Source organism: Mauremys reevesii, linkage group 3, assembly GCF_016161935.1.
Source record: "Mauremys reevesii isolate NIE-2019 linkage group 3, ASM1616193v1, whole genome shotgun sequence".
In the NCBI taxonomy this organism is placed as follows: domain Eukaryota; kingdom Metazoa; phylum Chordata; order Testudines; family Geoemydidae; genus Mauremys; species Mauremys reevesii.
The window spans coordinates 68,883,368-68,955,456 of record NC_052625.1 but is presented as its reverse complement, the minus strand read 5'-3'; the positions used below and the strand labels follow the sequence as shown (position 1 = coordinate 68,955,456).

The 72,089-nt window shown below is 42.8% G+C and overlaps 1 long non-coding RNA gene across 1 annotated transcript; it reads right to left on the bottom strand.

The window, feature by feature from the left end:
• Window positions 1-25,517: 25,517 nt before the first annotated feature.
• On the bottom strand, window positions 25,518-68,640 carry LOC120402103. The gene is made up of 4 exons (XR_005596983.1): window positions 68,526-68,640; window positions 52,393-52,575; window positions 31,214-31,319; window positions 25,518-25,647 (listed from the first exon to the last, which is right to left on the bottom strand). It is a non-coding gene; the product is annotated as an uncharacterized LOC120402103 (long non-coding RNA).
• Between the last annotated feature and the right edge of the window lie 3,449 nt (window positions 68,641-72,089).

The following is a 72,089-nucleotide window of genomic DNA, read 5'->3' as shown; positions in this document are numbered from 1 at the left end:
AGAATTAAATCAAGATTTCCTGTATTTTGTGTTTATGAACGGTGCATAACAAATTTAATTCCCTGTTTAATCATTGTGTGTGTGTGTGTTGAATTGCACAGATATTGGGCCAAGGTAATCTCTGGTGTAATGCCATTACTTCAATGGAGTTACATGAGGGCAATGAACTATTTCCTTTACTGCTAAGGCCATCTGGAAATTTGCAATGCCACAGTAATGTTTTGCTTGCTGTGGGCATACTTGCTCATCCTTTTTGTTGGGCTTGGGGAGGGAAAGATAAAAATTGAAGATCACATATCCCACTTTCTTCTATATTGTCTTAAATTCCCTTGCAGACTTTGCTATGCTTGGATGACAAGATGTGAATTTAAATATTGTTTAAATAAGCATAAAAGTGCAATCAAGAAAAGAGACAATAGGCCTCCTGGGGCAGAACACTTTCATGAATATCAAGATAATGCTTGTTCTTTTACAGAAGAGATAAATACTATAAAACACATTTTTAGGAAAACAAATGACCATAGCAGGCTGCTTCTCTCCCAGAAAGAAGTAATTTGAATGTACATGCTCAGGAAGTAACCCCTATATTCAGAATATATCTTTTACTTTTGCTTTTTTTTTTTTTTTAAAGGACTTGAGGAATGGTATTGTCTCAGCTTCTTAGCTGCTAGGAAAGTTTTGGACTCTTTGTTTGTGTCCATTCTTCTCTCTCCCAACTCACCCCAAAGATATTCTTTCCTAGTCTAGTTTCAGTTGCAGAATGCACATAGTTGTTGATTCCTCTGTGAAAAAGCAGGAGCAAAGTTTATATACACAGATAGCACTGCTTTCCAGGACTTCAGCAAAACTCTCTTCTGCATTCAAAACCTCCAGGTAAAACTGCCTCTTTGAGTGCTGTCTCCCGGGCACAACTTTCAATAGTTATATCTCTGTTTTAACTCTGCAACAAATGCGTGAGTTCTTTGCAGGAAACACATACATGACTGTCATTCAAAAGGCACTATACCCAGCTCCAGCCAGTGTCGGTCAAAACCTCACAGAGTTAGGGACCAAAGCTCTGGAAATGGGGCAGGAGTGTCCCCATCTATAGCTGTTGTGTGTCATAAAAGTAAGTTCAACTGAAAGCAATTACCTTCTCTCTTAAGCACAAGTCCCAGGGTTGGCTGCAAGCAGCTCACAATTTTTGTACCCAGTTAATCCAATTCTTTCCTGAATGAATCAATACATCCTAGTCCAGGTCTATTTTTTGGGATGGATTCTACAACCCTTGTGTGTCACTGGAGCACTATAAAGGGCAGTAAGCTGCCCTCATAGGGCACCTGAGGCTTCTACAGCATCCCCAACACTTTCTCTAGTGTAAAGGATAGGTCAGGGGTGTGGCACTACCGTGAGCAGGGATCCTCAGCAGGCATAACAGCTCTCTGGGTCTTTTACAGCTGACACAAATTAGTAAAGCTGGGGCAGCCTTGGGGTTGGAGAACTGCAAAATTAGCATAAAACCAGCCACCTTTTCCTTGTCCATCCCTTGAGTCCTATGGAGCCTGGCAACCATTCTTCATATGGCTGCTTTTGTTGGGTATTACCAGGGCTGGCTCCAGGCATCACCACAGCAAGCAGGTGCTTGGGGCGGCCAATGGAAAGGGGCGGCATGTCCGGCTCTTCGGCGGTGGTAGAGCTGCACCCATCACTTTTTTTTTCCACCGCTTGGGGCGGCAAAAACACTGGAGCTGGCCCTGGGTATTACTGGGATGTAACTGCAGAGGTGCATTAATAAATATTCTTTGCAAGGTTACTTGTAACATAACTGCATAATCTTTCTTTGAGATGATTTTTTAATCTTTGTTTCCTGGGCTTATACTGTGTGTGTTTAGCAAGGGATCTCCAAAAGCACGCAGTATTGGCCAAACTTTGCTCCCATTCACATAAAGGGCAGCTTTGCCATTGACTTTAATGGGTACAGAGTTGGACCAACACTGAGCACTTTCAGAAATCCCACCCTTAATAGTTTATATACAATACTAGTGTATTTCTTATAAAGTTTTCTATCCTGTTCAGAAAGAAATTGGCTGCACTTAGACAAAATAAATATTTTCCAGCTTAATTAAAATGAATTGATTACAGTGTTGTATGACACTGATGGTGAATAATATTACCCTACTATCATTAATATATACAGTCCTTTAGACTTATGTTTGCACAGCGGCTCGAATGTGTGGTATAAAAGCTGAATGTTTTTGTTTGTTGTAGTCAGTTTGCTACTCATGGTGCTTTTGGAATGTTAAGGTTCGCACATTTTTATGTAATGCCAGGTAGAAGTGTTCAGAAGCAGAGCTCCAGTTCAGGCATGTTTATGCTTTTAGGATCTTGAAGAGTCACCAGTAGCTGGAAATAAAATACCACATAATTTAACACCTGAAACAGATTTTAAAAAAACCAACAAAAACCAGCCAAACCAATAACCCTCAAAGAATACATTTAGATAAAAAATTCAGTAATAAAGCTGGAGAGTGAAGGGGGAACAAAAAGGTGAGCAAATATGAATTAAAAAATATAGCGGTGGATGTATTTTCTCAAATCAGATAATATTCATTTTGTGTTTACCTACATTTATAGAAATGCTCAGAACAGAGCATATCAATACATTCTAGGCAGCTTGAACATAGATTTAGGAATGTTTTAAATGCAATGATGTTATTTAAAATAAGCCAACCCCCAGTAACCAAGGCAGTTAAAAATCTCAAATTCCCTTCCAGTTCCTACAATTCTGTACCATTATAGTTTACCCTACCTTTACATACATAAGAACGGCCGTACTGCGTCAGACCAAAGGTCCATCCAGCCCAGTATCCTGTCTACCGACAGTGGCCAATGCCAGGTGCCCCAGAGGGAGTGAACCTAACCTTTCCCCCTTTTATTTTAAATGTGTGAGGAAAAGATGAGCGTAAGGTTATTTTGGACCAAAGGTGGAGGGTGGGAGGAAATTCCTCAGCTGCTGGGCTTTCACAGGCCCAAGCAACAGTGCTCCACCTTGAGGGCCTCTGCTGCTGTAAAATGTCAGTAGGGCACCAGGAGAGAGTTAGCCTCTGAGGTAATAAGCCAACCTTGGCTCCCGGAATGTACTAGTTGAACGTGTGTAAGGGTATCATTGTTTGCTGCTGGTATAGGCCAGGAGAAAATTACTATTTTCTGGAATAAGGAGGTGGATGGGGGAAGGAGTTCTGTCTTGGGGGTGGGTGTCTCAGTCAGCAGCTCCTTGGGCTACTCTTGGAGTCCTCAAACTTACATTCCAACTCTTGAGTGCCATTCTGCCTAAGAGACAATCTAGCCCATATTCATTGAAACACAAATAATGACCAGTCTCTGGGAACCTTTTTTGGTTCATATAGTGGCATATGGAATATCTGACATGGTTAGCTTGTAATGCTATTTATCTCATCTTTTCTGAGTGTATCATCCTTTTCCATATCAAGTACCATGAATTCTTGAACTTGTTTGTGACAAAGTTGTGCACTCTTATCATTCCTATTGTAACAGAGAAGCTGAACTTTTCTAAATTTATGCTGTCACATTTCATAGGATTGAGAGGACCAGGCATTTTCTTTCTTTTTCTGTTGTTTAATTACTAACAGTTTCAAAGATATTTACTACAGCAGGCAGAGTAGGGAAGACAGATACTTGAAATCTTGGCTGCGCACAGCCAAAGCATGAAAATCTGCAAATGGATTTTCAAAAGACATTAGATGCTAAAGTAGTTTACATTACTAACATTCATCACATCCTACAGGCTTTGTGCCACCTCTATTCCCCACTGAGAAATAAAACTCTGGGAGCTTTCTGAATTCATTTTAAGGCACATGAAGTGCTCAGCATAAATGTACTGATTCGGCATCTTCAATCCCACTCAGTGCTATCTGTAACACAAAAGTTATTATCGAATGGCCAAATCCTGGACTCCTAGAGAAGCCCAGCTACGGGGGTATTATGTAGGAATTTCTCTCCTAGGTGTGGATGTCTGGGAAATCTCCTGCTCACAGTGAGGAACATTCATGCAGATGCTACTACACCCCATGGGACGCAGTAGCACCCACATCTGCTCTCTTCCCATCACTCTTAAAGCCACGTCCATGCTCGTTCTGCATTACTACACAGAGACTTACCTTGGAGCCCTGGTCTGTGGCAGCAAGGGAGTGCAGAATCCCCCCAAACAGCCTCTCTCTGGTGGTTTCCACCACCTGGTCAATGGAACAGCAGCTGTTTTGCTGTGTTGAAGACCTTCAGTGCCATGGGTAGTGCATAGAAGAGGCTTGGGGAGGCTAAATGCCAGATGCAGGTCACCTCCCTTTGGAGGCTCATCATTTGCATTGTTTTTCACTTTTCAGCAGTCCTCCCTGCTGTGGGGAGATGGGGGGGGGCCTCAATTCCCCTTCCTGCCTTGGCTGAGTGGGTGGCTCCCCCCATCCTCCCCTCCCCCCCGGCCTGCTGTCTGCCCCTGGCCTTGCTGCCCCCCTGCTCATGGACTTGGGCTGCCTTCAAAGTTTGCATAAGTGGCTCTGAAAACACACAGTTGCCATCTTGCATGGTTCCACCCAGGCCATTTCTGCAAACTGTCCATACGCCAGCCCCCGCTGCTCTCTCCTGGTGGCTGAGCTTTCCTCCTTTGATCACCGAAGGGCAAGGAGGATGCTTTTGAAAAGCAGGTGTAACCACTGATTTTGGCAGTTACTCTGACGTAAAACTGGAGTCATTCAGTTGAGAAAGATTTTTGGATCCGGTGTGAAATTGGTTTAAACACAGAAATATGCTTAGGTGCCTCAGTCACAATTAGACACACATGAATTTTTCTCTAAAGAGTTCCCCTGCTTCTAGCTTATTACGGGATTAATTATAGAAATATCCTGGTGGCTAGAAAGAATAGAAATAGGCCTTCTTCTGAAAAGTATTTTTTGAGCAAATACAAAGAATGGGTATTGCCATTTATGCCTGTGAAAGGGAATCAGAGGGCAAAACTGACCCCTCAGACTGTGTGCTCTATGGATCCCGAGAGAGGGTAGAGCTGGCACTGTGAATGTTTCCCCTCATCCTGTGCAGATGGGCAGGCAGGGTTGGGATATGGGTGGAACCTTCACTCAGTCCCTCTCTGCAATGTGCCAGTCAGCATAGATGAGCTAGGGGGGAAGAGGAGGTAATCTGCTACTGCGCTAGATCCCTGGGCTAAGTGGAAAACTAGGAAGGGAACTGTGACTCATACCTGGGAGTTAGGCAAGGTTGTGCTCGATTCCTAGCTCACACACTGAGTTGCTGTGTGACTTTGGCAAAGTCACTAAGGCCGAGATTTGCAAAAGTATTTAGGCGCCTAAGTCTAAATCTCAGTTTTAAACTCCACCGTGATTCATAAAATTGCTAGTGAACTCTGTAGCCAACGCAATATAATTGGCACCTCCATTTTTGCAGTAAAAGTTTCCCAGGCATCTGTTTCTGCCTCTGAGCATCCATACTGCTGCCTCACTCCAGGCATCTGGGCACCTAAGCCCCAGAGCAATTCCCATACCAGGTGAAGACAGGTTGCCGAACACCTAAGTTGCTTGCAGGGCCTGATCTGGCAAGCACCCTCTGTGTATGCCTTCCGAATCGGAGCTCTCAGGTGAGTTCACACAAAATAGCTGAGTGAGGGAAGGAAGGAAGGACGGACGGACGGATGGACGGCCAGATGGACCTCCCACACTACTGTTAGACCAGAGGTGGTTATACTCCCCTGGGATGGGATACCCCTAGTTCATCTCTCTCCTCCACCTGAGGTCAGGTGAGTGCTCTAACCACTGGGTTATGGGATATGCTGATGTGGGGCTCCCTCCAGCTCTTCTGTTGAAGCTTTTCCACTGTGGATAAACAATGAAATAGTAATCTGGGCGAGAGAGAGAGAGCGTGCGCACGTATGCACACAAGCACAAGAAAGACACTATAGCTTGGTGGTGATTAGAGCACTCACCCAGGAGGTGGGTCCAGTCCTCCTGCTCCAATGACACAAATTATTTATCCAGAGTGCAACAGCTTCAACAGGGGAGAGAGAGAGGGAGTCCCACATCAGAAAATTCCATAGCCCAGGGATTAGAGCACTCACTTGAGAGGTGGAAGATCCCTGTTCAAATCCCTTCTTCCCCTCAGGTGGAAGGGAGACCGGAACAAGAGTCTTCCAGATCCCAGGTGAGTATCCCAACCTCTGGATTAAAATTTATGAGGGAGGTACTGCTCCTCTCCTGCTGTGCTGCTGCTTCTTGCAAAAATCGCATAGGAGCCTAACTCCACAGAGGGGTTCCCTAGTGAGAACTGCAAGCAGAGACAGGTGCTGCTCTGCAGCCTGGCCTTAGAGACCTATCTCTGTGAGAGAGGCGGGGTTTAGCACACACCCCTCTTGTCAGCACTTTCTGCTGGGTAACAGGCAGGCCCCTGTCTAGCATGCTGGCTTTTGTGAATCGTATAGGAGCCATGAGCCTGAATGCTCAAAAACATAAGTTTCAGCACAGAATGTCACACTGCCTAACTGTTAGCCAGCTAAAACAAACCAACAAACAAAAAACCCCCGATACAAATAGCTCAGAGATGCTCAAAGCCTAAACTTGGAGCCACCAAGACTCCTATACAATGAACAGGCAGAGATAGGTATCTTACAAGCATTGGTCAAAGGAAAACCAGATGAGGTTGGGGACCAGCTTCTCAAAGGTATGTAGGCTCCTAACTTTCATTGAGTTAATGGAAGTTAGGAGTAAATGCCTTTGAGGATATGAGCCCATCTGCCCAAGCAAGGCTGGAGACTCAGCAAAGCCCATGCACGGAAGCCTTGGAGCTGGCAGGCCCAAACAGCCCCTCCCCCAACTCTGATGGGCAAGCAGAACAACTGACCCTCTGCAAGTCAGCTCTAAGGAGCTTGTCATGTTGAAAGCACAAGTTGAGATACAGAACCCCCTAAAAAGTGCTTCCTTAAGCCATGAAATGGTGAACACACACTCAGGAGACTCCCTACTCCTCTCAGAAACCACCATTTCACTCAACCCTCAGTATCTACATTGGACAGCAGGTACCTAGCACATGTCCTCCAAAACACTGTCCATGGAGGCAAAATATTCTACAGATGTGCTTTGGAAGGCTTCTTAAACTGACCCAAGGAACAGAGGAAAAAGGCTGGAGCAACCAAGGGGAAGTGCCAGGGGAGCTGTGCTCACACACACACACTCTCTCTCTCTCTCTCTCTCTCTCTGGGACCACACAGTTGCCTTTGTCTATCAGGGAAGACAACACAGACCTGCTCCTGTCTCCCCCCACCCCGCCCGGCCACTCTCCAAAACAACACCCCACCAGACAGCACTGTCACCTGTACTGTGCTCCCCAACCCTCCCTCCCAATTCATAGCTCCCACAGAACACCACAACAGAATACCCTCCACCCAGGGGCAGCTCCAGGCATGAGCACACCAAGCGTGTGCCTGGGGCAGCAAGCCACGGGGGGGGGGGGCGCTCTGTCGGCCACTGCGAGGGCGGCAGGCAGGTTGCCTTCGGCGGCATGCCTGTGGAGGGTCTGCTGGTCCTGCGGCTTTGGCGGACCTCCCACAGGCGTGCCGCCGAATCCGCAGGACCGGGGACCTCCCGCAGGTAAGCCGCTGAAGGCAGCGTGCCTGCCGTGCTTGGGGCGGCAAAATACCTAGAGCCGCCCCTGCCTCCACCAATACTCTCCACTTCCACCCACACAAGAACAGGACAGACACAGCCAGACACAAGAGCAGTTGTCACCCTAGGACTGTCCAGCCCTCACCTAGCCCAGTGAGGGAATCCTACCACTCCATCTGGGCCACATGCAGCAGGAGAAAAAGGTAAGAGACTGGGGGGGTGCGGGAGGACACACAGACTTGTGTTGGGGAGTGGGATCCCCCCACATCTCAGCCCTCCACAGAAAAGCAATTCTTAGTTCAAAATTCCTGGGCTTGGGTAATCCTACCCACTCCTCCCTGTCAGATCACCCTGCAGGGCTCAGGGCCAGCTGCTGTGCAAGCCAGCTCCAGGTTGGCCTGATGCACTACCAGACCCTGGCTTCAGAGATAGACATATGTCCAAACAAAGGGTTAGTGCAGCAACTACGTATGGGGCTAGGTCAGCGAGAACTGCTCAGTTGCACCCAGGAAGCTGGTCTTGGGTATGCCAAGGGGAGGATTAGGTTTCAGCAGCACACAGCAGCACAGGCTCATGAGGTCACTGAACAACATCACTTTTGACAAAAGCTGGAGTCTAGGTCCCATTCAGCCTGTATGCCAGCACTGAAAGTACCAGGACCCAGAGTGAGGGAGCAGACACCAGCCACGTGGGGTGGGATGGGCAGCGTAGGCCAAATTTTTCAGAAGATGAAGTCCAGGCCATAAACACCTTTGTGGCTGTCCATGCTGTGGAACTTACAGGTGGCTGGGCTCAGGAACTGAGCTTGGCTGCTACGGACAGGCACTGGGGCAGCTGCCAGAGGAGGCCACGGACAAGGACTGGATGATATTAAGTGGAGACTTTGTAGGGAGCAGGAATAGGCTGCCTTGCAGGAGACAGCAGGGGCCATATGTGGGGGAGGAGTGTGGGTTGATAATGGGTGAGAGAAACTGGAGTCCGAGGGGATATCCTGTCACCTGTGTGGGGCACATGTTTATGGTAGCAATCGGAGCGTTAGGTGGGAAGTGGTGGCTAGCGGTGTGTACAGCTTGGATATGGGTGGAATGTGTGTGTGTGGGAGCAACGGAGGGGAAGTGGTCTGAGTCTTACCTAGCAGCCACCCCAGGAGAACTCTCCCACACAAACATGTTGCTCAGCCTAGATTGCAACCACACGTATGCCTCATGACACAGTCCCGGGTACTTCACTATGACAACCATGAAAATCAGCTGTGCATTGGAGATGGCCATCACGTTCATGGCAGAAGTCGTGTGTCTGTTGATGTAGACATATGCCTTGGGCTCTGGTTTTCTGATACTCACATATGTGCTGTCCAGAATGCCTAGCATATATGGTAAGGCTGCAATCTGGTAGAAATCTAGCATGTTTCACCTCAGGGTGGCAGGCTTGGAGGGGAACTGGATGTATTCTCCCATGTGGTTGATGATGGCCCTCAGGTACGGTAATAGAACATTGGAGGCCATAGGCTGGGTGATGCCAATGGGCTGGGCAGTGACTCATTGAAAGGAGCTTAAGGACAGTATGGCCAGGGTTATGCTGATCCACGTATAGGCGGAGAGTTTGTGATGCCCGCATGTGGTAGTGGGGCAATTGTTGTGCAGCACATCACATAAGTGTGGCAGTGTGTCTGGCTGTTGAGAGATTTAATTGACACTATTTGAGATCTCAAAGGGGAAGGTACAAAGCAGGAACCATATACAAGGAGACAGTGGAGAAAAAATGTTTGACCCTTACTACACTTCTCAGCATACAGTACACTATAAAGCTACATATGTCTTCTACTGTTGTTCGAGTTTCCTGAGTAATATAGGATGCTTTGCTCAATTTTCTTTTTTCTCATATAATGTCTGGTTCAGTTTCTGTAGTTCTGACAGAATAAAATGTCCATACACATCATTTAGCATTCCCTGATACCTTTTCAGTATTTAGTTACAAAAGGGGTCTTTGGGGAGAGAGTTTATGTACTGGATACATACCACACTTAAATACGTATGGCCTCATGTTCTAATACAATTGTCCTCAAATCTCTGAGGCGAGGGTTAAACCACATACAAAGCAATTCCTTCCTTCTTGCCGTAGGCTGAATGTAGTGGGATGTTTAACAATTATCTCCACAGAGCATGACAGAGATATTATGGTAGAACATTCTTTGTTTTCCCATAAAATATGTGGAGTGAACCACTTCAGTATTTTATTAGCAGAGGATGGGAATTTTCAAAGAGTTAGGTGCTCAAATCCCAGCATGTGTGCACCTCAGACTTATTGATTTCACACAGTATTGAAAAAAGGAAACAGGGAGGCAATGCTGCATCTACCGACCTGCAGTTATTTTATTATTTGAAGGAACCACACATGGCAAATCTGATGTAGGAATAGATTGTGTTTTACATACTCCTGAGGCAATTAAGAAGATCTGATGTACCACAGGCAAATATGGCAGGGATTTTTTTGGGGTGTGTTTTGCTGCTTTCTTTCTCTACTGTACATTGTCTTTGCCTTTATATTGCCATTTGTGATCTATTTCAGAGTATTCATCTGAGAAACACAGAGGGTCACGTTCCATAACAAGAGCCAGTGGCAGTGAGCAGAAGAGATGTGACTATCACGCCAGCCATACACAGTAGGAGTTGGAAAGTAGCTAACCTGCTTCTGTGATGTTACATCTATTCACAGAACACCAACTTGGTTACATTTCTGCGATCGGCACCAAAGTGAAGTCTGACAATGAGCTCCTGAAAGGTCCCCGCCTGCAGCCTCACTCTGACAGAAATATCCTTTGTTCTTCAAACTTCTCTCCCCCCACATCTTAAAAATATTTATTGACACCATCTCATGTTCCCAATAAAATGGTTTTGAATTGGGTTCTGGGAAAAATACATATTGCATTAGATTAAATATTGGGAAATAGGCAGTAATTTATATCCAGAAAAATATATTAAATAGATAATTTATATTTATTTCACACAAGTATTTTGGGCTAGATGTACACTGGCATACACTGGCACAGCTCCACTGTTTTATGCCAGCTGAGGATCTAGACCACAATATTTGTAAGAAGTGTGTAAAAAGGAATGAGTTGGTTAATACATTTTTAGCCAATGAAGCTATGCCAGTTTACACCAGCTGAGGATCTGGCCCATGATGTATAACTGTTACGGACCAGATGATATGAATAACTGTAGCTCGGTTGAAGCCTGACCCTCAGGCTTTAAAATGGAATGACTTTAGGGTGTGATCCACTTCCCTTACTGTCATGTTTTCTCTCTTTGTTTTCTAGTTTCTTGAATCATACAACTAGTAATAAGGCACGTCCATTCTCAGCTCTTTAAAGGGAGATAGGAACAAAATGTCACTCTTCTTATTTGGGTTCATAATTGCTCTCTCATTCTGAATAAGGGATTAAAAAAATGAGTTACGAATCTAAAATTGGACTTGGCAAGGTACACAATTGTGGGGGAATGAGTTACACTGCAACATTCACAGAGTGTAGCAAATGAGAACACCAACTGCACAGTGTGACTGTGTACAGACTTTACAACATTTTCTGCAATGATAAAAACATACACTGGTGCTGCCATTATTCCAGTACTAAACTTCTATTAACACAGACACTCTAGTAATGAGGTGTCTGCAACAATTAATTTCCCCATTTCCATTGAGCTAAACTCTTGAAATTCATTGATTAATAATCAACTACTGAATACAGGCAAAAATAAATAAATAAATCAAGTCCTAAGTTTTAACACTAAACTTTCACCTTTCCATCATTCCATCAACGGTTACCAACAGGCCACTGTCTGTTGTTATGAGACTCCCACTGCTCTAGTGCTTGATATTTGGGCTGCTGAATATTGGGAATAAGCAGAAGCAATAGTCTATTCTTCGGAGAAGAATGTAACCTCTCCAGCAGCTTTATAGTGTTTCAGGATAAGATTTCATTTTTCACCACGTTTAAAAATCATATGCACTGTTACTAGGAGGTTGAAAACACTGATAAACAAGATACTGAAGATTAAGATGAAAGAATCCCTGCTTTAATCATAGATTGCTTTCTTCAATTCAAATAATTGCATTAAATAATGTTTGAGCATTTTAGAAAGTCAAAGCTCTCCAAAAACGATGGCACCAAGGGGATGGCTGGGTCTGCCCAAAGGGAGGGCTGCTGTCAGCTAGTGCATGTGTATATAGAGAGTTGCACTGAAAACCAGAGGAAATGCTGCTGTGCTGAAGGTGATAGAAGCCTGTCTTTGTACATCAGAGTCCAGATTCAGTAGAATGCATTACAGTGTACGTGGGCTGGTAACAGTAACCATCAACAGACAGTAAACATTGGATGCTATGGCCACAAAGTGCTAAAGATGAGTCACATCACCTGCCCATGTAAATTGGTATATCTCCATAGACTCCAGTGGGGCTACACCAGTTTATGCCACCTGAGAATCTGGCCCTGTCTTTACTAGTCTCCACTTCACCATCTCCTTATAACTGGTGAGGGTAAGGTACTGGATGCCTTTGGAAACAAATTTATTTTAGGAATATTAGTGAGTGCAAAAGACACATACGGGATACAAATAGCCAGAGTGGTATGGGACTGCCATTATCAAATTAAATGAATCCAGAAAAACACTTGGATGACAAAACTTCTATGTAAAAATTCTTATCAAAGTTATATAGGATGGACGTCTCTAAAAAGTACCAAGTCAGCTTTGGGATCTGAGTTTGAAAATGAACTTTTAGAAAGCTAGGGTCTTCTCTCTGCACCCAACAGCAGGATACGACTATTCAAGCAAGACCAATAGGTCTGTACCAGTACTCTGTAACACAATGCACACTCTAATACACAGTCTGCTGATAAAACATAGCGGAGAAAAACCCTCGATTGTAGTCAGACCTAACTGGCTCTAACCGACTAATTATTGTTTGTATTATGGTAATGCCCAAAGGCATAACGAGGACAACAGCCCTATTGTGCTAGGCACTGTACGAACACAAAAAGAATTTTTGGCCCAAAAGCTCACTTTCCAAACAACATTTTTCCTCTATTTTGAGCACGTTGACTTCATGCATATTGTTATTGATGCCACTAAACATCCATAAGGCCCTTGCTTGGAGAAGTCAATGTTCAGCTCCACAGTTTTTAGAAAGATTACTTTTATAAGCTATAATATAAACCTGACCAGTTTTATCAGGGATCCTAGCAATGGTAAAGAAATGAAAAAAAAAAAGTGGCTGGCTCATTCTCTCTCTCACACAAAGAATTGTAGGGGGACCCCTCTGCAGACTAATCACTAGAGATGGTTAACATTTTATGAATTTTTGAAATATTGTTGACATCCCTTCTGCAAGAAATTTTTCCTGCAAAATATTGTTTCCATTTTTAGACCAGCTGCACTAATCACCTAGAAAATAGGTGAAATATTTCCAGATATAACCCATAGTGTGTGTGTGGACTGCAGATTCATTCAAAGAGCAGTAATTAGATAGCGGGGGGGAATCCTGACCCTAGTGAAGTCAGTAGGAGGTTTGCTATTGACTTCAGCAAGGCCAGGATTTCATCCCTGACAATTTCCTCTGCACCTGGCCTGGAAACTAGCCTCTGAACATTTTTGGTGGTGCACTTCCACTGCTGATTATGCAGGTCACAACATGTCACCATAGAAGTCCAATTTCCTGACATGTCATTGAATTCAGTACCCTGATTAGCAACACTTTGGATTGCTACTGCTATGTATTCTTTCAAAGCTTCATCCTACTAGAACCATGACATACTGCATTTCTGGCTTCTCTAAAATGTTTGCATGGACAATAACTCCCTGTCTCCCTCTTCCCTTCCTCAAGAGATTTGCATAGTTTGTTTTGTTTTCTGTTCTCTACATTTTATCTTGTATCCAAAACATTCTTTTTCATTCTAGATTTTTTCTCATTAATCGTTTCCCTTCAAATCTAGTTTGGATCTCTCCCCAAAATCCAGGTTTTGATGTGATTTTGATATCTTTTTATTTCCCAAAGTAAGCGCCTGTGCCTTCCACTCTGCTCCCACTTGCAGCAAAGCTGACAAAAGAAGTGTCTACAAGAGCCAATTACAAATGAGATGAAGATCAGTAAAAGTGCTGCCAGTTTTAGACTCACCAAGAGTGCAAATTACATTTCCTTGCAGCAACTTGCTGTGTTTTATTAAAGAGGCAGTTTATTAACCTAGCAATTAACTGGAAAGAAAAATAGCTGATCAGATCATCAGTAATTGTATATTGGAGGAAAACCTTCAGGAAGTGCCTATATTCCAATCAATAGTCAACAACTAGTTACCAATCATTAGTCAACATCAACAAATAAGCATCACAATTGGACACAACTGCAACTACCATCCAATTTTCATTTTACTGATGCACACACATCACCTTGTGATCTTCAAAATTATTGTAGCTCTGTAGTTCACTACATTTGTCTACACATTTGAGGTGAACCAGTTGCTTGGCAATGAATTGTTTGTTCTCTTCACTGCTGGCAATTATTCCCTGGCAAATTGGAACCCTTAATGAGCTTCTGAAATGTTTAATTTTAATTAAGGTGCAAACATTATTATCTCTATGAATCACAAGTTGAAGGAAAATGGCATGACCCTTTTTCTTGTCTTGCTCCATGCAGCTAGAGATTTTGATCCCTCAGATGATCCCAAATTGGAGTCATCAAGGTTACCTCACCAGGCAGGTCCATGTTCTGCATTAGTAATAGCTAGTCTCACTCTGTAAAACAGAAATGTCCGTAGTTGTATGATGACAACCATTTTGGACTGACACCAGGGACTGAAGAGTTGAAAACTTGAATCTCTACAACTTGAGTTAAATTGCCAGACTCTCCAGCTGCAAACTGTAATGGACTCATATCCTCTGCCGAATGAGCACAATGGGGACTCTTAACTCATTCTGGCCTAATTTTGGAAATCTAATAAAGTTTACAGACTACTATTACTTGACTGCTGATGAACTATACTTTTTGGGGGAGCAGCTGCAAGGAGCCTTTTCGCCTCATACAACCAACAAGGAAGGAGCGTGTTAAAAGATAGTAAACCAACACATTAGTCCACGCAGCATGTGCCCAAAGAGGCATGCACTGTGGATGTTCATCCCTGTAGTCACTATCAATTCCGTTTCCAGGTATGTGCCAATCTGTAGTGAGTGCTAACCAGGGGGGCACTTTGCTAGTGCTTGGTACTAGAGCAAAGTGCAGTTCCCAGCACATCCATGTGACTTGCCATAAAGAACTTGAAGGATTCCAGTAGTAGAGAATGAACAGGCCTATATCTCTGCTTCATTTGGCCAGGTAGGATTTAACCCTAAATGTGTTACTAAACTATCTACCACAAGGTATAATATTAATCACCCTACCCTGTCACACAGAAAGGAATAAAAATCAAATATCTGACAATATCACCAAACTTGCAGAAACCCAGTTGGCATTTTCCCTGAGGCCACTTTTTACCACTCTGGTGAAAATGTAAATTGATCACTTTAAGGCCCGTTTACATTGTCAGAGATGTGAAAAGGTCTTAGTCTAAATGTGAATGAAACCCTCTCATCTTTCACACATGCATGCTTATGCACTACCGCTTTTGGTACTGTCGCGTTGAATACAAAGGAAGAAAAATAGGGGGAGGGAAAGATCAGTGGGGAAAATGAGCAAAGTCACCAAATTGTGACACCAGAGGGCAATGTTCTCTTGTGATATCACTCACAGGACAGAGATACAGGCAAATTTTGCATTACACAGGAGAGTTATTTTTTAAAATCTCCCTGTTCTGAAACTCACAATCTACAGTGGAGCCTGGTAAGGTATTATGTCAACTTTAATGTTTGAAAGCTTTGCATGATTTATAGAAAACCATTACACAAACAGCTTTTGTTATCAATATTACGTTTTACAGTAAGTCATAAATGCAGTGTCAGCAGATATACAATATCAGACCGATAAAGAGCTCAAGTGCATATGTACTCAAGATAAAGACACTATAGTAAAACTACCCTGGCCTTCTCTTTCTTTAAGCGCACAACAGCCCTGAAAATTCTAACTAGCTATTATAGTGAAACCATGGTAACTACTGTACAGAGTAAAATACTAACATACTTCCTTAAGTTAGAGTGACAGCAAATCTGCCATGACCATGGCAAGTTAGTAGATAATATTCTACACCTGAAGAAACAAGACTTTGTTAAATCCTGCTTTGGTTTTATGAATAGTATGTATTTAGACTATACTTCTTTCTGCCAAGCTTCCCCCATCAGCCCCTTTTTGTTCTATTAGATTTAAAACTAAATATTTTAAAGTGATGGATGAGCCCACACACACACACAAAAAGAACAATTTGCCAAAGTTATGCAGTGTGCTATGATGAAGCCTGTTGAACTGTATGATGAGCACTTGCTGGAATTTTTCTGGGCTGCACTCATGAACTGTATGGCAGATAATGTTCTAGAGGATTTGCTGCAGTGCAGCCCAGCTGACTGCAGCATGAGGAATTTCACATTTACAATGGTCATAACCAGAGTTGAACGAAACAGTTTTTTTTCCACAATACCCGGAGTGAAATCAAAGTTATACAAAACAAAGCAGCATTTTCATTGTTGTACTTTTGCTTAAGTCTCAGAATTCCCTACAGAAGTACACTGATTTAACCCGTGAATTGTAACATAGCCATTACACAAGAAATGCAGTGGGGCATTTTTAAAATTAAAAGAATAAATCTCTCTATATAACCAAACTTCTGGTGTAGAAAGAAAAGGTAATGGGTAAGATTTTCTAAGGGGCCAGATATTTAAAGGTGCCTAAAGATGTGGATAGGCATCTAATGGAATTTACAAAACCACCTAGATGTCATGGAATCCAATGAGCGTCAGAAGCTTAGGTGCTTTTGAAACTCCCAATAGGCACCCATTTGCATCTTCTGGCACCTAAATACTTTTAAGAATCTAATCCTATGTGCCTAAGCCCCTCTGATATATGCATTGACTTGAGCATCTAAGTTGTAAGGAGGTGAGACAGTGATTAGCTGAACGTTCCTCATGGTAAGGGCCTAAGTATATTTAATGGATCATATAGTGTGTATATACCGCATACTGGTTAGTGTTTCACATAAGCAAGTGCATAACCATCTATAACTAATACGATACTATGTAATGCAGAAACGAACAATATCTATGATCAGATATAAATCATTATGATGTAATAATCAGAAGGGCTGTTGATATAATGCAGGTTGTTATCTTGAGGGTACACAGACTTAAGTCTTTGTTTAGGTACAACCTTGTTTGTAAATACTCAGCCAGATCATTGGCTTGACATATCTTGATCACTGGGGTGTGCACTCTGTGCCTATGCTGACATAAACCTGTTCCTTGGAGATGAACTCTGGAGTCAGCAGTGGTTGTGTCAGCTACAGCAAGCAGTGATTGTTTGCTTTGCTAGGTTCATAAGGTTAGCTGAGGGCCTACTTGGTAGTCCAGAAAGCCTTACATTAGTAACTTAGTCACCTTTGAAAATGTTATCCAACAGCATTTTGGTTATTTTACATGACAGGTAGAAGAACAAGTCAGTTAAATGCTTTTTATATGTGCATCAAAACCAAGTTGAATAATGATAGAATGATCTTTAGATATAAATGTCTATTAAAATGTACATTTTTGTGCAACATACATTTTGGGTGTAATACTACAACCCTTATTCCAGCTTATTAGGGTTGGGTGAAATTTTGCCGAAAAAACTTTTCAGTGAAAAATGCACATTGAGCAACACTGAAATGTTTAGCAAACTCAGTTTTGCTGAATATTTTGTTTAAAAAAATCAAAATGTTTTGATTTTTCAGTTGGAAACAAATTTTTGTTTAAAAATTTCCTTTCATTTTTTTTTAATTTAAACATTTAAAAATTGTCAAAAGCAAAGCAAAACATTGATTTTGCCAAAACAAAATGTTTTGTTCAATCCCAAATTATTTTTTTTAATCTGATTTTTCAAAACTTTTCATTTCTGGTCTGACCCAAAACAAATCCCCCACCCTCCACCTTTTTGTAATTGCCAATATTCACCCAGCTCCAACGCTGAGCAGTACCATACTCCATGAGCTTTTTGAAGGACTATGTAAATTAAAGATGCTCTTTAAGAATTGATTAAGTTTAAAAAGACTATTTTGAGAACTGAAAAACTTTTATTTAGAAAATAAGAGTGTTTGGACTTATCTGAAACAGAATTTCAACCCTGATTAAACACTGATGGAACTAAAGGAATATCTCAGAAAATGGACTAAATAAAAGAAAGAGTTAAAACTCTAAAGAATTTCTCACTACAAAGACCAGAGCAGTATAACAATTAAGTTGAGGAAAAATTACAACCCTACTGCATATGCATCAACAGCCTATACATTCACGAACTGAAGATGTTGCTAAGATCAGCCTATGAAAGTAGTGAGCCAATGAAAGGATGACAACAACTAATTTGAATCTAACCAACCCTGGAAGAGGTATATTTTCCTCCTGCGGTGAAATTATAGGAGACATAAGGGTTATAAAAACCCTCTAATTGAACAAGAAACTCTCTGCTCCCCTCCTTAACTTTACAGCACTCTTCACAGCTCATCCTGTGCATCAAACAGCAGCTGCCAAAAAACAGGTAAGAAAAAACAAAAGAATCATTGAATCATAGAAATGTGGGGCTCGAAGGCACCTCTGGAAGTTATCTAGTCCACTTTCCCTATGCTCAGGCAGGACCAAATATACTTAGACCATCCCAGACAGGTGATTGTCCAACTGCTTAAAAAAATCTCCAACAGGGATTCCACAACTGTTAACAGATTTGCCCGTTACTTTGGGGTATGCTAATTTATTCAGGTTACTCTTCGGGTGGTGGGGGGTCTGTAATTCTATCAATGTACTGCTTGTGTCCCTTGTATTTTCATATGGAGCTCTACTTCTCCCTTCTGCAAGTCCCCTCCCAATGGAGCTATCCTGCAGGTCCTAGGTTCCCTAGGGCTGGGTTCCTCCAGCCCCAGAACTGGATGAACGAACATACACACACAAACAGAGCAAGTCTGAGTGGCCCGGGTCAATCAGCACTGTCAAGCTGACCCCTTATATGTCTTTGGACTCACTGGGCTGGAGGAAGCAGCTCAAGCTGCCTCTCCTTATATGCCCCTGGGCTCCATGGACTGGGTCAAGCAGCACTTTCAAGCTGTTACCCTTATGCGTCCCAGATTCAGCACATCCCTATCCCCACTCTCACATCACAATTGTACTAGCAGTAACCTACTTGATGAGCAAACCCCACAGTATTATGGGTGCTGCAGGGATCTTTAGCTTAGGTAAAAGCAGCATTGCTGTAGAGTGAATGGGGAAAAGCTAAAAACACAGAGCAGTAAAGTTCAGCAAGAGAGAGAAGCAACCAACTTAACCATAAAAGTTATTTATTGACTAATAATGATAACTACACAAGGAGGGCTAACCCAACATAACATACATTATTAAAGTTTAATACCTAAGCTAGAAAGAAAAACAGAGAGAGACAGAGAAAGAGAAGGGGGAATCTTACCGCTCCCTGAAGCTTGAACTGGTCGGGGTTCCCAGGTGATGGTGGTAGTTCAGGGTCCTGAGGGCAGGAGACAGGCAGAGTCCCCAGCATGATCAGTCAGGAGAATATGGAGTCCCAGTGGAACTGATGCCTAGTTTGGATCTAAGCATCAGAACACTGACTGGAGGGTGAGTAGGGATTTTTGTAAGAGAAAATACAATTGTTCAAGGGAGAACACTAGATTTGTTTATGGGTAAACTGATGACTCAAGGGTTTTCTTTAGGCTAGACAATAGGAGCTGATCACTCTTGGCTATGGGTGGTGTTTTCTTCCAGGGAGTTCACAATGCAACTAGGCAGTTTCAGCATTTTGGATATCAAGGATTAATTTCTAGAATTGGTCTGATAATTGCTGAGCTGGGTACGTGCAGGTGTAGGATCATTAGCATCTGGAGCAGAGATTCCCATGATGCAGTACTTCCCTGCTTTTTCTGGTCCCAGAGGTCAGTGTGGTTCTCTGTTCTCCATTCCGTATGCAAACTGAGATGTCTCCCTGTCCCATCTTTTATGCAGATGAGGCTAGGGGAGTTGTCTCTGTTCTTCATTCTGTATGCTAATGGAGAGGTCTTAATCTTGTCACCCTTGTCAGGAGGGGTCTAGATGTGTCTCCCAACGCCCTTCACTGCTCTCTGCAAGTTTTTCCCTCTGATGGGTTTTGGTTTAAGCAGAGCTGGGGGTGGGGGGTGTCTTTCGTGAGTCAGGCTGGATACTGCACCCTGGTTCCCCAAGAACTCAAAGCTGACTGGTATCACAACCTCTCTAGGTCATTGGTCCTCAGCCTGTGGTCTGCAGCCCATGTCTAAGATTTCCAAAGGGGTCCCCACCTCCATTCAAAATTGTATAGGGGTTCACAAATGAAAAAAGGCTGAGAACCACTGCTCTATGTAACTTTTCCAGTACCTATCTATTCTTATGGTTAGATAGCAGGGGAAAAATGTTCTAACCTAAATCTCCCTTGCTGCAGATTAAGCCCATTATTTCTTGTTCTACCTTCATTGGATGTGAAGAACAATTCATTCCCATCCTGTTTATGACATATTAACATATTTGAAGACTTGTGTGCCCTCATTCTTCTTTTCCCAAAAACTAAACAGGCTTAATTTTTAACTTGTCCTCCTTAAGTTGAATTTTCTAAACTTTTCATCATTTTTGTTGGTCTCCAATTTATTCACATCATTCCTAAAGTGCGTGACCCAGAACTGGACACAGTATTCCAGCTGAGGCCTCACCAGTGCTGGGTAGAGCAGGACAGCTACTTCCTGTGACTTACATATGATACTCCTGTGAATACATCCCAGGATGAAATTAGCCTGTTTCACAACTGTATCTCATTGTTGACTCACATTTACTTTGTGATTCATTATAGCCCCCAGATCCTTTTTAGCAATTACCCAGTTCTTCTCCATTTATAATTTGTTCATTTGATTTTTCCTTCCTTAATACAGTGCTTTGCATTGGTCTGTATTGAATTTCATCTTGTTGATTTCACACCAATTCTCCAATTTGTCAAGGTCTTTTTGAATTTTAATCCTGTCTTCCAGAGTGCTTGCAACCCTCCCAACTTGGTGTCAAATGCAAATTTTATAAGAGCATTCTCTACTCCAGTGTTTCCCAAACTTGGGACGCTGCTTGCGTAGGGAAAGCCCGTAGCGGGCCAGGCCGGTTTGTTTACCTGCCGCGTCCGCAGGTCTGGCCGATCGCAGTTCCCACTGGCTGCGGTTCGCTGCTCCAGGCCAATGGAGCTGCTGGAAGTGGCGGCCAGTATGCCCCTCAGCCTGCGCTGCTTCCCTCAGCCCCCATTGGCCTGGAGCAGTGAACCATGGCCAGTGGGAGCCGTGATCAGCCGGACCTGCGGATGCAGCAGGTAAACAAACTGGCCCAGCCCACCAGGGGCTTTCCCTATGCAAGCGACATCCCAAGTTTTGGATAATGGAGTAGAGCAGTGTTTCCCAATCAGAAATGAAAACATTGAATAGTACTGGACCCAGGTCTGAGCCCTGTGGCACCCCATTAGATACATCTCCCAGTCTGACAGCAACACATTGATAATCATCTTTTGAGTATGTTTTTTCTACCAGTTGTACAGCCACTTTATAGGAATTACATCTAAAACCAAAAACTTTCCCTAGTTTGCTTATCAGAATGTCATGAGGGACTAGGTCAACATTTTTACTAAGATCAGGATATAGCCTGTCTACTGCTCTCCCACATACACTAGGCCAGTAAACTTGTCAAAGATGACAATTAGGTTGGTTTGGCATGATTTGTTCCTGACAAATCCATCCTAAGAGGCTATAACACAGCACACAGAAGCCGCACCAGTCCACTTCAGCACTGTTTCTGTAGTATCATGACAGTACTCAGACTACACTATTGTGGGTGAGATGAAGTTACAAAGCACTGCCAAGGAATTAGATTTAATTTTTTCTTGTAATAATTTTAATGGGATATTGAAATGCCATTGTAACTTAAAACAACATTTTTCCGTTAAACACCAAATTGTTTAGATACTGTATTCCTGGAGAGGAGATATAGGCTATGCCTTGGTAAACAGAGGGATATAGTGGGATTTAGTTTGGATTTAAGATTCTTGATGTTCATTGATTTGCCTGTCTCAAGATAACTCTGACTAGCTTCTTTTAAGTTACTGTTTTAAACACTTTCTTTGATTTCATAGGCCTTGGTTAGGATTATAAGTGGGCAAAGGTGAGTAAAATGTTTAGGTTATCCATGACAAATCAAACAAGACTCACCTGTCTTTAAAGAAAATTCTTGTATCCATCAGCAAATTGTTTTGTTACCTAGGATACATCCAGACAGGACCCACTACTAATTTTGGAAATAAAGTACTTTGCTCCCCTGTAAGGGTAGATTGCTTCTCAAAGGTCTAATATCTTCTGAAAGTTCACTACAGAGATATACAGAAAAGATTGTAACTGAAGTGACTTTATTTTGTGTGTGCTCTGGTTTGTTTTAATATTTTCTTTTCCTTTCTTTACCAGTAAAACAGTCATAGTTTGTAATTATTTTGGTTGTCTTTAATTGTGGTTTTCCCTAAGGCCTGGCAAAGAATTCCTTATGACAAAAATAGTGGGAGTTTCCTCATTGAATTGGCATTGAGAGAGAATGGGGCATACCAATATTTATTGCTACAAAGATATAGGCTAGAGAAACGTTGAGGATTGTAACAGGTCCTCTGCCCCGCCCCTCTTCCTGGGACCCACTGGCGGCCCCAATAAAACTCAGAGAGGCCTCTAGTTCTTCAGCACCTGTGGCTTTATTTACACCAGGTTCTCCCACCACCAGTGATATACTATGTACAGCTTGCAGGCCTTACAATCTCCTCTTCCGCATAGAGTCTGCCCTTAGCCTGGGGACTGACCTTCCCCTGGCCATTCCCCTCTTCTTCTGGCTGCCAGCCAGCCTTTATAGCACTGGAACCCTCAGGCGCAGCCAGTTCTGAAGGCCAGGCACCAGACTTTTCCCCAGCCCCAATCTATTTCCCCTGACTGGGGCTGGCTGAGCAGGGAGCTAATTAAGTGCCTTTGCACCAGCACCCTGCTACGGGGAAAAATTACTTGGCACTCAACACCCTGAAAACACCCCCTTTCTATCTCACAGATGGGAACATCAGTTGGTACCACCTAGGATGAAGCTAAGCAAGTCCACAGACAGAGATGAGAGGCTTAAAATGGCTGGTAAACAACCACCTGAGTTTCCAGCTAGGTGCAGGTGAGCTGTGCCCTGTGGCTGCTACAGTAGGGGCCACAGCAGGAGCCAGGAGAGAAAGTGGGTGGAACTTCAAGGAGTCACTCATGGAATAAGAAGCATATTTGCAGTGGGGGTGGAGAGCATGGTTATGCAGTTTTCCTCCCCTTTCCCTGCAAACTCTTTAAACTAGTTTGATTCCCAAGATAGGGTGGGGAGGTTGGAGTAGATAACACTGTTTCACCCACTAGAATACTTGAAACTGATCTTCTATTACACACCATTTTCAGAAGGTAACTTTAAATTCTGAGGGTGGCAAAATATTAACATTGATTCATTGGCAAGTGGCTTGCTGAAAGGTACATTTACACAAAACCGCTCACAAACATACCCAATTTCTGTTTGCCTTGTAGTTCAGTGGAAACAAAAATGTATTGTTTTCACAAACAAAGGCATTTGGATTCCTGTTTGCTCTGTGATTCTCAGCAGTACAGAGGAATCTTAGTCTGAAATGGCAGAGTGCCAGACACTGGAGTGCTGTAAGAGAGAGAGGCTATGGGATAGAGAAGGTATGGGAAAGGGCACCTTTTTCCCAGTGACACTTTGTGGCTTGAAAAATTGAGAGGGTTGTTTTGTTTCTTGCCAGAGATCTATGACATGAATAACTGAGGTAATGAACAAAGAACTGAGACAGAATGATTGCAAAACTACACTGAATTCTCTAAGAGGATTATTCTTAGGAGCAGTGGGGGAGTTCTCTTTCTGATCTGGTTTATTTATTCTTTCCTTCCTTTCTTCAGTCCTCTCTCAGGTCCTTCCTTCCCTCCCTCTCGGGTCCTTCTTCTGCTTTCTTTCCTTGCTCCATTTCATCTAGTCAAGTTTTTTCTATAGCACCCACCAAGGTACTATAGAAGCCCTTCACAACCAAGGTCAACCCTCTGACCATGCTGTGCTAATCTATTTTATCTTATCCTCTTCCCTTGTTCTCCACTTTCAGTCATTTCTATGATTCATAAAGATACACCAGAGGGTTTGTCTTTTGTCAGAATTATATTTATAATAAAAATGGATTGTGCTGAGGAACAGAGACAAAGGAATAGAAAAGAAAATGGGTTTGTTTGCTTTCAGTTTGTTGGCTGACATTTGGTGAGCTGTTGTGACTTTGGGCAAGCTACTTAATCTCTGCACAGAGCTGCTCAAATAGTCAAATATGTTATTGACAATATTTGTCACTTCACATGGAATACTGTGTTCAGGGAATATTTTAGGTAGCATTCAATCACCTCTCGGCGTAGCCAAATACCATTCATTCAATAATTTGACAAACAGCAACATTTCATCAAATAAATTATATATATGGCCAGGCTATCCCTGTGGCTCAGACAAAAAAGTCTCTTGCTTTTGTCAGTATGTATCAAATCCTTAATTTTATTGTGCTAAATAGATCACAGTCCATAATAAGTTGACGATTTAAAAGGGACAGGTGGAGAGAGCATAAATCGGTGGTGTAAGAATATATAATTTTTTCTTGTTACTTTATATCATATGCAGCAAGCATGGGATTCACCACTAGGATGAGCAGGAAATACTAATGAATAATGCTATTCATTCTAGGGAGTTTCTCAAAGGCACAGTTAGGAGTTATACATTTCACTACTACTTTGTGCCTTTGAAAATATGCCCCCATCTCTCTTCTTTGGAGATTCTGTAGCTCAGCAATAACTATCTTTTTTTTTATATTTGTGGAAGCAGGGTAGCCCACAACTATTGAACAGAGATATTTTTAGCATGTAGGTACAGATTACATTAAATAGAGAAAGTCAGTTATCACTGAAGTTTCAAATTCAAAAGTAGGTCAATAACAAATGAGAATGTCATTTTATTGTAATTTAAAACAATTTCAGGCTAAATTCCCATCAGTTAGTGTCATTCTCACCCCCCCCATCATGTTCAATAGAGAATGCACTCGTGTAAAAGAGGAAAAAATAGCCTTATGCATTTCATAAGGTTGTTTCTTTAAAAAAAAAAAGCCACGAAATTCACCCCATGCAAAGAGCCAGTGCAAAGCTGTATGATATCTAAGCCCTATGTTAAGGGCTTGAGTGGGACTTAATTGATGCATACATGCTTAATGCAAGCCGTCTGCACAGGGGTGAATTTCAGTCCTAATAGCTTAGGATCTTAAACAGATTTATATATCTAGAACCTGCTCCTGCTCCCTTTCAAGTCAGTGGAAAATTTACTTCACTTCCAACAGAGTCACTCTTAAAAAGCATTTCAGTTTGCCCTTAAGAATATCCATGTATGTGTGAAGAGTATACACCTGTTAGAAGTCAGCTTTGAATGTTCCTGTGAAGGGAGAGCTCTGTTATATCAGATGCTATCACGCCTGAAAATCCTAGCTGGGATTAGTTAGTATTCAGGAGCCTTCAGATCCACAATTATTCTACCATTCAGTTTATGGTAATAAGCACCCACCAGTCCATTCTTCATACTTTTATATGGTCTTAAATTCATATTGTCAAAAAAACATGCAATAATCAGGCAATAAATACAACTTATCTTGTTTTAATAACTAGCAACTGACTCTGGAACAATGGAGCCTGCTCCTGTGGTGGGGCCTCTGCATACTAATGAAATACAAATAATATCAAACATAAGAGCCAGTCAGAGTTCAGGGATTTGCATACTGAATGGGTACTGAGAAATCACCATGCAGTGAACATACAGTCAGGCCCTTTCAGCCAGAGTGTAAGGCAGAGCCAGTTTGGTGCACCAAGTGGTTCATGTGCCCAGCTGGAGGAATCACTCCCAGCCCACGCCTATGATGCAATAAATGCATTGCTGGAGCCATGGAATAGCAGCTACTTCACATTACTACCTGATGGCTAGCGGCTCTGGCTGGAGGGTACAGCAGTCAACTCCAACAGCATGGCCTCATCCCTAATGAATGACCCTTGTCTCTCTTTCCCCAGTTGCTGACACTTCTGTTCTACTCCTGGAACTCTTCCTCAAACAGTTGCTGCTTGGTCAACCTCTCACTTACCAGAGATATGGGGAGGCATTTATGGCTGAATCAAGATGGAGAATCCCCATGGAAGGAGCAGATGACTAGAGATAGGGGTCTGACAGTTCTCAGTTCCAATTGGATATAGGTTAGCGCTGAGGGAGGGAGCTGATTTGGGTAACATGGAAGCTATCCTCATCCCATGACTGCTCCCCACTCCTACCCAGTGTCCTCCTCTGTGGAATCTCTGGTCAGTCAGAAACCATGATGAACGTAAGGGATGGGGCAGACACTTCGTTGCCATTCTGACAGCCAGAACTACAAGGTGTTAGAAAACAGAATCTGGTGCTAGGTAACTTTACCCAGTACTTTGTACAATATCCAAAATGTCTTGGAAAGTGACAATCTTGGCAGGTCTGAAAATAGCCAGGGAGGCATTTTCCACCATGATAAAATTACAGGACTTGATCCTGCAAGGTACTGAGTGACCACAACTCCCATTTTAATGCAGAAATGAAATCAGCTTCCAGAAGATGCTTCGGATTGGGTCCACAGTTTCTAATCACTTCCAGTGTGTCCAGAGTTCCTTCTTCAAACTCCACCAAGAGAAATTCCAAGGTTCTGTTAACTGGAGATGGGACTCAGGTGCAAAGATTGGATCAGGAACCAAATGTGGGTCCATATTTCTCCAAAGTTTGCAGGTGCTCACACATTTGGTTTTCATTCAGTCTAAAGCCAGATGCTTGCCCTGAGGTTCCAACAAAACTACCACAGAGTCTGAGGGGTTCAGATCAATGGTTTTGTTTTGGACCTGTCTCTACTTCTAATCACTGGGAACCAGATTGTACTCACTGATAATGGGTGCACGTCACCAGCTGAAGGTATGCACATCTTTGCATGGGTGTTATGATTCCCATAAGGAGTGGCAGCACCGTTTTTCATTCTTTGAAATACAAGACCTTCCCCGCTTTCTCTCCCCCAACCCCCAAACTAAAGATTGTATTTTGAGATGTTTTTATCCCTGTAGTTTGCTAGAAATAACATTTAAACTGAAGATGTTGGGAAAGTAGACAGCCGCTCCACCTCCAAAATGTTACGACAAGGGTTCCTTTAGTTCTACACATTTTATACTGCATACTGACAGTTTGAGATAGATTCTACTATTAAGAACATAACATAAGAACAGCCGTACCAGGTCAGACTAAAGGTCCATCTAGCCCAGTATCTGTCTACTGACAGTGGCCAATGCCAGGTGCCCCAGGGAGTGAACCTAACAGGCAATGATCAAGTGACCTCTCTCCTGCCATCCATCTCCATCCTCTGACGAACAGAGGCTAGGGACACCATTCTTACCCATCCTAGCTAATAGCCATTTATGGACTTAGCCACCATTAATTTATCCAGTCCCCTTTTAAACATTGTTATAGTCCTAGCCTTCACAACCTCCTCAGGTAAGGAGTTCCACAAGTTGACTGTGCGCTGCGTGAAGAAGAACTTCCTTTTATTTGTTTTAAACCTGCTGCCTATTAATTTCATTTGGTGACCCCTAGTTCTTGTATTATGGGAATAAGTAAATAACTTTTCCTTATCCACTTTCTCAACATCACTCATGATTTTATATACCTCTATCATATCCCCCCTTAGTCTTCTCTTTTCCAAGCTGAAGAGTCCTAGCCTCTTTAATCTTTCCTCGTATGGGACCCTCTCTAAACCCCTAATCATTTTAGTTGCCCTTTTCTGAACCTTTTCTAGTGCTAGAATATCTTTTTTGAGGTGAGGAGACCACATCTGTACACAGTATTCGAAATGTGGGCGTACCATGGATTTATATAAGGGCAATAATATATTCTCAGTCTTATTCTCTATCCCCTTTTTAATGATTCCTAACATCCTGTTTGCTTTTTTGAGTCAAGGTTTGCCTGCTCTCATATGTTCCAGTCCAGTTAAGACTGAGCTGTAGCTTTGTTCTAGACAAGTTACCTTCCTAGCTTCAAATAGCATTTTTTCCCACTATTTCTCACCATATTTGAAAAGAAGATAAATGCAAGAAACATCACCTATCACTGTGCTTTTATCCGAAGAGGCTTAAATTAAACCATTCTCAACCTTGAATTGATTACTCAGTCCCAGTGATGAGAGCGATTACATGTCTAGCCTAGTATCTGACACTTAGAGTAACATTCTCTGCACACTGCGTGGACATCTTCAGAGAACTATCCACGATGACTTCAAGATCTTTTTCCTGACTCGTTGTAGCTAAATTAGCCCCCCATCATGTCGTATGTATAGTTGGGGTTATTTTTTCCAATGTGCATTACTTTACATTTATCCACATTAAATTTCATTTGCCATTTTGTTGCCCAATCACTTAGTTTTGTGAGATCTTTTTGAAGTTCTTCACAATCTGCTTTGGTCTTAACTACCTTGAGCAGTTTAGTATCATCTGCAAACTTTGCCACCTCACTGTTTACCCCTTTCTCCAGATCATTTATGAATAAATTGAATAGGATTGGTCCTAGGACTGACCCTTGGGGAACACCACTAGTTACCCCTCTCCATTCTGAGAATTTACCATTAATTCCTACCCTTTGTTCCCTGTCCTTTAACCGGTTCTCAGTCCGTGAAAGGACCTTCCCTTTTATCCCATGACAGCTTAATTTACATAAAAGCCTTTGGTGAGGGACCTTGCCAAAGGCTTTCTGGAAATCTAAGTACACTATGTCCACCAGATCCCCCTTGTCCACATGTTTGTTGACCCCTTCAAAGAACTCTAATAGATTAGTAAGACACGATTTCCATTTACAGAAACCATGTTGACTATTGTGTCTGACAATTTTATTCTTAACTATTGTTTTGACTAATTTGCCCGGTACCAACGTTAGACTTACCAGTCTGTAATTGCCGGGATCACCTCTAGAGCCCTTTTTAAATATTGGCATTACATTAGCTAACTTCCAGCCATTGGGTACCGATGCCGATTTAAAGGACAGGTTACAAACCTTAGTTAATAGTTCCGCAACTTCACATCTGAGTTCTTTCAGAACTCTTGGGTGAATGCCATCTGGTCCCGGTAACTTGTTAATGTTGAGTTTATCAATTAATTCCAAAACCTCCTCTAGTGACACTTCAATCTGTGACAGTTCCTCAGATTTGTCACCTACAAAAGCCAGCTCAGGTTTGGGAATCTCCCTAACATCCTCAGCCGTGAAGACTGAAGCAAAGAACCCATTTAGTTTCTCCGCAATGACTTTATCGTCTTTAAGCGCTCCTTTTGTATTTCGATCGTCAAGGGGCCCCACTGGTTGTTTAACAGGCTTCCTGCTTTTGATGTACTTAAAAAACATTTTGTTATTACCTTTGGAGTTTGAAGAACGGCTAGCCAAATCTCCTCTTTGGCTTTTCTTATTACACTCTTGCACTTAAGTTGGCAGTGTTTGTGCTCCTTTCTATTTGCCTCACTAGGATTTGACTTCCACTTTTTAAAGGAAGTCTTTTTATCTCTCACTGCTTCTTTTACATGGTTGTTAAGCCAGGGTGGCTCTTTTTTAGTTCTTTTACTGTTTTTCTTAATTTGGGGTATACATTGAAGTTGGGCCTCTATTATGGTGTCTTTAAAAAGGGCCCATGCAACTTGCAGGGATTTCACTTTAGTCACTGTACCTTTTAACTTTTGTCTAACTACCCCCCTCATTTTTGTATAGTTCCCCCTTTTGAAATTAAATGCCAGTGTTGGGCAGTTGAGGTGTTCTGCCCACCACAGGGATGTTGAATGCTATTGTATTATGGTCACTATTTCCAAGCGGTCCTGCTATAGTTACCTCTTGGACCAGCTCCTGCGCTCCACTCAGGATTAAATCTAGAGTTGCCTCTCCCCTTGTGGGTTCCCATACCAGCTGCTCCATGAAGCAGTCATTTAAAGTATTGAGAAATTTTATCTCTGCATTTCATCCTGAAGTGAAATGTTCCCAGTCAATATGGGGATAATTGAAATCCCCCACTATTATTGGGTTCTTAATTTTGATAGCCTCTCTAATTTCCCTTAGCATTTCATCATCACTATTACTGTCCTGGTCAGGTGGTCCATAATAGATCCCGAATGTTATATTTTAACTAGAGCATGAAATTTCTATCCATAGAGATTCTATGGAACATGTGGATTCGCTTAAGATTTTTACTTCATTTGAATCTACACTTTCTTTCACATATAGTGCCACTCCTCCCCCGCACGACCTATTCTGTCCTTCCGATATATTTTGTACCCCGGAATGATTGTGTCCCATTGATTGCTCTCAGTCCACCAGGTTTCTGTGATGCCTATTATATCTATATCCTCCTTTATCACAAGGCACTCTAGTTCACCCATCTTATTATTTAGACTTCTGGCATTTGTGTACAAGTACTTTAAAAACTTGTCCCTGTTTATTAGCCTGCCTTTTTCTGATGTGCCAGATTCTTTTTTATGTGACTGTTTATCATCTGATCCGGCCCTTACATTATACTCTTCATTCCTCTGCTCCTGACTATAACCTGGAGATTCTCTATCATCAGACTCTCCCCTAAGAGAAGTCTGTGTCCAATCCACACGTTCCTCTGCAGCAGTCGGCTTTCCCCCATCTCCTAGTTTAAAAACTGCTCTACAACCTTTTTAATGTTTAGTGCCAGCAATCTGGTTCTACTTTGGTTTAGGTGGAGCCCATCTCTCCTGTATAGGCTCCTCCCATCCCAGAAGTTTCCCCAGTTCCTAATGAACGTGAACCCCTCCTCTCTACACCATCGTCTCATCCACGCGTTGAGACTCTGAAGCTCTGCCTGCCTACCTGGCCCTGCACGTGGAACTGGGAGCATTTCTGAGAATGCCACCATAGAGGTCCTGGATTTCAGTCTCTTCCCTAGCAGCCTAAATTTGGCTTCCAGGACATCTCTCCTACCCTTCCCTACGTCATTGGTACCTACATGTACCACGACTACCAGCTCCTCCCCGGCACTACACATAAGTCTCTCTAGATGCCTCGAGAGATCCGCAACCTTCGCACCAGGCAGGCAAGTCACCATATGGTTCTCCTGGTCATCACAAACCCAGCTATCTACGTTTCTAATAATCAAATCTCCCATTACTAACACCTGCCTTTTCCTAGAAACTGGAGTAGCCCCCAAACACAAACAAACACACACTACAGACAGTCACTTACCCCACAGATGCTGTATTTGCTCCTCCTTCACCTGGAGAACTCCCTTGCGCAACTCCCTGTTAGCAGCCCCTATTCGTTGAATGAAAAGCAGACATGTCTGGTTATCCTGGAATGCAAAAAAACCCATCAACATGTTTATTTTTAACCTCATCTATTACAACTTACTCACCCTGAGGGTAAAATATGTCTAGGATGTAAAGAAGCTTTTGTCTTGTAAATATTCCATATAACAGGACAATGTGTCAGAAATTCACCTAATTTCTTGTCAGGCACCCAACCATGTATGTAAATCAGCAAATTTTTTGTGGCATCTGCCTTCCCTTCAACTGTTAAAAAGCTGCAGTGGTCTCTGCCTGATTGGTATGAAAGATTATAGCTGTCCTTGGCTTATCACCTCCCCCTACCCCTGTAGGTTAATGACCTGCCATTTATATCATGGATACTTTTTAGTACTTCTGACAAATTCTAGGCAAGGGAAAAGGGAAAAGTGAAAACCAAAAGAAATGTATGTGGCATCACTAGAATTGGGCTTTTAAGGTTCAAGAAAAGTCCCTTCATTCATGGTAAGTTTTTATTATTGATGATATTTTAAAATGACTACTTTCACCTTTGCATCTTCATGGCAGCATAAAGGTACATCAAATATTTCAGGGCTAACCTATGGCTGTCCCAGTACAGGTTCACAATACTGCAAACCCTAGATGTTCAAAAACCATGAGTCAGGCTGCCAAAATCAGGAGGTTTTAAAACTAATACCTGTTTACTTCCCTCCCACCCTAATCTTTAGGGTGCATGTAGGTTACCTTTTCTAGCTTTTGTCTGCACCCTTAAGGGTTAGAGAATTATTTTGTTAAATGAAAAATCAATACCCTCACATATTCATATGACTCCAGGAGCTGGGGATTTTAGAAATACACCAACTATCAGAAATCTCATGAAGAAATCATGACAGCTGGCATCACTGGATTTACCAAGGGCCCGGTGCTAAGAGCTGCACTTGGGAAGCCACTTGCAGTGCATAAACAACTGTGTTGAACCTACAACTCATGAACAATGCTACATAGTCTTATATGCCAATAGATGTTGCTCTTTAAAACCATTATAGACACATACCAGTACTCTCTTATGTAGCACTCCCATAACATAGGAAGCCAGCTGTAAAGTGTAAACTGCAAACAGCTGGGATCAAATCTGGGACCTCTGGAGCTTAATGCAGGGTAGGCAGTGGAGGCTCCTAAAAGACAGCTCTCTTTACTAAGCTTGTAGCAGGCTCATCATTCTCTAGCTGGCCTAGCCACCACTAAAGGGGGACAAAATGCCACTCCGAGCAGGCAGTGGTTACATGGGGTTAATGCTGACCTCCTTTGTAAAGGGCTATGAGATCTATTGATGTGAAGCACTGTAAGAGCTAGATATTATTTTCGTTTGTGTTCCCACATAGTCAGCAGCCATAATACAGCTGCTTGCCTGCTCCAAGCTGATTCTCCTATCACTTATATTGATGAAAATAAATTACTCTACCAAAGTCAATGGAGTTATACTGGTGTAAAACTGGTTTAAATGAGAAGGGAATCAGGCCCATTGAGTGCAAGGGGGCTTCTAGTGCTGTTGGCAGTGCTCAATCAACACCTCAGATGCGGTGTGGCTTGTTGAGGTCAGGGTATAGCCCAGATACATTTCTCATAGACTCAGGTCAGAAGAGACCATTATGATCATCTAGTCTGACCTCCTGCACAATGCAGGCCACAGAATCTCACCCATCCACTTCTATAGCAAACCCCTAACCTATGTCTGAGTTACTGAAGTCCTCAAATTGTGGTTTGAAGACCTCAAGCTGCAGAGAATCCTCCAGCAAGTGACCCTTGCCCCATGCTGCAGAGGAAAGCAAAAAACCTCCAGGGCCTCTGCCAATCTGCCCTGGAGGAAAATTCCTTCCCAACCCCAAATATGGCGATCAGTTAAACCCTGAGCATGTGGGCAAGACTCACCAGCCAGCACCCAGGAAAGAATTCTCTGTAGTAACTCAGACCCCAACCCATCTAACATCCCATCACAGACCACTGGGCATACTTACCTGCTGATAATTAAAGATCAACTGCTAAATTAATTGCCAAAATTAGGCTATCCCATCATACCATCCCCTCCATAAACTTATCAAGCTTAGTCTTAAAGCCAGATATGTCTTTTGCCCCCACTACTCCCCTTGGAAGGCTGTTCCAGAACTTCACTCCTCTAATGGTTAGAAACCTTCGTCTAATTTCAAGTCTAAACTTCCTAGCGTCCAGTTTATATCCATTTGTTCTTGTGCCCACATTGGTACTAAGCTTAAATAATTCCTCTCCCTCCCTGATATTAATCCTTCTGATATATTTATAAAGAGCAATCATATCCCCCCTCAACCTTCTTTTGGTTAGGCTAAACAAGCCAAGCTCTTTGAGTCTCCTTTCATAAGACAGGTTTTCCATTCCTCGGATCATCCTAGTAGCCCGTCTCTGAACCTGTTCCAGTTTAAATTCATCCTTCTTAAACATGGGAGACCAGAATTGCACACAGTATTCCAGATGATGTCTCACCAGTGCCTTGTACAACGGTACTAACACCTCCTTATCTTTGCTGGAAATACCTCACCTAATGCATCCTAAAACTGCATTAGCTTTTTTAACGACCATATCACATTGGCGGCTCAGAGGCATCCTGTGATCAACCAATACTCCGAGGTCCTTCTCCTCCTCTGTTACTTCCAACTGATGTGTCCCCAATTTATAACTAAAATTCTTGTTATTAATCCCTAAATGCATGACCTTGCACTTTCACTATTAAATTTCATCCTATTACTATTACTCCAGTTTACAAGGTCATCGAGATCTTCCTGTATGATATCCCGGTCCTCCTCTGTGTTAGCAATACCTCCCAGCTTTGTGTCATCCGCAAACTTTATTAGCACATTCCCACTTTTTGTGCCAAGATCAGTAATAAAAAGGTTAAATAAGATTGGTTTTGGGACCAATCCCTGAGGAACTCCACTAGTAACCTCCTTCCAGCCTGATAGTTCACCTTTCAGTACAACCTGTTGTAGTCTCCCCTTTAACCAGTTCCTTATCTACCTTTCAATTTTCATACTGATCCCCATCTTTTCAAATTTAACTAATAATTCCCCATGTGGAACCGTATCAAATGCCTTACTGAAATTGAGGTAAATTAGATCCACTGCATTTCCTTTGTCTAAAAAAATCTTACCATCTCAAAGAAGGAGATCAGGTTGGTTTGGCACGATCTACCTTTTGTAAAATCATGTTGTATTTTGTCCCAATTACCATTGACCTCAATGTCCTTAACTACTTTCTCCTTCAAAAATTTTTCCAAGGAGATGTCATACTACAGATGTTAAACTACATACTACAGATGTCAAACTAACAGGCCTATAGTTACTCGGATCACTTTTTTTCCCTTTCTTAAAAATAAGAACTATGTTAGCAATTCTCCAGTTGTACAGTACAACCCCTGAGTTTACTGATTCATTAAAAATTCTTGCTAATAGGCTTGCAATTTCATGTGCCAGTTCCTTTAATATTCTAGGATGAAGGTTATCTGGGCCCTCTGATTTTGTCCCATTAAGCTGTTCGAGTTTGGCTTCTACCTCGGATGTGGTAATATCTACCTCCATATCCTTATTCCCATTTGTTATCCTTCCATTATCCCTAAGCTCCTCATTAGCCTTATTAAAGGCTGAGGCGTTTTTGTGGGACTCTGTCTAGGGGAAGGGAAGTCCACCTTTTCTAAAACCGTAGCAGGTGCCACTGCACAGGGTACTGCCCCCAAGCAAACTGAAGGCATCATATCCTCTCCTGCTTTCCCCACACATAATTGGCTCCCATTTCAGTTAATGTAAAACCTCCCATTGACGTTAATGGGGCAAGATCAAGCCTAGTGCCTCAAACCCTTCTTTCCCTACCTCCAGAGGCGGCTCTAGGCATTTTGCTGCCCCAAGCAAAGCGCCCCCCCCACCCACGGTTTGCCACCTCAAGCACGCACTTGGTGTGCTGAGGCCTGGAGCCGCCCCTGCCTACCTCTCTGGATCCAAATGGGCCCTTAGGCCCATTGTCTTCACTAAGAAAAATGGTGTGCTCTTGCCTTCTATTAGCTAACATGGTAAAATCTTTTGAGGTAAAACATGAGGTAAAATCCCAGTGAAGACAAGGCAGTTTGTAGTTTTAACATGAGTTAGCAGGCCAAAGTAACTCTGGGCTTCCCCACAGCCCAAGATGATGGCTACACTACAAGTTAAGGGAATGATTCCCAGCTCACATACACATACTAGCATTAGCCCTCATCTGAGCTAGCACTCTAACAATAGTAGTATAGCCATGGGTGGCGGCGGCGGCAGCAGCAGCATGTACAAACTGCCCCGAGTACATACCCATAGAGATCAGGCAGGTTTGCAATCAAGGTGGCTAGCATGGTGTCATCACTGCTACCACAGCTGTAGTATTATTTTAGCATGCTAACACATGTCTACCTGAACTGGGAATCACACCCCAGCTCATAGAGTAGTCATAGCCTTTTATTTGACCTGCTCACTCATGTGAAACTTACACATTGCCTTGTCTTCACTGGGATTTTCATTTCATGTTACTTACCATGTATTCAGAGGCGGCTCCAGGCACCAGCACACCAAGCACATGCCTGGGGCGGCAAGCCATGGGGGGCACTCTGCCGGTCGCCGCGAGGGCGGCAGGCAGGTTGCCTTAGGCGGCATGCCTATGGAGGGTCCGCTGGTCCCACGGCTTCGGCGGACCTCCCTCAGGCTGCCGCCGAATCCGCGGGACCAGGGACCTCCCGCAGACAAGCTGCTGAAGGCAGCTTGCCTGCCATGCTTGGGGTGGCAAAATACCTAGAGCCGCCCCTGCATGCATTAACTAACCTAAGGCAAGAACACACCTTTTTCCTTGTGAAGGTGCACCATTAGTCTCAATCTGTGCTAAAGTATTACAGAAACACTTCAACATACTTCTCTTCTTGTGAAGTGCACACCACTTTATCAAGCACAATAAATCCCATTTGGCTTTGCACACAAACTAATTTCAGTCATTTCTATTTGCTAGTCATTCCAAGATGTCCTATAGTAAAGCCCTGAAAGACCCAACTTGAACTACCTAGGCAAACATTTTCAAAGCTGAAGACTAAAGTATAGCTGTTTGAAATTGTTCATTTCAAAGGTTGTTCCAATTTTTGTTTTTAGTTAACTAAAAAATTGACAAAATGTAAATGAGTTTTTCTTGGTTGGGGGAATGCTGAGTTTTTAAGAGGGGACGGGGAGGGGGGAGAAAGGTTGGGGGAGGCCAAAAGGTGTGGAGGAGCACATGTTTCAGAGAGACACTTCCTTTATGGGAGGACTGGATTAAAGGAGATACTCTAGATCCTAGTAAAAAGGAGAGGACAGAAGTTGATAAAGTATACATAGGAACTGAACAGAAACAGACAAACAAAAGAATTCCATTCAGTTATGTCACATGAAGGCAAAATACTAAATATTGATGAATTTTATAAGTGCTTGTATACAACTGCTAGAAGTCTACATACTAAAACAGGTGAACTTGAGTGCCCGGCCTTGAATGAGGATATTGATACAATGGGACTCATAGAAACTTGGAACGATGATAATCAATGGGACACGGTAATATCAGGCTACAAAATATATAGGAATGACAGTAGGGTTTGCTGGTGGGGGAGTGGCATTATATGTGAAAGAAAGTGTAGAGCTAAAAATATTAATCAAACCTTACTCTAGAATCTCTGTGGATAGAAATTCCATGATTAAATAATAAGAGTATAGCAGAAGGAATATGCTACTGAACACCTGACCAGGATGGTGAGGGTGATTGGGAAATGCTCAGGGAGACTACAGAAGCTACAAAAGCAGAAAACCCACCAACAGGGGCTTCAATTATCCCCATACTGACTGCGAACATGTCACCTCAGGACAGGATGCAGAGATAAAATTTCTAAACACCGTGAATGACTGCTTCTTGAAGCAGCTAGGCCTGGAACCCACAAGGGGAGAGGCAATTCTTGATTTAGTCTTAAGTGGAGCACAGGATCTGGTCCAAGAGGGGAACATAACTGAACTGCTTGGTAATAGCAACCATAATGTAATTAAATTTAACATCCTTGTAGGTGCAAAATATCAAAGAAACCCACCATCTACCATTTAATTTAAAAAGGGGAACTACACACAAAAAAAATGAGGAAGCTAGTTAAACAGAAATTATAAGGAACAAATCACAAGAATTAAATGCCTGCAAGTCCATGGAAACTAACAAACACCATAAGAGAGGCTAAAACTAAATGTATGCCCAAAATAAACAGTAAAAGGACCAAAAAAGCCATCATGGCTAAACAGAATAAAAACACGCGTCTAGAGAAAAAAAAATCTTTTAAACATTGGAAATCAAATCCTACTGAGGAAAATAGAAAGGAACCTAAACGCTGGCAAGTCAAGTCTAAAAGTATAATAAGGCAGGACAAAAAAGAATTTGAAGATCAACTAGCAAGAGACACCAAAACAGAGATCACATTTACTTTTAAGTACCTCAGAAGCAGAAAGCCTGCAAAGCAATCAGTGGGGCTACTGGATGATCAAAGTGCTGAAGGAGCACTCAAGGAGGATAAAGCTGTTGCAGAGAAGCTAAATGAATTCTTTGCATCACTCTTTGCTGCAGATGATATCAGGGAGATTCCCACACCTGAAACATTCCTTTTAGGTGACATAACTGAGGAACTGTCCTAGATTGAGGTGTCAGTAGATGAGCTTTTGGAACAAATTGAGAAATTAAACAGCAATAAAACACCAGGACCAGATGTTATTCACTCAATAGTTCTGAAGGATCTCAAATATGAAAATGCAGAACTAGTAACTGTGGTACGTAACCTCTCTCTTATATCAGCTTCTGCACCGCCACTTCTGGCCCCACACATAGCTGCCAGCCCCGCACCTGAGGGTCCCTTGCCTTGTGCTGTCCCCCGCTGTGGCCCCCTTACCTCTGTCTGGATCCCTCCCTCCCCTACTCCGGGAGACAGGACCATGCTTCCGGGCCTCACTTGAGGGGGTGGAGGGCGTGGACAGGGAACTGGCTTTCAGCACCCCCACTATTAAAAATGTTTCAGCGCCCTGGTTAAAACTATAATAAAGAGCAGAACCAGACACATAGATGAACATGATATGGTGGGGAATAGTCAACACAGCATTTGTAAAGGGAAATATGCTTCAAAAGCCTATTCGACTTATTTGAGGGTGTCAACAAACATGACGACAAGGGGGATCCACTGGATATAGTGTTCTTAGATTTTCAGAAAGCCTTTGGCAAGGTCCCTCACCAAAGGCTCTTAAGCAAAGTAAGCTGTCATGGGATAAGAGGGAAAGTCCTCTCATGGATCAGTAACTGGTTAAAGAAAGGAAACAAAGGGTTCAAATAAATGGTCAGTTTTCACAGTGAAGAGAAGTAAATAGTGAGGTCCTCCAAGGACCTGTATTGCAACCAGTGCTTTTCAACTTATTCATAAATGATCTTGAAAAGGGGTAAACAATGAGGTTGTAGAGTTTGTAGATAAGAATGGTCACACTGGGTCAAGCCAATGGTCTGTCTAGCCCAGTCTCATGTACTTGTATAGAACTAGTCTGATTTTTTTTTAATTCATGACTTTAGAGAAATATTAACACTTTGGAAAAAAATAAAATTAGTTTGTTTTCTTTCTATTCCCGCCACACCAGTTTTTGAACAGCTTTAGTCTATAATCCGTTTTTGGTATTCAAGTCCAAATAGCCCAATTTCAGAAGACCTAAAGCCCCCTGCCCTCATGGGATCACTTTGTCCTTTCATCCCTATCCCCATTTTCTCACCCCATAGCATCTTCTCCAGGGATACTGCAGGTAGCATTGACACTAGCTGAAGAAAGTAATTAGGAAGATAGTAAGGATGACTACACTGGTTCTGTTTATGCTCCCCTGGGGCAGTAGCACTGCATACGAGTGGCTCATAAGAAAATCAATGTGAAAAATGTAGGGTTTCTTTCTCTGCCAATGCTACTGATGTAATCCCATTATACTTTTTTCCATTATACTGGCTAAAGTTAAATGAGCTCCAATACATTAAAGAAAAAAGAAAAGGCTAGGTGCTACCTGAGCTCATATTTTATAAGGCACATGCAGCTATCTATAGAACTAAGGCTGATTCTGTAGCACTGAGTGCATTGAGCTCCTATTCCTGTATGCAGAATCAGACCCGTGTGCCCAGTCCTGGTACAAGCACCTGCAGCTTCTGTGCATGAAGTGCTTCTCAGGATTCAGCTCTACAGGAAAAGCAATCACAGCAGGTATGAGAGTAGCAGCCGTGTTAGTCTGTATCCGCAAAAAAACCAGGAGTACTTGTGGCACCTTAAAGACTAACAAATTTATGCATCCGAAGAAGTGAGCTGTAGCTCACGAAAGCTCATGCTTAAATAAATTTGTTAGTCTTTAAGGTGCCACAAGTACTCCTGGTTTTTTTACAGCAGGTATGGGGATCCATTCTCCCCCTCCCCCCTTTCCACTAACCTCAGACCCCAGGGGAACAAGTTAAATTTCCTGGATTCTGAGCATGAACGGAAAAATGTTTTTTTCCCAGCAATCTACTAGCTAATGAACCAAACCTCTTTTCCCTCCTAACATACATTACAGTGTACATCTTGTTACAACCTGGAGAAAAGCTACCGAAAACTGTTAAGTCTATTTTTTAACCCTCTCTTATTTAAGTGAGCTCAACTAAATGTTCTCAATATTGAAGAAATTCACAGTGGGGCCAATCACTTGCAAAACCAAACTTTCAGCCCGTTGTGATTTAAAATGGTGGCCTAAAAGCCCGTGAAAATGGTTTTATATTGGAACTGCTGACCGCAACACAGGATTCAATACAAGAAAAGCTGCCCAGCTTCTAGACTGGAGAAGACCACAGAAATCTTGGAAGGAAAGGATTGGCTTTTGGACAGAATTTTTAGTGAATATTACAGGCCCTGTTGTGGAGCTCTGGTGAAGTCCTACTGGGACTACCTGGGTGAGTAAATGCTCACCATAGTGAGTGAGGGGCCCATACTCTACCCGATGCAGCATTGATAGACACATGGTACAGCATGATGTACTACAAGGCCAAAGTATATTTTGCCCAGGACATTTTTAGGTAGTTTATAGGCAGAGAAAAAAGTTACTAGTAACTCTTTCATAATTGTATAGTTATACTTACAAAGCTAAACAACTTAAAAGAAAAACTATTTTTATTCATGTTTAAAAAAGCCAGGATAGAAAACATTAGTCTATTTCTTTTCCTGTTTTATTTTAATAAATATCATGAACTCTTCTGATGCCCCATGTTGGACAATGTTCTTGGTTCAATCACTATCATTCTTACCTACACAGGTCGGCTTCTCAGCCTCATATTCAGCATCCCTGCTCCCACCAACAGCCACGTTACTGCAGTGATCCTCTTCAGCTACTCACCCTCAAATCCTGTCCTTTCCTGCACCTATGATCTCTGGCATATCAGTTGTTCCAGGCAGTCTAGAATACTAGTTTGAAATTCATTCAATCTTGTGCAGAGAGCTATTACAATGTTTGTTGCCGGGTAAGGCCCACTTAAACCCTTAAAGGCATCTGTGTTTAAAAAGGCAGGGTTCCTGCTGCATTGTCAGACTTCTACATGCAGCTCTCTCAGCTTGCGGTAATGAAAGGGCTGAGAAGAAAGAGCAGCTTCTGCTTTTATAACCTTCCACCCCCTTTGTCAGGTGACTTCCTGATCAACCTCCTCAGGTGACCAGAAACCCATACCTGGTCATTTCATTGCCAGGTGACATGTCCTCTGATGAGCCAGTTCTACTGGTTGGAAGCCAGTCTATTGTTTAGAGCTATTCCATTTCAGTGGGAGACCACTCAAAAAACAACCCTCTTTTGTTATCCATTTGCCACCACCTTTGAAATTTCAGTCTAACATGGAAGCAAACAGACAAAGACCAAAGTGACTGCACATTCAAAATGGAGTTTGCAGCTTGGTTAAGATACATACAGAAGATTCATAATCTCACACAGAATTCATAAAATTATACATATTCCCCAAGTCACCACATTTTCTGGTAATTCTATAACACCACAACATCATTACTTCCTGCTTTTGGTACATATCTTTTAAAAACAATTGCCAGAGTACAGTAGTGATTGGATTTACATACTAATTAGCTTATACATAATTAACAAAAGCCTGATTCGCTTGCATGACACATAGATCATTAGATAGGTGACTTGATGCAACTGTTTCTCATACTCTTGCTGAATAGCTTAGAAACACATGCAGTTGATTTTTTTAAATGTTTGTAACAGGGTCAGCCACCTCCAGAGTTCCCCTCTTCAGAGCCCCTTAAGAACACTGCTAGAGGCTTTCTTGTGGCCAATTCCACCCCTTCTTGGGTTCCTGATTTAATCAACATAAACAATTCCAACCATGCTCAAAGTCCACAATATAGTTCATCAACACAACACATATTCAGCTCTGCCAGTCCCAGAGCACTTCAGTCCCAACCTGCTATTTATCAAGCAGCTACTTCAGCCTCTTCTAGCTGGAGTCCTTCCCTGCTCTTCCCAGCAGGAACTCCCCAGTCTTCCTGGCTGGAGTTTTTTTCCTCCAGGAAAGGGTCCAATACCCTCTTGGTGCTGCCTATTCCATATGTCAGCAGTCAAACCCCTCTACTGGTCTGAGACTTCTTCAGCCCTCTGTCTCGGGGCTCCAGACCCTAACCCTTCCAGTCAGGGTCTCTTACAAGAACCTCCTGTACCTCAGTCTGCAGCTTCCTGCTGTTTTTATAGGGGGCAGGCCCCAGAAAGGCAGTTAACACTGCACAGGAGCAATTCCTTCTTGAAGGGCCCAAACCACCCTGTAGCAATGCCAATATCAAACACTAGAACAATATATTTTCTATACTTTAAATGAAAAAAAAAGTAGAAAAAGCAAAATGATCAGGTTTTGCCTTTCACATGCTCTGATATCTTGCTATTGCACTGGGAAAAACCCAGTCGCATGAGGTGCTGAACGTTTCATATAGTCCTTTTTCCCCTACTTTTTTTTTATATAAAAAATGGAACAGAATAAAAATCCCCTAGAATTAAAAAAAAACCAAAGTGTTGTTTAAAAGATGTCAAAAGAAAACATAAAATTTTCCCCTTAAGTAAAACAATGTTTAAGTTCACCCAAATCTTCATTTTTTTGGCCAAAAATGTTCAGCTGAAAACCTTTGCCCAGCACTGTTCTTTATGTCTGAATTGTAAGCCCTTTGGGATAAGGCATTGTTATCTGTCTGGTGGTTTATGTTCCACTGTGCAGCACGAGCACCATGTACACTCATAATTTAATACTAACTTACAAGATGTGATAAAACTGTGTGTTATCTGAGCAGGGCCTTATTGCTGTATTCATATGCAACACTAAATGATGGTCATGTGGCATGCATTCCAAATATGCTAGGGAAACAAAAGAGCATGCAACATCCTTGTTAAGAGAGGTTAAAAAATAAAACAGGCAAACAAAGACAGAGCCCAAGCTTTGAACCCAAGAGATTGCCAGATTAATTATGTGCAAGACTAACAAGTGACAGGTGTAATGCATTTGAGCCAGTGCAATTGGCTTGGAAGGCAGACACAACAGTTGTGACATTAGTACTTTTCAAAGAATACTCATGTGATTGTAGTTCATTTAAAAGCAAGTGGGGATATGCACTGTACTTCACACCCTCTGAATGAGAAAAAGTAATGTGCTATATGGGTGGCAAAAGCCTTACAGTGGTGAGTTACATTTGTGAGATTAATAATTACAGCTCTCAGGAGTATTGAATTGAATTATGACACCTCCTTGAAAGGTCTGTCACAACTCCATTGATCTTTGTCTCTTCTGTTCATGGACTTCACTAAACTGGCAGATATGGAGAGGTCCCTTTTGTCCCCAGACTGATCCACCTGTACCTCATCTATTATTAGAGATGGTTGAATTAAAAAACTGGTTTTTAGTATTAAAAGGGGCTTGCTATGATTGGTGGGATCATACTATTAGTGATGTGTATAGATTGCAACCTCTTCTGGGTCTTCACAAAAATGTTTGTGAATCCCAAATATTATCATGAGTGATTGTGTCATAAAATGTGTACTGGGAGTACATTCTTGGCTATCCCTCTCTTTAAAAGTGTTCAGTCATCCATCCAGGTAACATAAATTAGACCATGTGTTTGGCAAAGCAGTTGTTCAGGTGCTTAGTTTCAAGCACAGGAGTGGTCCCAGTGAGTTTGGTGGAACTACTCACATGTGTGTAACTAAGTGCTTTTGCTGAAAGTTAATCACTTTTGTCACACTATCTGTAGTGGTTCACGACCTGGAGTGCCAACCTCAGGGCACACTATCAAGAAGCACGGCAGATGCCCCAAACAGCTTGTACACTGAGTAGATTTCACCAACTCAGTAACGAGTGTAAACGCCTAAAGCCCTATAACTATCTTACCATGGAGTCTCAGACAGTCCTCTGGGGTATTCTAGTGTATCTTGCCACCTAGGCAAGCTGGACTTAGTGATAGATGGTTGCACAAAATATTCAGGTTACTCCCATTCCGAAAGGATCAGTCACTCACCCCAGTTCAATTTGCATCTCAGATCTCACACCAAAGACAATGCTTGTAGCAAGTTCTATAGTAAAACTAATGATTTTTTAACAAAAAAAAAAAGAATTACAAGGTTGAAGTTTATATACATAAATGAGTTACAGTAATTGGTTCCAAAAAGTGACAGTTGTAGTAATCTGTCAGGTCTGAATATCTTTTATCACTAAACCAGGCTGACCCTGAGGATCTCTGCTTTTGTTTTGTACCTTTGGTCCTATGAGAGTCCAAACAGCAAAAGAGATGAACAATTCTCTTGTCAACAATCTTTATTTCCTTCTTCCAGAATTCGAGCTGATGGGATGAGCTCTTTTGCATGTGGTCTCATCATGGATGTAAGAGGCAATTAAAGTATCTGTATTGTGATGTCCCACAATGGCCCATTTAGTTTTGATATGCCTTCTTGATGGGCAGGAGGCAATTCCTCCTGACCGGGTTCAGTTTTAGAGCAAACATTTTTTACATTATAAAGCAAAAATGTAAATGTTACCTTATAGTATGTGATAAAGATATAAGTTTGTAAATTGCTGCATGCATTAATCTGACATTTCATAAAGTCTAAACACTAAACACAATGTTAAGTCAAATATGCATCTTAACCATACTAAACCACAGGTGAAACAGACTGGGTTTCCAGCAAGGTAGTTGTCAGTGCTCAGCTGATGCCTAAAGCCTTGGCAAGAGCTGGCACCTGATCTGCCAGCATCACAACTTGCTCAAGAGCCTTTTGACTTCAATGGTACTAAGCTTATGCTTAATTTTAATATGAATCATGCCTTAGCAACTCTACCAACCATGAAAAAGTGTGAGTAAATAGTCGAAGAGAACAGTTCATGAATAAGATATAGGCTGGCAATGTTTTTTTTCTGCTAATATTTACAAATGGATAAATTGAAAGAAATCAGAATGTTTATGAATGATTTGCTAACCATAAAAGCACCTAACATCCATTGGGGAGTTTTTCCATTGAAGTCCATGGGTGTTGGATCAGATCCTATGTTTGTAAGGAATATTATCCATAACTACTCCTAGCACAGAATCATTATTAATCAAACCATCTGATTGTTAAGAGAAAAGATGGGCTCACTTCAGTCAGGTGCTGAGTATGTTCAACCCCCACCTCACAGGAGGCACTCAGCACCTCCCAAACCTGTCATTGAAAGTTGTCCCTCAAAAGGTTATCAAAGATTTAGTAATGCAATTAAATATTTTGACTGAGCATTTGGAGATGTGCTATGTTAACATAAGTAGCTTTTGCAATGTACTTTAAGTGATCTTTTAAGAATCAATTTAGAATTATAGTGGGGTAGCAACTACAGGCCCTGTGCTCTCCAGCTCAGAAAAACCATCAAGACAGGAAAGGAATAGTGGAAGTTCTCTGTGTTCTTCCTTTGAAGGAGTGGTGTACAGTACAGCCTGGAAGACCCATATAACCCAAGTCTCTACTGAAACACTGGAACTATCCTATAAAATATGGATATTCTGTAGGCTTTTCTGTAGACAGCACGCTCCTCTTTAGGAGTCTGTTAGAGCTGGTAGAAACATACCAATTAGTGTTCATAGGAAATGCTAGGGGTTTGTTTGTTTTAAGTTTCCTCTGATTTTTGGGGTGTTTCAATGAAGAAATCAAACAGATTTTCAGCTTTCCAAAATTGGTTTTAGAAAACTGACGAACTGTACTAAAGAAAATTGTTCTCTCATTAACTGGAAATTGACAAAATGAACATTTTTTTTTAACCAGAGCTTTGTTTTGATTTATGACAGCCTACTGAGACATGATTGGTGGGTCAGCACTCTGATCACTGTAGTCTCAATTAATTTCCCCAGTGATGGCTGATTAAGCCATTAGCTAATCAGTAGGAGAGGCAAGAAACTAATTAGCGCTCAGCTGGCTAACCTGATAAAAGCCAGGAAGGAAGTATTACAAGTGAGGGTGGGAAGACTGGGATAGCAGGGTCCAGACTGCAAGATCTTTCAAGACAGGGAGATTCCCCCTCCCCTTGGTAAAGAGGGACTGAAAGATATAGGGATTAAAACTAGTGATGTTGCACTACACTGTTTGTGGAAGGTTTGGAATAAAACACACTGAATATTAAAAGAAAGTTGGTCTGAACAATTTGAGGCATCAGAGGATGGGGACAGAGCATCACCCCCTCACATAGTTGAAAATCCAGTTATTGAAATATTGTTTTAGTAAAAAAATTCTGACCTGTTCTACAGTTTATCTTTAAAATATGGATGGCAATGTCAATCTTATGCCTGTTTCTATATGGCAACAATTAAAATAAAGAGGAAGGTTGTCATGCTGATTTGCAGGTGATGTGATCTTTTATTGGACAGTTTACTTAAGTTCCAGGCTTAACACATGTGTGTGGTTGTTGGGATCATATCATGGAGATCTGGGCTCTCCATGTTGCTGCCATCCCTACTATCTTTAGCAAAATGACTCTCGTAGGAGTTGTACTAATATTTAAAGCCCTTCATAGGATTGGCTCTAGCCACTTGTGAGATGGCCTTTCTCTCCATGACAACTGCCACCCAGGACCCCTATGTTCCACCACATATGTAACTGTTGACAAGTAGGAGTCCTCATTAGTGTGGGAGGCAGAATGTTTGCAGGAACTGGGTCAAGACTATGAAACTCCCTCCCACAAGATAGCATAGCTTATATGTTTGTAGTGGAGAGGGTGTTAACAAATATAGCTATTTGTCTTAGGGCACAGGATGGGCGGGGGAACACACACACACACACAATTTTAGGTACTTGGGAACCTCTCAGATATTACCATACATGTATATAGGAAGACAGAACAACTAATTTCACCTGATTGGTATACTGTCCATTTGGTTCTACTAAATCTGTTAACTTGTTAGGCATGCAAGCTTTGCTGTAGAGTGGGTTCTCAACCTGGGGGTGGTCAATAGAGCTGAGTGGAAAATGACATTCCTTCCCCCGCCCCCCGATGAAAACTTAACTAAAGAAAAACACACACACACACACATAATACAATTTCTAAAGACATATCCATGGACAATTTTGACTTCTCATTAAAACCCCCACCACTTTTTTTTTTGATGAAACCCAAATGTTATCTACAAAGTTTTGTTTTGTAAATGAAAAGTCAATTTTTTCTGCTGAAATCACACAGAAAGTTTATTTTTAGTCAAGCACCCAATTTTGCATTGTAAATAGCTTTCACAGAAAAATCTCAAAACCACCCTGCCCCTCCCGTATGCATAATGAGAGGGTTCCAGTCAAGATCTTGGATAAAGACAAGTCCTAGAGTAGACCCAGTTTAGACAAGGTTGGGGCCACTGCTCTAGCCAGCCTCTCTTTAATAAACCCCTGTTTGCTTTGGCTATTATGCTATCAGTTTTAATTTGTAGCTGCTTACATAGAGATGTAGCAAATTTACAGACAGTGTGAAAAAGCATTCCACACATCCCGGTAAGTGAATAAAAGGCAGTCTATCACTATACTTGCTGGGTAAAATATTCATGAAGATATGTTCAAAAAGCAACAACATGAAAGAGTTGGGACCTGAACACAGCAAATTATGAGAGAACACCAAAATGGACTGCTCAAAACTGATTAGAATCAATGACTGCTCAGAAAATACACTGTGGAAGAATGAGAAGTATTTGAAGCAATGATAGACAGCACAATACGATGTGTTCATTACAGTGGAATTTAGGTCTCAAAAATGACAAAGGAAACTAATGGGGGTTAGCAGGGAAGTGGAAAACAAATACAAAACAGTAAAAAATTCAAAAGGTTAAAATGATCCTAAAAATATAGAATCACTGGCTGGGTGACATTAAAAAAGCCATATATGAAGCACAAGACAGTATATAAAGGGCTAACAGCAAAAAGAAATCGAGCAACAATGGATGTTTTTTAAGCAAATGCTGTGTATATTGTACAATTTTCTAAACAGACTGCAATCAATTCCTTTAAGTAAAAATATGGTGGAGTAGTGGAAAACGTTATTAGAACTATTTGAAATATTGTTAGTAGCTCTGGATTTTTCACATGAGAGAGTTAAGGCTATAATCACCTTCAGTGCTTAATTTGTAATGAAAGGTGTGGGGGCTTAAGCAATTTCTTTTACTTTCGTAAGTGATGCGGCAAGCCCAGAGATGCCAGAGCTATGAACTGCCAAGCCTAGACATGCCTGGGATCAGCCCTGGCAAGCCTTGGCACAAATTAAGCACTGATCATCTTTGCGTTGAAGGATCCCAGAGCACATTCCATGTTGCATACTGCATATACAGTGACCAATCCATGCACAGCTTCATTGGAGAAGTGGGCCTAATTCTGCAAAGTACGAGTGCCCCCAACTCCTAATGACACTTAGGGCATTGAGAGCACTCAACACCTCAGAGGGCTAGGCCCAGAGATAATCCAAATGTTCCTAAGAAATCCCTCATCTCTCCTATGGCAATATTCTGCTACCTGTACTCAAGTTCAGTTGTCCCTTATTTGGTGTGTAGTCCAATGATTGTCTGTTTCCTCATTTGGAAGGGCTTCCGATGCTCAATAATTTAATAAAGCATGTCCTGACATGGGTGTTCCTCACTTTTAACTCATCATGTTAATTGTAGTAGCCTTCCCTGTAGTCTGGCAGGTATAGTATTCAATAAAGGCTTGAATGGTTTGTAATCAGACATACTTCTCTGCCTGCCTAACATATGAATGAAATGTTAGAGTGGCGTAAGCCAATGCCAATAAAGCTCATACTGTCTGCAGTAGAGCTGGCTGAAATAAACCAACAAAAATTTTTAACACCCCCCCCCCCCCCGCCCACATGAGCAGTTGCTAGTCTTTTCTGTTCAAGTTTTATTTAAACAAAAACATTCCAACTAGCTCTATTTTGTTCATGGTTCTGTGCAGAACAAAAAATATTAGATTACTATTGGACTACCATTTTGCATAAGACACATTCACATCACATTTTAGCGCATTCGCTTGAATCAATAGTAGTAAATAGGAGTCAAAATATGCACAGCAAGCACATTGCTCAGGTTATCCTTTATCAGTGCAAGTGCATTGCCTGAGTGGTACTGATCACATAATGCCTTTACTCAGAAGTGTATTCAAAGGTGCAATGATATCAGCCTCTTTTGGAATATACTAGGTGAGATCAGAGGCGGCAGGTTTGTATAATTTTTGGTGGGGCTCAAAATGGTGGTGCCCCCCCGCTCCCGCCCTGTAAGCCGATATAAAATGAAGCTACAACGCGTCAGTGCCACAAGATTACAAGGGTCAATTAAAAGTGGAAAGTCAGAAGCAGCACTTGCCTACTTCAATATACAGTATTATATTTTGTTGCACCTGTTGTGATGAAGTGGGAATGTTCTTAATATTTTCTCTGAATACTGTGTGGGTGCCTCAGTTTCCCCTGCAAGATGCCAACTGAAGGTGTTGGGGACAAAGAGATCAGGTGGCCTCCTTGTCCGGAAGAGACACAGAGGCCAGAGGAGGGAGTGTCAGTTTGGAGCTGGCTGGGGAAATGGGGAGAGACCCAGAACTTGGTTCTGGGCTCCCCACACCCCAAGATGGACCTGACAGAGGGGTTCTGTTTTCTGTACCAACAAGCTCTGTTTAAACTGTGTTCCCGTCATCTAATAAACCTTCTGTTTTACTGTCTGGCTGAGAGTCACATCTGACTGCGGAGTTGGGGTGCAGGGACCTCTGGCTGCCCCAGGACCCCGCCTGGGCGGACTCACTGCGGAAAGTGCATGGTGTGGAAGGGCATGCTGAATGCTCTGAGGTGTAAGCTTCTTGCCCTGGAGACAGTCTGCTCAGAGAGGAGGCTCCCCCAGAGTCTTGACTGGCTTTGAAGGAGTGGTTCCAGAGCATCCCAGCATCCCCTTCCACCCCATGCACTTCCCTGAAGTCCGCACAGGCACTAACACTCCCTCCTCTGGCCTTTGTCAAGAAGACTAACAGCATTTTGGGCTGTATAAGTAGGGGCATTGCCAGCAGATCAAGGGACATGATCATTCTCCTCTATTCAACATTGGTGAGGCCTCATCTAGAGTACTACGTCCAGTTTTGGGCCCCACATTGCAAGAAGGATGTGGAAAAATTGGAAAGTCCAGTGGAGGGCAACAAAAATGATTAGGGGGGTGGAGCACATGACTTCTGAGGAGAGGCTGAGGGAACTGGGATGGTTTAGTCTGCAGAAGAGAAGAATGAGGGAGGATTTGATAGCTGCTTTCAACTACCTGATAGGGGGTTCCAAAGAGGATGGATCTAGACTGTTCTCAGTGGTAGCAGAGGACAGAACAAGGAGTAATGGTCTCAAGTTGCAGTGGGGGAGGTTTAGGTTGGATATTAAGAAAAACTTTTTCACTAGGAGGGTGGTGAAACACTGGAATGGGTTACCTAGGGAGGTGGTGGAATCTCCTTCCTTAGAGGTTTTAAAGGCCCGGCTTGACAAAGCCCTGGCTGGTATGATTTAGTTGGGAATTGGTCCTGCTTTGAGCATGAGGTTGGACTAGATGACCTCCTGAGGCCCCTTCCAGCCCTGAGATTCTATGATACTCTAAACTGACCACCAAATTTAAGTTGCGTGTTTTTCCTATCAGGTGAGGACTCTGGGGCAGGGCTGGGGATAAGGAACTTGGGGTGCAGACAGGCTGCCCCAGGGCTAGGGCCAAAGAGGACTCCCCTCCACTCTCCCTGGCAGCAGCAAGCTCCAGGGGAGGGACCTCTCCTCTCCCCCCCCAGTTCACTGCACATGCTCCTAGGGTCCCTCTCAGGTCCAGAAAGCCCACTCGCCTCCCCTATGGTGGGTACCGAGGGGGGAGGTTGCCATCACGTGTGGCCTCCCCTGCTGCCACCCCTCACCATAGCCTCACTGGGGATGGGGCTGCCCCTTGCCCAGCATGGTGCAGGAGTGGGGACTGCAGGGTGGTAGCTGGGGAGGGGCACAGTATCACAAAATTCACCCAAGCCCCAGCTGCACAGGTCTAGGAAGCTCCCCTCCCCATTGGTGTAGCCAGGTTCTAACATCAGGGGGAGCGAACACGTAAAAAAAGGTGCCAGCCAACATATCCAATTACTAATCAGGTAGTGCTATAACAAGAGATTATGCTATTACCATTATCCAGTCAGCTTGCACGCTACTATTTTGAATTAGTGATAATTCAGAGAGAGAGAACAATTATTAACCAGATGCCTGGTTATCCACCAGCCACTTTGCTCCAGCCCATGGCACAAAGCACCATAAACGCAGTAGAATCTGGCCAAGAGACTATTCTCCTCTAATTGGCATCTGCTACACTCCCCCCTCCCCTGCCCCCAGTCCCCACTATTCAGGATGTACTGGGTGAAAAGGTGGCATTGCGGAAGCATTTAGCAGGCAACTGAGAACTCCTACAGAGCACTGTGCAGCCCCTGAGATCATTGCTGAGTTCTGAGCACTGGGTCTGCAGCTAGTCAGCAGTGAGATGAGGAGACACAACTGGCACCTTAAAGCACCTTTACCCCTCCCCTTCCTTCACAAGCTGCACTAAGCCCCCTTTCACAGCCCTGGGCGCAGCACGGGGAGGGGGGTAAGTGCAGGGGGCAATAACCCAAAGTCGCTCCTTTGCCTCCTGGTCCTGCTGCTCCCTCCATCCCCTCTGCTGAAGAGAGACCACGAGAAAAAAACATCCCCCCCTCCTTTTCCTTCCTTCTCCACCGGCACCAGCTGGGCTTCAGAGCCCCCTTCCCTGCCGCACGGCCACCTTGCTCTGCACGGGGCTGCCTGGGACCAACAGGGCTGCTGCTCCTCAGTCCCCCACCGCACTGGGGGGGGGCTGCGCTGCCAGCCCTCCCCCTCCCGGCAGAGCCCACCCTGGCTCCGGGAGCGGGCAGCTGCAAGCGGGCGGGCACCTCCTCCTCCTCCTCTCCCCGGGAGCCCGCAACCAGCTGACGCTGCCTGCAGCCCCCAGCCCGGGCTGGGGCTGCAGGAGGGTGGTGCAGAGCCCAGAGCCAGCTGGTGGCCACATGCAAAACCCAGTCCGGACTCCAAGTCCGGAGCCCAGTGCTGGCTGCCTGGAAAGGTGCTGATTTTGGAAAATGTGCTCAGAGGGGAGCAGCTGCTTCCCCCCTTCCACCCCACTACGCTACTGGGTGGGCGGGGATGCTCAGGGGCTAGGGGTGGTGGTAGTGGCAGGGGCCAGTGCCTGCTCCATGCAGGGCCAGGGGAGAAATCCAGCTCCAGATATTGGTGGGGCACAGCCCTCAGCCTTGAATATTCCTGGGGCTGGGGCTCCTCGAGCCCATATAACTTGGCGCCTATGGGTGAGATAACGGACCATACCAAATGGTGACTAAACAGTCTTAATCTATGGACCTTGCTGTTTGAGCTATGACTCTAACCTTTCCTTGACCATGTTTAACTTGCAATGGAGTCCCACAGGAACTGTGTTTCATCCATCACAGCTTTATTTGGCAAAATATCTTTTTTTACCTTTGTTTCTTTATGTTTTGGTTTCTTGCATTGTGTTATCTGACTGCATAGCCATCAACATGTTCAGTCTCATCAACTGCAGCAATAATTTGATCAACACTTGCACACACTCCACAGCTATCACTTAGCCTTCAGCTTGCTCCAGACACCTTCCTGCTGATCTCAAAACTGTGTCGCCAGCATCTACCATTGTAACAGAAATTGGTTTTAGGTACTTCATCAACTGTTCTGTTCTCAGTTACCTCTGTCCTCTTTGCTCCTTTTAAAATCAGGATTCATTGCCTTCTGACACCACACCATTGCTTACTTGAGTAAAGGAAGAGAATGGAACTTTAGGAAATTTATCTTTAGATTTTAGTTTCCCTGAGCCAGATTCTGAGCTGGTATAAATTGTCCTAGCTTCACTGACTTCAGAGCTAGGCTGCTTTATGCTAGCTGAGAATATGGTCCCACAAAGTCTAAAATGTATTGTTTATTTCTAGTAAGAGATGCTGAATTTAAAACACCAGGCTGCTTTTTTCCTGTTTGTGTGTTGGAGTGGATGTTTTTGCTTCATGGGTTAGGTAATATTTATGGTGTTTTACATATATCCCATCCCCTTGCACAGTAATCCCATAGATCTATGAGGTTAAGGCACTTTCACAATACTTCTTACCAGAAGGACAACAGCATAAATTGTTACAGTGAGAGATCAGTGGATTTTTTTATGCTATAAAAAAGATTTTCAAATGTTGTTAATGATTTTAAAGTGCATCAATTAGGAGTATTTGGAAAATACCTAGCACAGGGCAGGAGTTTCCATAAATACTAATATATTCACTACTAAAATTATACAGCTTTTATGCAGCCACATCCAGATAGGGTTTTTATCCTAGTAACTCTTCAATTTATGAGATCAGAAGCAGAAACATTTTTCAAGATTAGATCATATCTGATTTAGGGTGAAGAGGTTTATTTTTTGGTTAGTATTGTAACCTATTTGAGTGGATTTTCCTTGTTTCTGTACCAGCATATCTTCATCTCTCTTTATTTGGTAAAGTTGGAGGTAGTCCATTTCTGATGCTCAAATTCAAAGCAAAAATGAAAATGGAACCAAGTACCTGTTCTTGTGTTGAATTCCCTATTCAAGCAGGCTCTGGAAAATATTCAGCACAAAAACATTAAGATATATAGTTTCAATATTTTCCCCTCTGAAATTTTCTTGGTACATCCTGGTTCACTTGAAGTATCCTGCAAATGCCCACCCTGGCAAATGGGAGGGATTCAAGGCACAACTCTGTGCTTAACTCAATTTTCATCATTACTTAGCATTTGTACAGTTGAACATACTCAGAAGTATGTAAACCAACCCCCCACACAGATGTCAGCAATTTCCAAGCTGTCGTTTGTGGAGCATCTGCTAGTGGTCCAGGAGAGCTGGCTGGTCATGTGGTGCTTCCCTCATTGTTCATTTCAAAGAAAGGCCAGTGAAAATAAGGAAGAGGCAGTTTGTTGCCAATGGCTGTTTCTACCTAAGGAGGAGACTGGAGCTGCCATTAAGGACTGGAGCCACCAGACATCCACAGCAGAAGAATGTCCAGGGAAGTAACAGAGGAAATGAGACAGCCAGGTTAAAAAAAAAGGGAACCATGCATCAGCAAAATATATGAAGGGGAAAGAGGGAGAAGGGGAACAGGGATATGATTGCATTAAACAGCTGAAAATACAGAAAAGGGTGCTTTTGGTGGGCCCATTGCCACAGTATCTGAGCACCTCACAATTTTAACTTTTTTTCCCTTTCACAACAACTGAGGTAGTGAGGTGCTTTTGCTCTCATTTTGAATATGGAAAACGAGCTGATTCCTGTGTGATGGTAGCCAGACAGAGTCTGCAGGAGACCTCATAATTGATCCCACATCTCCCCAAAACTCATGCTGGTGTCTTAACCACTAGGCCATCCTTCTTTTGGCTTGGAGCATTTGCCTATGTAAGCATTGGCTATAGTTTGTAATCACAAATAGTATGGTAGGTGAAGCACATGACAACCTCTCAATGAATACGACTCACTTAAAGTTTGGAACTGCTGATTCAAAGGGTTGAATTCATCTGAGTATTTTACTATCATCGGATTGCATTTTTTTTAAATGTATCATCCTTCAAGATACCTTCAGATGGTTTTCCTCAATGAATTTCTCTGAATTTGTATGTGGTTTGGTAATAATGCACCTTTTATTTGTGGTGTGAGTTTTTGCTAGTCACATGGACAATGTAAATGACAATTTTCTTACCATGTCTTGGCCACAAAAAAAGGTCTTTCAATATACTGCAGTGTGTGCACGTGGAAAAGTCAATTAGTTGGATTTAATTAGAATTTGGGATCTGTGTTACTAGATTTTCACCAAGCTGAAGTTTTATCAGCAACTCTGAGGTCCTTTTCAGTTTATGTCTTTTCATTCTTATGAATAAAATATTTGTCTTACCTAAACCATATTGTGTTTTTCTAACTTTGATTTAATGCTTGTTTCAGAAAAAGTACATGGAGCATTAAATATTAGCAGCACAAATGTGTTAATATTTAAGAAGAAACATCCTCCTATATGTACTTCAGTTATGAGTGTTTTAAAGGAGAGATACTCTTAGCATCTTGTTGGTGTCTTGCAAATAAAGAGCTGATGACTTCAATTTAAGTGGAGAAAAAACTAAAGTTACTTATTTTGAGGTTTGGAAATCTGATACAGTGCTATAGAGGCACATCCCTGAGGTGATGGCTTGGGGTAGCCCATCTTGGAAAAGACACAGGAGAGTTGCACTGAATATTATGGAATAAAGTGCCAAGAACCAACAGTATATAGAAGCAAACTTCTGATTTTAAGCTGGGGCAGCCAGAGCTCACTTAGCCTTTTCAGGCAAGCCTGTCTAGGAGAAGGAAACCTCTGATTTCAAATCTGAGTAGTCCAGCTTGTTTACTTTGGAAAGTAAGCAGATGAGGATGGAACAGCTGATAGGTTAGCCTGCAGGCTAACCTGGCATTCCCATGAGTTGGATAAGGTGGATTGGCTTAACAAGTCATTACATCTGAACATGATGTGTTATAGAAATAGTACAGCAAACCAAGATGCTTTATATGGAGTCTAACCTAGGCCTGAAAGGCCTAACAAATGGAAAGAGTCATGGATTTTGGGTAATGGCCAAACACATTACACATAGGGTTCTAACATTCCAGTTTGCACTATTTATTCCAGGCCAGACTGAGCTAGTGGCAGAGGAGTAAGGAAGTCACAAGTTTCCTTTGCTGGAATACTGGAGACTCACTGGCTGGGTACAAGAGAGTTGAAAGTTGGAAACACTTTTACCTTGTATATTCAAGTGGACAAGCAAAGCATAGTTGTGGGCTTGCTAGAGCAGTGGATAAGAACAGCTGGGAACCAGTGTTTGAGCAGATTGTAGGCAGTAGTAAAGCTTGCTATGACAATAAGCTATTCATAACTGTCCTGCTGTTATACACCAGCAAAAGCAGAAGGAGAGAAGGACAGCTTTTAATCAAACATCTGAATAGCATCATAGAAGAAATTCCTGGTGATGATAGGATTCTGATAATAGGCAATATGAATACAAAGGTTGGTTGTGGACATGGTAAGCAAATAAATAATGTTGGACCACACAGCATCAGAATAGCTAACAATCATGAGGAAAGGTTTAGAACTTGCTGTGAAGTGCACAGTGTGATTACTGGCTGTACTTGGTTTCCTCACAAAGACATGCACAAGGTTACATGGAACTCACCAGCTGATCAAACCAAAAACTGCATTGCCTTTTATCAATAAGATCAATAAGTGTGGTCAAAGGTCACTGAGTGTGGCAATGATCATGTACTACCAATAGGAAAGATTAAGTTAAAATCCAAGAAAAAGGTGAATGCAACTGGAATCAAATTTGATCTTGATCACTTAAAAGGCAGCTCTGTGAGGGAGGCATACTAGGTGATGCTTGCAAGGAGATTCTGGCCATTAAATTTGTGAAGACCTCACTGCAGACTGGATAGGAAATATTCAAGGAAGTGAAAAATCAGCTGAGGAAGCTATAGGAAGGCATAAGTAAACAAGGAAAAGCTGGATATTCAAAAAACACAGGAAAAACATAAACAAACCAAGACTGTTGGGAAGTAGTAAAAGTATTATGCAAATCAGTGAAGTCACAGACTGGACAAGCAAAGGTTTGCAGAGGGTGGCGGGGTGTGGGGTGGGAAGAAGAGTCTCTACAGCTAGAGGAAGCATTAAGAAAATATATGAATATACAAAAAGTTTAAGTTAGATGGATACACAACAATGCATGTGGAAAGAATAGCTACCAGTGAACTCACAACAAATGCTGGAGCATTAGAACAAAGTTTTGAACCCTGACGTTCATCTGGAGACAAGCATTCTAGATATGCTAGATGAACAGATTCATTTTGCCTTGCAAGCGGCCATCTCCACTGTACTACTACCACCATCAGAAGAAAACAGAGCAGTGAAGCGGTTTTTAAAAAGTGGGAAAGCTGCAGGAATAGACGATAGATCAGCTGATCTGTTAAAAGCTGGCAGAACAAGTGTTGTCAAAGCATTAGAAAATGTATAAGAGGGTATGGGAACAAGGAGAGGTATCAGATCACTGGCTAAAGGTAATAGTTTTAGCAATCTTGAAGAAAGGAGATCTAGCTGATCTGAACAGAAGTTTAAGTTTATTGTCCATGGGGGGGGGGGGAGAAGGAGGAGGAAATCATGATGAAAGTAATAGTCAGATTAAGTCCAGTTTTAGAGGAAGTAGTAGGCAAGGAATAGTGCAGCTTCAGACCAGGCCACAGGTACGCTGGCCAGACAGTCACATTCCCACAGTTGATTGGGGGGGGGGGGGAGAGGGAGGGGAGAAAGAGTAAAAACGGGTATTAAAATGTTTGTTGTTTTCACCAACTTCACAAAGGCATTTGATTCAGTTTGGAGGGAAGCATTATGGAAAGTAACTAAACCATATGGAGTTCCAGATGAGATCATTGCAATTATAAAACCTATGCAGAAAGACTTCTGCAGTGTCATATGACTTGATGAAAAAATAAGCAATGGGTTCAAGTATGGTGTAAGACAAGGGGGCATGAAATCACTGTGCCTTATGTTGTTAAAGTGGACATGTTTAAACTAATGCAGATACTCTTTGCTACCTTGGCAAATTGGTGTAGTCAACTTGGACTTAAAATAAATGCAAAGACGACAAAGTGCTTGCATCTTGGAAATGAAACAATAGAGAGTTGAACTGCTGCAGTGGTGAAGTTGTAGAACAAGTAGGATGTTGTGTACCTAGGAAGCTTGATCAGTGCCAATGTTCCATCGATGAGGATGTTAAAAGGAGATATGCCTTAGCCAGAGGTGAAAGGAAGCCAGTTTTGCCAGTAGGGTGTACTGGCAAGAGCCAGTATGCCGTGCTGGACTGGACCAGCTTCTGCAGTGGTGATTTAAAGGGCCCAGGGCTCCAGCTGCTGCGGGGATCCCTGGGCCCTTTATATCCCTGCCAGAGCTCTGGCAGCCAGGCTCAGAGCTCTGCAGCGGCTGGAGTCCCGGGTCCTTTAATTCGCCCCGAGCCCCGGGGCTCCCAGCTGCCTCTGCAGCTAGTAGCTCCGAAGTTATTTAAAGGCCCTGGGTCTCCCAGCCACAGCTGGAGCCCCAGGGCCTTTAAGCCCCTCCTCTTTCTGGTTGAGGCCCTGCCCCCACTCAGGACTCTGGCATACTAGTAAGTCCTTTAAGTTACTTTCACCCCAGCCTTAGCCACAGGTGTGGCACAGACACTGACAATTATGGACTGAAAAAACTTTGCTTGGTACCAAAGTAAAAATTTATCAAACCAGTGTACTGATAGTATTACTTTATGGTCTGAAAACAGCTGCATTCAATGAAACAGGTATTAAAAGGCTGGAGGCAGTAGAGATGAGAGTTCTTTGAAATATGGTAGGGGTAAAGTGGAATGATTTTAAAACAAATGAAGGAAAGTAGGATGGGAAATCAGTGTCTAAGATTGTATCCAATGGAAAAGATTGTGGTGTGTGGACACTGTAGGAGATAAATAGATGCTAGGATTCCAAAGAGAATAATGCAATACAATTAAGTCCAACTTGGGCCTGGTCTACACTATGCGTTTAAACCAAATTTAGCAGCGTTAAACCAAATTAACCCTGCACCCATCCACACAACGAAGCCCTTTATATCGATATAAAGGGCTCTTTAAACTGATTTCTGTACTCCTCCCCGACGAGGGGAGTAGCGCCGAAATCGGTATTGCCATGTTGGATTAGGGTTAGTGTGGCTGCAATTTGACAGTATTGGCCTCCGGGCGGTATCCCACAGTGCACCATTGTGACTGCTCTGGAAAGCCATCTGAACTCGGATGCACTGGCCGGGTAGACAGGAAAAGCCCCACGAACTTTTGAATTTCATTTCCTGTTTGCCCAGCGTGGAGCTCTGATCAGCACGGGTGACGATGCAGTCCCAAATCCAAAAAGAGCTCCAGCATGGACTGTACGGGAGATACTGGATCTGATCACTGTACGGGGAGACAAATCTGTTCTATCATAGCTCCGTTACAGAAGACGAAATGACAAAGCATTTGAAAAAAATCTCCAGGCTATGATAGACAGAGGCCACAGCAGGGACTCAGCACAGTGCTGTGAGACAAGCGTAATGTAAAGCCAAAGAATCAAATGGATACTCATGGAGCGATGGGGGGGGACGACTGAGGACTCCAGCTATCCCACAGTCCCCGAAAAACATTGCATTCTTGGCAGAGCTCCCAATGTCTGAAGGGTCAAAAACATTTTCCCGGGTGTTTCAGGGTATATGTTGTCAATTTACCCCCTTCCCCCCCAAAAGAAAAAGGAAAAAAATCGTTTCTCACCTTTTTTCAATGTCACCCTATGTCTACTGCATGCTGCTGGTAGACGGGGTGCTGCAGTGCTGAACAGCAGCATCCCCTCCCCTCCCTGGTGGCAGATGGTGCAAAATGACCGATATCCGTCATCATCCTGTGAGTGCTCCTGGCTGGCCTTGGTGAGGTCGGCTGGGGGTGCCTGGGCAAAAATGGGAATGACTCCCTGTTATTCCCGGCAGACAGTACAGAAGGATTGAAAACCATCCTCATCATAGCAACTGGAGGCTGAGCGCCGCCTCCCCCCACTTTCATGTCTAATGAAGATTCTGTACTGCCTGGACTATCATAGCAGCGGGAGGCTGCCTCCCCCTCATTTTCTCACTAAAGATTCAGTGTTTCTTATTCCTGCATTCTTTATTACTTCATCACACAAATGGGGCGGGGGACACTGCCACAGTAGCCCAGGAGGGGTGTGGGAGGAAGGAAGCAACGGGTGGGGTTGTTGCAGGGGAACCCCCTAGAATGGCATGCAGCTCATCATTTCTGCGGGATATCTGGGGCTCTGACACAGAGCGGCTGTGCTCTCTGGTTCTCTAGTAGACTTGCCCCATATTCTAGGCAGGACTGACTATTTTTAGACAAAACATAAAAGGAAGTCTGGGGAGTCATTCCCAGTTTTGTCCATGTGCCCCTGGCCGACTTCAGCGAGGCCAGCCAGGAGCACCCATGACAGCAGCAGACGGTACAAAAGGATTGATAACTGTCATTGCCAATTTCCAATTGCAGATGGTGATATAGGGCTGGTAACCGTCTCTGCTACCTTGCAAAGGCAAATGAATGCTGCTGTGTAGCACTGCAGTACCACGTCTGTCAGCAGCATCCAGTACACATACGGTGACAGTGACAAAAGGCTAAAACGGGCTCCATGGTTGCCATGCTATGGCATCTGCCAGGGCAATCCAGGGAAAAAGGGCGCGAAATGATTGTCTGCTGTTGCTTTCACAGAGGAAGGATTGAGTGACGACATTTACCCAGAATCACCCGCGACACTGTTTTTGCCCCATCATGCATTGGGATCTCAACAGAGAATTCCAATGGGCAGAGGAGACTGCGGGAACTATGGGATAGCTACCCACAGTGCAACACTCTGGAAATCGACACTAGCCTCGGTACATGGACGCACACCGCCGAATTGATGTGCTTAGTGTGGCCGCGTGCATTTGACTTTATACAATCTGTTTTAAAAAACAGTTTCTGTAACATTGGAATAATCCCATAGCGTAGACATACCCTTAGAGTCTAGCCACAGACTAGATGGTGGGAATTGTATGCAAAGATATGAGTTAGTGGGCTTAATGGAGGAACAAGCCTTGGACAGGAATGAATGGTAATGCTGTACTGCTGCCTGTGCCTGTAACGGTGCTCCAGATGGAGAATGAAGTTCTTGACTATTGGAAACTGCCTACTCTGAGACTATTTCCCTGGGGAAGAATTACTGCCTTGCAATTCTGAATTATTTTCTGTGCTATTTATGAGCTTCTTAATCATGCAGGGTGACTTAAGTTTAGCTTTATTTTGTTTAGTGCAGTGAGTAATTTTGGCTGATTCTTTAGAATTGCAATGGGAACAAGAGAGAGGGAGTGTATATGCATGCTCATGGTTGACTTTTCTAGTTTTCCTTTGCAATCAGAGACCTTTGAATTTTCTCATCTGAAACAGTAAGATCCTAATTCTCCACTGCCTTGCTAGTCATTTGTAATTACACCTATGCAAAAAGGGTGTAGACATCAAATGAGAATGGCAGTGTTACACTCATTTTGTATTCACTTTTACAGGTGCAAACAGCAGCACAAGATGCAGAGCAGTGGAAAGTCAGGCATCTGTTTGTGTCTGCCTGTCTGTCTTCCATGACAAACCATCTAAGCCAACCTCTGGAGTCCATTACTATCACTATAGTTGAACATTTCATTGTTATCTAGGTGATATACAGATTTATCTAGCACTTCATTTCATTTGTGATCCATCTAGTCTGGGATCTTTTCTCTGGCAGTCAGCACCAGATACTGCCAAGGAATTGCAAGATACCCTGAAGTAGACAATGGAATAAATTTGCATTAACTGACAATTAGTAATGGGTATACAAACTGAAGCATAAAACACCTTTTCATTCTATCAATATAAATGCCTATGCTTTTCTAAATCCTGCTCAGCTCTTGGCCTCAATTACATCTTGTGGCAATGAGTTCCACAGGCTAATTATGCATTGTATTAAAATATATTTCCTTTTATTGGCTTTAACTTGTTCACATCATATTGAGAACAGATGACAAAGAAACGCATGAAGACTCTTCCTAACAATCTTTATTACTCAGTCCCAGGCACTTTGTGGGCTTACTTCCATCTCTGGCAATCAGTTTTGATAATGCAATCATACAAATGTCAAATCTAAAAGTCTTCCATGTTACACTACCTATGCAGTCATCATTTGATCAATACTTTGTATCTGATGCCAAGGCTTCTTCCTATCACGCACAGAAAACACAAACTGAGATCGATGGCAAGTATGATTGATAAGGATGTGTTGTGTTAACATTTTCATTACACCTAGGATCAGATATTAGGATTCATCCTCAGATCTTCAAGTATGTGCCATTATAAATGGAACACTCATGCAAATGCTACCACTGCAGTGATTCTTCCTGGATATTGACTATTTGACCTAGTACTCAAATTTTGTCATCAGTATCTCATTGAACTTCTGTTGACAATACTTTTGCCAGTTTGTTATCCCTAAACATTATTCCTTTGACACTTGATTCTTACAACCAAATGTTGCTTGCCTTTCAGATAAGCAATCTGCTTAAAATCAATGAGACAATCACCCTTGCATTACACCGTGTTGCTTCCCAGGAGTACCCACCACCTGCCCACAACATGGGGAATCCTTGTCTGTGACTGCTGTAGGTCAGTCCCCTGTCCCAACTGGTCACAGGCAACACAAGCACTCTCCTCTCAGCCTATGCAGGTTAGCGATAGGCATGCTCCAGCCACCAATCCCTCTGAGCATCCCCCTGGAGTGTCCAGCCCCTGTTCTTTGTACTTCCACTTAACACTCACATGTTCCCAACCAGCTTATCAGTTGCCCTTCAGATCACCACTCTGTTTAGCATCAGAGGGGTAGCCGTGTTTGTTGCTTTTTACAAATCCAGACTAAGAGTCCTGTGGCACCTTAAAGACCGACAGATGTATTGGAGCATAAGCTTTTGTGGGCGAAATGCATGCATCTGACAAAGTGGTATTTGCCCATGAAAGCTTATGCTCCAATACATCTGTTAGTCTTTAAGGTGCCATAGGGCTCTGTGTTGCTTTTTACACTGTTTAGCATATAGCACTTAAACTTTTTACGTGTTTCACTTTAAACATATGAGTATATAGAGTCTTGAGAAGTAGCATGTCAAAGTATTGAAAAGAAATGGTTTCATGTAAAAAACAAAACCCAACCATAACACGCGAAAGCCTAGACTTGATTACCAAACTACTCTGTCTGATGAAGTTTTGCTCCCTCAAAGGGCTGGTCTACACTGGGAGGTTACATCGCCATAGCTATGTCTCAGCGAAAAATCCAGCCCTCAGAGACGTAGTTATGCTGACTAGCCCCTGATGTAAACAGCACTAGGTTGATTGAAGAATTTTTCCATTGACCTAGTCACTGCTGCTCTGGGATGGGGTCACCTATACAGATGGGAGAACTCCTGTCAGCATAGGTCATGTCTACACTGAAGTGCTACAGTGGCACTGTAGCAGTCTAAATGTAGACATGAGAAGGCTCTGCAGCATTTTCCACCCAGGTTGGCTGACTCTTCTCATAAGACAGAATGAGAACCGTCTTCTTGCTGAAGGCACAAGGGTGTACTTCAGTATTCCCAGTTATTCCCCCCAAATCCATTGTCTTTACTTGTAAACAGGGTGCCCCTTTGCTGTGTGTTTTTCCCTGCAGTTTCTCATGTAAATTCATAAGCTCTTCATTAGCATCAGGCTCTGTAAAAACAATGTAAGCCACACAATACATCATGACAAGACAGAGAAATAAGAGTCTGCTACTCCCTACTGGACTAGAATTTGTCACCTTTTGGTGACCTGTCTTAACTCACATAACTATTCTTAAGAGTATCAGTATACACAGCTCCTTAAATATCATCTGCACATACATCTTACAGCAACAAAGAATCCTGTGGCACCTTATAGACTAACAGACGTTCTGCAGCATGAGCTTTCGTGGGTGAATACCCACTTCTTCAGATGCAAGAGACGTAGTTATGCTGACTAGCCCCTGATGTAAACAGCACTAGGTTGATTGAAGAATTTTTCCATTGACCTAGTCACTGCTGCTCTGGGATGGGGTCACCTATACAGATGGGAGAACTCCTGTCAGCATAGGTCATGTCTACACTGAAGTGCTACAGTGGCACTGTAGCAGTCTAAATGTAGACATGAGAAGGCTCTGCAGCATTTTCCACCCAGGTTGGCTGACTCTTCTCATAAGACAGAATGAGAACCGTCTTCTTGCTGAAGGCACAAGGGTGTACCTTCTTGCATCTGAAGAAGTGGGTATTCACCCACGAAAGCTCATGCTGCAGAACGTCTGTTAGTCTATAAGGTGCCACAGGATTCTTTGTTGCTTTTACAGATCCAGACTAACACGGCTACCCCTCTGATACTTGATACATCTTACAGTGATTAGAACAATCAGTGCATTACTGGCTGTTGGTAGAGACCTCACATGTCACCCTTTGGGGCACTATTACTTAGATTTCAGACCCAGGGGATCCCTGTAAGCCTCTATGCACTCTGAGGTCCTCTGCCAATTGGCACCAACTGGTCCTGGGGGTCACAAATATCTGACAAGGTTTGGCTGCTAGTCAGTCTTTTTGGTCATATTCTGCTGATTTATGGGTCAGTAACATTTGGGACTAGAGCCATGCAGAATCAGTTTCTATCTAATCAGTTTGTACCATGCCCATCACTGATATCTTAACACCCTTTAAGTTCTGTATTTGAAGAGACAAATGTATTTTACCATTTAAAAACTAAAACAGAAAAGATGTTATTTTGTTTGTTAAGTGCTAACAGTGTGCTCAGACAAGACAAAAAAGGAGACAATTCAAATGTAATGGGGAAGAACTCAGGGCGATCTGACTAATGATTTTAGGCATTAGGGATCATCCCCGATAAATATATATTTTCCAGACAGACTTGTACAGAAATATTTTCCAGAGTAGTATTGTTGTGAAGAAAGTCATTTTTTTGCCAAAGCTGAGGTAGGCCATCTGATCACAGAATGCATGAATCATTAACAGAAAAAAAATAGAGTACTTGAGAACCAGGAATCTGGCCAAGCAATCAGTGGGACCACTGGACGATTAAGGTGCCAAAGGAGCACTCAAGGAAGGCAGGTCCATTGCATAGAAGCTAAATGAATTATTTGCATTGGTCTTTGCTTCAGAGGATGTGAGGGAGATGCCAAACATGTAAGCCATTCTCTTTAGGTGACATAACTGAGGCAGTGTCTTGGATTGAAGTATCAAGAGGTGGCTTTGGAACAAATTGGTCAAGTAAACAGTAGTGAGTCACCAGAAGGTATTCAACCAAGAATTCTGAAGGAACTAAAATATGAAATTGAAGAACTACTAACTGTGATATGTAACCTATCACTTAAATCAGCCTCTGGCCAGATGACTAGAGGATGGCTAATATAATGCTGATTTTTAAAAAAGGCTCCAGAGGCAATCCTGGCAATTACAGGCCATAAGCTTAACTTCAGTACCAGGCAAATGAATTGAAATTATAGTAAAGAACAGAATTCGGACACACTGATGAACACAATATGTAGGGGAAGGGTCAACAATGCTTTTGTAAAAGCCTCAATCCACTTGAAGTCTTTAAGGGTGTCAATATGTGTGGAAAAGGGTGATCCAATTTTCATAGTGTCCTTGGACTTTGAGGGACCTTGTCAAAGGCTTTCTAAAACGGTTCTTAAGCATAGTAGGCAGTTATGGGATAAGAAGCAGAGTCCTCTCATAGATCAGCAACTGGTTAGAAGACAGGAAACAAATGATAGGAATAAATGGCCAGTTTGCACAATGGAGATGGGAGACCTTGCTATTTACCTAAGGATCTGTACTTGGAGCCATGATGTTCAACATACTAAAATCTGGAAAGGCTGGGGGGGAGCGTGGAGGAAGAGAGTGAAATGGCAAAGTTATCTTGAATGATTTAGTAACATCTGCTAAGTCCGAAACTGACTGAAGAGTTACAAAAGGATCTCACAAAACTGGGCGACTGTGCAACAAAATAGCAGATGAAATCCAGTGCTCATAAATGCAAAGTAGTGCACACTGGAAAAAAATGTCAACTATACATACGAACTGATGGTCTAAATTAGTTATCAAGAAATATCTTGGAATCAAGAATGGTTCTCATAAAACATCTGCTCAGTCTACAGCATTAGTCAGAAAAGCTAACTGACTGTTAGGAACCATTTGATAAAGGATAGATAAGAAAATATCACCACTATATAAATCCATGCTTTTTGCACCCCATGAATATTGCATGCAGTTCTGGTTGCCCCATCTCAAAGATATGATAATTTAAAAGGTACAGAGAAAGGCAACAAAAAAACATTAGGGGTATGGAAGCTATTCCATACAAGAAGAGATTAAAAACTGGGTCTGTTCATCTTAGAAATGATTTGGGGGGTATGACAGGTCTATAAAATCATGAAGTGTGTGGAGAATGTGATTAGGGCAGTGTTATTTACTAGGGCTGTCAAGCTATTACAAAATTAATTGTGCTGTTAAATGAGAATCTATTAGTTTATTTAAATATCTCAGATGTTTACATTTTCAAACATTGATTTCAGTCAATACAAAGTGTACAGGGCTCACTTTATATTTTTTTTATATAAAGTGAATACTGTAAAAGCCCCAAAGAAATGGTATTTTTCAATTCACCTATTGTAGTGCAGACTATTGGTCATGAAAGTTGACCTTACAAATGTAGAATTACATGCAAAAATAACTGTACTCAAAAACAAAACAGTGTAAAACTTGAGTCTACAAATCCACCCAGTCCTACTTCTTGTTCAGCCAATTACTCAAACAAACAAGTTTGTTTACATTTAAGGGAGATAATGCTGCCTGCTTCTTGTTTACAGTCACTTGAAAGTGAGAACAGGCATTCACATGGCATTGTTGTAGCTGGTGTTGCAAGTTATTTATGTGGCAGATGCACTAAATATTCATATGTCCTTTCATCACCATTCTAGAGGACATGCATCCACGCTGATGACTGGTTTTGCTTGACAATGATCCAAAGCAGTGCAGACCAATGAATATTCATTTTTGTCATCTGACTCAGATACCACCAGCAGAAGGTTGATTTTTTTGGTGGTTTGTGTTCTGTAGTTTCCATATCAGAGTGTTGCTCTTTTAAGACTCCTGGCAGCATGCGCCACACCTCATCTCTCTTAGATTTTGGAAGGTGCTTCAGATTCTTAAAACCTAGGATCAAGTGCTGTAGCTATCTTTAGAAAGCTCACATTAGTACCTTCTTTGCATTTTGTCAAATCTGTAGTGAAAGTGTAGATGTGCTGGGTCATCATCCAAAACTGCTTTAGCATGAAATATGGCAGAATGTGGGTAACAGAGCCGGGGAGAATTCTCCCCAAGGAGCTGTTCACAAATCTTAACATGTGATTTTTTTTTTTAAACAAGCATCAGTGTGGAACCATATCCTCTGGAATGGTGGTTGAAGCATGAAGGAGCATACAAACGTTTAGCATATCTGGCATGTAAATAACTTGAAATGCCTGCTACAAAAGTGGCATGTGAATGCCTGTTCTCACTTTCAGGTGACACTAAACAAGAAGCAGGCAGCATTATCTCCCTTAAATGTAAACAAACTTGTTTGTCTGAGTAATTGGCTGAACAAGAAGTAGGACTGGGTGGACTTGTAGGCTCTAAAGTTTTACACTGTTACATAACTGCACTCAAAAACAAATAAAGGTCTACATTTCTAAGTTGCACTTTCATGATAAAGAGATCACACCAGAGTACTTGTATGAGGTGAATTGAAAAACTATTTCTTTTGTTTATATTTGATTGCAAATATTTGCACTGTAAAAGTGATAAAGTGAGCACTGTACACTTTGTATTCTGTGTTGTGATTGAAATCAATATATTTGAAAACCAGAAAAAAAAATCCAAAACTACAGAATACCAACTGAAATTCATTCATTTAGTACTGAAATTAAAACTGCAATGAACAACGATTACATCTTTTAATCATGATTAATTTGAATTAATCATGTGCAATTAAGTGACAGCCTTATTATTTACCCCTCTGCACAATACAAAAAACAGGGCTTCCCAATAGGCAGCAAGTTTACAACAGAAAATAGTATTTCTTCCCACAGTGCATAGTCAACCTATGGAACTCATTGCCTGGGGATGTTGTGAAGGCCAAAGCTATAGCTGTTTAAAAAAAGATTTGGATAAATTTATGGAGAATATGTCCAATCAATGGCTATTAGGCAAGATGGTCAGGGATTCAATGCTGCTGCAAGTGTTCTGAATCCTGACCGCCAGAAGCAGGGACTGAACAGGGGATAATCACTTGATAATTGCCTTGTTCTGTTAATTCCTCTGAAGCATCTGGCACCAGCCACTTTCGGAAGACACAATACTGGGCTAGATGGATCATTGGTCTGACCTAGTATGGCTGTTCTTATGTTACATTCTTATTCACATGGTAGCACAAGATTTCAATCTATTTTCATTTTCCAGAAAAATACACACAAGAACAGTGGTTCTCAACCTTTTGTACTGGTGATCCCTTTCACATAGCAAGCTTCTGAGTGCAACCCCCCTTAAATATTTTAAGTTTTTTCATTTATAACAGCATTATGAATGCTGGAGGCAAAGCAGGGTTTGCGATGGAGGCTGACCCCCTGAGAGAACCCCTGCACAAGAACCATTAGAGAAAGGACAGCCTTGTGGTTAAAGCAGCAGATTAGGAGTCAGAAAAATCTGTCTCTACCACAGACTCATTGTGTGATCTTAAAGGCAGGCTATGAGTGATTTGTTCAAGAGGTGCTGACCATCAGAGAGCTCAGTAACTTCAGCTGGAGTGCTTAGCACCTCTGAAAATGAGGTGCCTAATCTGTGCCTCCATTTCCCCCTCTATAAAATAATTAGTTCACTCACCAGGTTGCTGCAAGACTTAATTCATTGCTTGTAAAGCACTTTGAGATCTCCATATGGAAATGTAAAGTATTACTGTTAGATGATGAAAACCCATCTTGTTGTGCAGGTGTGGCAGTTGAGCCAACAGTCACTGTTTGACAGTTTCCCCTCATAAAACCAATGAAACTTGCCTGAAAGTTAGCTGTACGGGGAGGGTGGTGATTGGTTGAGTTCTCTGATATCACTCCTGGCATAACAAATACTTGCCCTACTCTAGCATTACACTACATGGGTGTAGAGTCAAATTGCTTAGAATTCGAATGGGGGGAAAACAGACTACAAATACCAGTGATGACTGAACCCAGGACCATCCTTAGGCATATGCAGCATATGCAGTTGCATAGGGCACCCAAAAATGTGAGGCACCATTCCCCTCTCTGGTCACAGCTGGAATCCTCTCTTCTCCAATCCCTCCCCCACATGGGGCTGGTGGGCTTCTCCCTGCCCCCCCCCTCCCTCCCTCGCTCCTTAGCTGGCCAGCTGAGGGCTCCAGCCTCTGGTTCTGCCACCCCACCCTGGGGAGCCCAGAGGCACAGCCAATTACTGGTGGCACGGTGGTCCAGCCCACCACCACTCCCAACAGAGTTCCTCCCTAAACCCTCCCTGCCTGCGCTGCTCAATCTCTGACAGGGGCCAGGCTGGGGTCAGGACAGGAGAAGGGAAACTTCCATGGGGGGGGGGGGCGGCATGCCAAGTGGGGTGGGGAGGGACTTAAACTGCCAGTATGCTCACGGTCTCACCCTTCCCTAACACTTACAAATCTGCAGCGCTGGTAGTTGCAGCGCTGGTCGTCCAGCTGTGCAGGGCCAGCGCTGGTGTGTGGCCACACTCACAGCTACCAGCGCTACAGTGTGGCCACATTTGCAGCATTTGCAGTGCTGTTGGGAGTGATGAATTATGGGAAGCTATCCCAGCATTCAAGTGGCAGCAACGTGCTTTTCAAAAGAGGCGGGTGTGGGGCAGTGTGACAGGGACTGGGGGGGGGGAAGAGAGAGTGGATTTTTGGAACTGACACTGTGCAAAATCAGAAAGTTTTCCCACCCCCTTACCGTTAACTGCAAACAGCCTGTATCCAACATACTCTTTCCCCCCTCTGCCCCCTCCCCCCGTTTCTCTCAAGCAAAGCAAACACTCAACCCCTGTGAATCACGCAGGGAGGAGGATCTCATTTGATTGTTCACAGATTGATCACAGCAAACAGGAGCTGATAAGCAGCTCAAAACAAAGAGAGGCTGCATAACAAAACAAAGAGAGTAATTTATAAAAGCATTCTGGGATACACCCTTATACCCTGGAGGCCAATAACAGCGCTGGTGTGTGGCCACACTTGATGACCAGCGCTGCAGCACCAGTGCTGCAATCCTTATTCCCCATGCTGAGTGAGGTGAACAGCCAGCGCTGCAGCCAGGGAGTTGCAGCGCTGGAAGTGCCCTGCAGGTGTGGCCACTTACGGTACTAATTGCAGTGCTGGAAAGCCTCCGCCAGCGCTGCAACTCGCAAGTGTAGCCATACCCACAGTCTCTCACACCCACATACACTCTGCCTCTCATGAGTCTCAGTCCCTCACAGACTGTGTTGCAGTCATGCTCACTGGCTCTGACACACACACACAGACGGACACGTATTGTTATTACTACTTGGTACTTCCTGTCAAAATGGTTGTGGTGAGCCAGGAGTGACTAGGGGCTCAGGAGGTCTGTGGGCTCTGGTAAGATGCAGCTCCCCTGTGACAGCGTGAAGCCTGCCTTGAGCCATTGCTGATGGGTTGGGGTTTCTTGGAGGTCCATGGGCAGGGGTGGTGGCTGTGTCCCCTCGCACTGGGGTCAGTGGTGCTGGCTGGGGACTACCTTCAGTGGAGCATGGGGGCACCAGTTTCACACTGCGTAGGGCCTCAAATCCTAAGGATGGCCATGACTGAACCTGGCAATATTCTAACCAGAGCTCTCAACCTCTTTCCATCACTTCACACTGACAACCGACATTATGGGCTTACATAGATTAGCCAGCCAAGACTTGCTCAGTCTGGTTAAGAATGACAACAATATTTCAGAAGCATTACAGAATGCCATGCTGAGACTGTAAACACTCAACTGATCTGCCCCTTGTCCTTGATTCTTCTAGTCTCCAGCTTCTGTAAGCCTCTTAATTGTGAGGCTCTTATTCTCAGTAGTACATTTAAAGGGTCCCATTAAGCAGATTTTAAAACAACAAATCCATCAGCAGTTTTGGTCATCTCATAAAGCAGCTAAACAGTTCAGGCAGCAAAACTATTTGCTATTTCACATGCCTTCATCATAGAGCTATCAAATTTCTGAATTGCAGGGAGGCAGTTACTTCTAATACCCCAAAGAACTACTGCAATGTTAAGCCGATAAAATTGCTTTAGGCTCACCCATAAATTAGACTCTAGCTCAATCATGCACATTCTTATTTAAGTGCAGGCCGTAGAAACATGGTCCCAGTGTTCCTGAAATACTGGCTAGCAGACTCCTCAGTGTGTGATACAATTAACAGTTTTATTTATGACCTAGACCAAGTAATCAAGTTAAGTTTTGGGTATAAAAGTACAAAATATAGGTTTTGATATACTGTTTTTGGAATGTGAAACTGACGATAGCTCTGTTACATTGGGTATGTTTACATTGTTGTTTACTGTAGCACACTAGTGGGTGCTTGCATGAAGAAAACTTCATAGTGGAAGCATAGATTGTAATGTGCTATGCTAGGTCAGTGAAGTCTTCAAACCAGCCACTTCTGACAGTTATTTTGAAATTGTGAACTCATTTTGATGGGGAGGAAACCTTCCCCACCATTCTCATCTTACAGAGCTGCTCTAACTGCAATTTAGCATGTGTAGACACTTGGACTAACTTCCTGCTGCCTCCTCCAAGCTTCTCTCTTGAAACCTGGAGGGAGAAGCACAGGTTGCATGGAGGTTACTACAGGTGGGGAATAATTTATAGGCAATACAAACAGGAATTCACTACTCCCACTCCTTGTGCTGGCTCAGCCTCAGCCACCCAGCACACTGGGAGTGTCAGTGTGACTAATTCACCCATCCCCAACTCATTCCTAGCCATCTGCTTCAGAAGGTGGAGTAACCTGATGTTTAGTGCAGTTACATGTGTGTACGTAGACCCCAAGTCTAGCTAGTTTAAACAGAGGCCTAAGGGTTCTCTGCATGTATGCTGTGATAGATTAAAACAAATACTTTTGCTGGACATTAACACCACAACTACCATTTTTTAAGAATGATAACACACAAGCACCCAAAACCAGAGAGAGACAGATTGAAGGCACAACTCACCCCACCTTACCATTTGCAGTCTTCAGATGTCTGCTGCTATGCCTGGATGACACACTTCCCTATGGAGCCCCTTAGTCTTCAAGAAGCACCAGGAACAAACCCTGAAATGTAAAGGGATGGACAACAATTCTAACAGTTTTCAGTGCACCATACTTACTTCTCTTTATGGCCCTACATGGGCGCATGCCCCAAGACAAAACAACCTCCCCCCCCAAAAA